This window comes from Bidens hawaiensis, unplaced genomic scaffold (assembly GCF_021521415.1).
Source record: "Bidens hawaiensis isolate Kalapana, Puna unplaced genomic scaffold, B.hawaiensis_p1.1 tig00001087_1, whole genome shotgun sequence".
Lineage (NCBI taxonomy): Eukaryota > Viridiplantae > Streptophyta > Magnoliopsida > Asterales > Asteraceae > Bidens > Bidens hawaiensis.
The window spans coordinates 3842758-3914846 of record NW_027491062.1 but is presented as its reverse complement, the minus strand read 5'-3'; the positions used below and the strand labels follow the sequence as shown (position 1 = coordinate 3914846).

At 37.0% G+C, this 72089-nt stretch overlaps 5 protein-coding genes across 5 annotated transcripts; 2 read left to right on the top strand and 3 right to left on the bottom strand.

Annotated features, from left to right (window-relative positions):
- Positions 1-3453: 3453 nt before the first annotated feature.
- Positions 3454-9346, bottom strand: LOC143558854 (protein LEO1 homolog). Its single transcript, XM_077047613.1, has 12 exons — positions 9148-9346; positions 6595-6917; positions 6362-6506; positions 6110-6289; positions 5850-6026; positions 5622-5753; positions 5352-5531; positions 5138-5269; positions 4531-4641; positions 4223-4459; positions 3973-4119; positions 3454-3859 (listed from the first exon to the last, which is right to left on the bottom strand). Exons 1-11 carry the CDS (start codon positions 9274-9276, stop codon positions 3988-3990), a joined length of 1878 nt encoding a protein of 625 aa, XP_076903728.1. The 5' UTR covers positions 9277-9346; the 3' UTR covers positions 3454-3859; positions 3973-3987.
- Positions 9347-16048: 6702 nt separating this feature from the next.
- LOC143558843 (uncharacterized) lies at positions 16049-67941 on the top strand. The gene is made up of 2 exons (XM_077047604.1): positions 16049-16084; positions 65409-67941. Exon 2 carries the CDS (start codon positions 65658-65660, stop codon positions 67494-67496), a length of 1839 nt encoding a protein of 612 aa, XP_076903719.1. The 5' UTR covers positions 16049-16084; positions 65409-65657; the 3' UTR covers positions 67497-67941.
- Positions 27950-29338, bottom strand: LOC143558055 (uncharacterized). The gene is made up of 2 exons (XM_077046981.1): positions 28501-29338; positions 27950-28386 (listed from the first exon to the last, which is right to left on the bottom strand). Exons 1-2 carry the CDS (start codon positions 29336-29338, stop codon positions 27950-27952), a joined length of 1275 nt encoding a protein of 424 aa, XP_076903096.1.
- Positions 48544-57070, top strand: LOC143558833 (uncharacterized). The gene is made up of 9 exons (XM_077047594.1): positions 48544-48665; positions 50844-51151; positions 51231-53218; positions 53291-53403; positions 53501-55024; positions 55118-55166; positions 55247-55467; positions 55561-55662; positions 56352-57070. The coding sequence occupies exons 2-9, from the start codon at positions 50995-50997 to the stop codon at positions 56578-56580; spliced, it is 4383 nt and encodes a 1460-aa protein (XP_076903709.1). The 5' UTR covers positions 48544-48665; positions 50844-50994; the 3' UTR covers positions 56581-57070.
- LOC143557414 (uncharacterized) lies at positions 57373-60324 on the bottom strand. Its single transcript, XM_077046492.1, has 8 exons — positions 60046-60324; positions 59143-59227; positions 58929-58970; positions 58667-58835; positions 58525-58577; positions 58223-58438; positions 57898-57944; positions 57373-57634 (listed from the first exon to the last, which is right to left on the bottom strand). The coding sequence occupies exons 1-8, from the start codon at positions 60258-60260 to the stop codon at positions 57577-57579; spliced, it is 885 nt and encodes a 294-aa protein (XP_076902607.1). The 5' UTR covers positions 60261-60324; the 3' UTR covers positions 57373-57576.
- Positions 67942-72089: the final 4148 nt, after the last annotated feature.

Here is a 72089-nt window from a genome sequence, read left to right as displayed (position 1 = left end):
TGGTTTACGAAAATAAAAACCGTTACTAACGGTTTGGTTCACAGTTTGACCTATAAACCGCAAAAACCGGACCGTAAACACCTCTAATCTGAAAAAAAAAACATATAAAATATGGCTCGATATAATAACATATTATAAATATTTTATTTGAGTTGTTCAAGAACACCCTAGAATACTTGATATATATATATATATATATATATATATATATATATATATATCTTTGTTTAACATAACATTCACCTATAAAAGTCTTAAGTCATAAACTATTCAGCCATTCAAGAGTAAAAAAAAAAGAAACATACAGGGTGAAGCCGTGAAGGACAATGTTGTCTGAAGGAGGCGAACTGGGCAACCGGCAACTGCGGGCGACTGTCTGATTGACGAAGGTAGAAGAACGTTAGAAGGAGCGGGGTGATATTCAGACAGTCACGGTCTGAATCGTCAATGTTTCTTTCTATTTAGGTACCATGTGTTAATTGGGTTGGGCTTATTACCCAATTTATTAATAACTTAGGATTTTTTTTTATGAGTATTTAGGTAATATGTTTTAGACTGTTGATTGAGTTGGGCTTATTAACCAATTTTATTAATAACTTTGGGTTTTTTTATGGGTTCGAATAATTTTTTTAAATGGTACCGGGTTCGTTCGTCGAAAAAGTATGAGTTCGGACGTAAATACGTATACATAAAAGTTACATATAAAACTGAAAAAATATTGTTTTATTTAATAATTTAAATTAAATATCGTAATTTATAAAAATTGTTACTTTTAGTTGCTGGAGTGTTTTGGAATTTTTAAGTTTTTAATTTATTTATTATTTTGACTTTATCTTAGTCGGTTTGTCGGTTTTGCTGGTTTCGTCGGTTTTGAACTTAAAAACGAACCGGTTGTCATTTCGTGAAAACTTTTAGTTATAAATTATCAAAAACACTTTTCATATAGCTTTTAGTCAAGTTTTATTAGTTTTTTCAATAACAATGGTATGGTTTTCATTTTTGTTACCGATTTCTTAAAAATGTCGATTTTATCGTTTTCGTGTCGGTTTTCGCGACACGAACCAGGTTGGTTTAGGTTTTGCTATATTTGACTTTTCTTATACTTTAACTTATGTTAAATATATGAATATTATGACTTTAGGAGCTTTTCTAAATCAGTTCCAAATACTCATGTCGGTTCACGTTAAAAGTCGAACTTTCCGACCGTTAATGTCACCGTCAAGCTATTCAAGTCATAATGTCAAAACCAGACCATTTGGTACAGCAAATATACATATAATTACAAGTAATATATCGTCACATTCATGTTTGATCATCTAGCACCAAGTATGCACACAAAACAATTCTTTTCCTACACATGCTCAAGCCTTAACTTAAGCTTTTAACAACACAATAAGCATGTTGTTTCTATAATCCCTACAAGGTGTTTATGCACCAAGCTTTCCAGATCTTAACAACCCATAATATAGTCCTAATCCATCCCATTATCATCCTTTAAACAAAAACATTCTTGGTTCTTTAACAACAAAGTTTCTATATTTAGCAAATCGGTTATTTTAACAACTTTCATTCAATTCAAGCTTTCAAAGGTGATTAGGTATAACTTATGTCTATCTCATTCAACTAGTTTGATAGAAAACTCTTAGCAATTTATTGAACACTTGTTCTTAAATTTTCCATTTACCCATTAACAAAGTTACTATTACAAGCAAGTAGCAACTTTTAACAATCTTATTATTATCCCAACAATTTTCACAATAGAGTTTACTAAAGTAATCCTAACCACAAGTCTTTAATTACTTATGCAAGATTATGTTCACTTATCAAACTAACTTACAAAACATCTTGTACAATTTACAAAGTTTCTTTTATTAGTAAGTCTTAACACAAAATCTTGTTTGTTTAAGTTACCAAGTGTCATGCATCCTAGTACTTCTAGTTGATTTTATTCCTTTTCATATGTCTGATTCAATCACTTAATTTGTCATCTTCAATCCACACCAAAAATCAATATAAGACAAGTATTGACTTTATGACCAAAATCAAGTTTTTGTATTACTTGCATGTGTAAGTCACATTTTCAAAATAATCAATTATCAAATCTCTACACCACTTTTGTCAACCCTTTTTCCAAGAGCCTATTCACCTTTTCAAACCCATTATTAATATTACTTACAACTTTTCAATAAATCAACTAAATGGGTTTTCAAAATCATCAATTATTCTTAACCATTTTAACAATTAACAAGTTAACAACTTCAATCCATTACCCAATCCAAAACCCACGGCTATTATGGGTGTTTTTACCCATAATCCATTTTCAATCTTTTGACCATTTACACATTTCCTTTCACCATTAAAACAATACTTAACCCATTTGTTAAACAAACTCAAGTAAACTCAATATGGACAATCTAAAGCTAATATGTAACCATAAATAGTCCTATAATCAACAAAACCATCTTATACATTCACACACAAACTCACGGCTCACACACATGCATGCACACATCCATATTACACTTGCATGCACATTATCAAGCACACTAAAATAAGCTTTAAGCATCATATAACAAGTAACTAATATACCCAATATTGAAGTGGGTTACCTTGGATTTTCGGATTGGTGACTAAGGGGAGGCTTATATGGTCTTGTGCTAGTCTATAATCCTTTCTTTGGCTTCCTACTCCTTGTTGTTTGATTAATCTTCCACCAAAGACCTCCTAGTCATCAATATGGTGTATAATGATTTGAATTGGTGTTAATATGGAAGGGTGGTGGTGATTGCCGATTATATTGAGAGAGAAAGAGGTATAGGGTTGATGAGTTGGTACATAGGGTGCTGTGTTGGAGCAATGTTAAGTTTACAAGTAATCTTTACAATCATTGCATGTGTATAAATAATATTATAATTGGAGGGTTTTGGGGAATGGGGGGTGGGTTGGGTTGTGTGAAAGTGGCGGCCGAACAAGGAGGGAAAAAGTGGAAGAGTTGGTGATTAATAATAATACATGGTATTGTTTAGGCATCTCGAGCTTCAACAAACCTAGTGCATTTTTAAGTTTAACTCCTTTGTACTTCTATGTATTAATTTCGCACTACACAGTCAAGATCAAGCCAAGCTTTGGCGTGTTTAAGGTGGTGCACACGAGCTAAAGTTGAGCTCGAGACTAGTCAAGCTGGCTTGGCTCGTTTACACATCTGCACAAGCCAATGGTGGGCCAAACTACTACAACAAGCTTGGCGTAATAAGGCAACGCTATCATTTTCAACAAGCACATGCTCAGTTGACGAAAAGTCAGCGACACCCTTTTCACTTCCACAACAGCTAAGTCTATGCTGGGAACCATCAATGCCATATGACACGTTTTGAGTTTGTAGATGGCACCAAAATCAAGCATCAATATCCGAGGTGCCAAATTGAGTTTGTAGATGGCACCAAAATCAAGCATCAATATCCGAGGTGCCAAATTAAGCAAAATGCATTTACTTGAAGACCTAACACAGTGACCATTTCTTTCAAGTGTCTATACTAATTCTCACAGGTAAGGGATTCAAGTCAAGAATAAAAATAAAAAGATGCAACAATGACCAAACAAGTGGCAAATATCACGAAAAGATCATATATAGAAAGAAAGTACAAACAACTTGTCCATATGACGCTACTGAAAAACTTCAGAAAACAACTATGTATTTATAATTTAAAATATGTAGAAAGTCAAAACCATGAGAAACACACGACCACTAAGAGCAGAAACAGAAGAAAGATACGCGCAGTTAGTTGCGTTGTTGATCTATTGTGGTCTTCAATAAATTGCATTGTTCTGATAAGTTTACAGTTCTATGAAGAATCCACATCTGCATAATTAGAATGTTTGTAAAAAAACAGAAATAAGATAACAAAAAGAAATAATAACATATCATAACAATTTCAGTTTTATAACATTTGTTGGATAAATGACATTACTTACCAACTTGCGTATATTTTATTCTTCATCACTATCATAAACAAGTGCCTTTCGGCGATGAGTTGCAGCAGCCTTTCTTGGTGGAGATTCTTCGTCTGATTCCACCTCATGACGCTTGAAACTGCTTCCGGAAGCCTTATGCTTAAACTCCTATGTTAATATTAGTTACAAAAAAATTAAAAAAATTAAAAAAGATGATAATAATTAAAATATAAGTTTTTATATAGCCATGAAGGATAAAGAAAACACATACTGTTTCTTCTTCTGATGCTTCATCAGCCAAAGCCTCCTCATACTGATCTTCCTCCTCGTCATCATAACGGTCTGCCACATCAGCCCGCCTACGTGGCGGAGACCGCTCTTCTTCCTCACCCTCGGTTTCATACTCAGATTCTTCTCTTTCGCTTTCGTAATCGTCAATCGGGCGTCTAGATTGTTTCATGGAATGCAGGGATGATTTGCCTCTAGAAGTATCTTTGTATCCTTGAGACTATTTACAAAAGATATTTAATAAAACAGTAATTAAAAGAAAACTTCTTTTTTAGTTTTTAACTTATATACCTTCTTTGCGTTCATAATACGTTTTTCGGCTCGAGTTTCCATTTCCAGATCATCCTCAAAGCGGCGTCGTGACCCAGAACGCCGGTTATCATAATAATCTTGTTCATCATCCTGATAATCATTAAGTATGAATTTTAGTAGGGGTGTTCATCGGATTAGATAACGGATTATTTGGTTTATTCAGTTCGGATTTGAAATTTTTAGAACCCTATCCGAAATCCGATCCGATCCGAATTAGGGGTGTGCCTATCCGATTCGAATTCACTTAGGATGGATTAATCCGAATAAGCCGAAATAAACTAACAAACATTCAAACAAACGTCTAGTTAAATATCTGAATAAAAATTTGGATCAGTATACTCGGGTTTCGGTTTCAGTTTCAGTTTGGAGTCGAAATAAACTAACAAGCATTCAAACAAACGTCTAGTTAAATATCTGAATAAAAATTTGGATCAGTATACTCGGGTTTCGGTTTCGGTTTCAGTTTGGATTTCGGTTTTTTTTTTTTGGGGGATTTCAATTTCCTGAACACGCCTAACTTGTAGTATAAGAAACATGTTTTTTTGGCTTAAATAGTTAGATGACTGTAAAATAATTAAAATTATACCTCATCAAGTGCATCCTCTAAGAAACCAGGTGACAGTTGGCGCTCCCTACGCACAGTCTGTGTATACTTCCGGCTCACCTTTTCCTTTTTCTTGCTAAGAAGCTCATTAGCCCTAATTGTTTGACTTTCAGCCTAAAAAACCAGTAACTTGATTAGTGGAAGTTACTAACCAGAGATTTCATGAAAATTATATATATTTCATGATTCAACTAACCCTCTCCTTTTGTTCCTTCTCCCTCTCAGGATCAATGTCAGTGACAGTTTTCTTGACCCTGAACACCTTTTTATGTCTTGAGTCAACAAGTGCAGTCAGCAATCTATGAGAATTAGAAGTTAAAGATGAAGGCATAAATCTCATCTTTTTCAACACCCTCCCCTGTGACTGAAGTGTTCCCTGTATATTTTTCATAAAATTTATACACCATTTTAGCAAAAATATTGTAAATAAAAGGCTACCATGAAGAAAGAAACATGTTTTACAGACCTTTTCACGTCTAAGAAAAAGATGAGCTTGATCATGTTGTGCATCCTGCACTGAAATATCAAGAACTTCATTTCCAATTTGCAACTGTAAGCTGCCATCTGACCATCTCACAAAGCGTGCATTGCTTTCATACTACAAAATGATTATTCAAAACAAGAAAAAAGATTTAAAACAAACATGAGATCATCGATAGAGTGAAGTTGTTTTGTTTATCGAAAATCAACTTACAGATGTTGTTCCATCAGGATTTCTAACAGCCCTGTACCGAACAATATTATTATCCAAACGAATGCGTTTGCTATGCCCAGATTCATCAGCAACAAATGCATCTTCTTCAACAAATGTCTTTGGATCAAACGGTTTAGGATCAATTCCCATAATATTAGAGACTTTAATCATGTTCATCTGCAGGCAAAGGTATAGGAAGCTTACTTTGATTCTCAAGTAAGTGTGACACATTAAAACAAGTAATATATATATACACACACCTTTTCAGGATGTGAAGGAGGGGGTCGCAATGGTATCCCTAGCTCCAAAGGGGGGCCCACTGGTTTCTCCTTAGCTTTAATAATAGTATCCTCTTCAGAATCATACCGACCCTCTTCATCAGCTAACATATCCTCTGGTCTAAGGTCTTTCTCATAGCCTTCATCCTCCATAGGTGATCTCTATTAAAAAAAAACAGTTAAAATTATTCTAGAAATAATATAACAATAACTGTTCTTGAATAAATTACACACATTTGCATCTTCATCTAGATTATTCTGAACAGCTTCATATTCTGCTGGTTCTTCATCATCTGATTCACCAAATACATCACGAATCTTAGGAGCTGTTTCTGATATGTGAGCTTCATCTTTCTCTTCGTTCTCTTCGTCAGGTGACCTAATTTTAAGCAATAAGCAAACAAATTGATGCATTAAATGATCACGAAAAATCTTTAAAAGATGAAATTGCATTTATAGAATGATACCTTGGAGTTCTAGGTTGATCAATTTCTTCCTCTGCGTTATCCATATATTGATTTTCCTCTGATCTTTCAGATTCACTCTCAACAACCTCTCGGCGCCTACTTGTCACACCTTGTTGGCCAATTTGGTCACTTGCAGAATCTTTGCCTTCACTTTCTTCTCTTTGATTTTCAAGATCAACTTCTTGAGAGCTTTGATCTCTTTCACCTTCACTCTCCATGTGTTCTTGATCCATTTCATGTAACTCACCATCTGTTTCACTACCAGCCTCTGCTTCACCTTGACCCTCTACCACTTCTTCACCTTCAGGCTTCACACCGTCATCCTGTAAAAGTTTCATTTTAATCAAGTTAATCACAAAAAAAGACTTAAATTGATCATAAAAAACCCATATATAAAGAGACAGTACAGCTACGACACATTTGGCACCCACCATGTCACATGCAACCATAAACATGTTTCGCATGATGAAACCGACACAAACTCGCAACAAAAAAGACAGAAGAAAACAACAGAGTCCCTCTTTCTAACTGAATAATGATTATTGACAATAAGATTCATGTGTCTACCTCCATGTATAGTTCTAACTTATTTTCATACTAAAAACAGTCTTGCATAGGTAACACGTTGACAGATTTACTTGGTTGAAGTTAATTCTCAACCGCTGTCATGTGCCCACCTATTACCATATATCCGTGACACCGGTACACGTAATTATGAGTCACCGAGTCACATTTATTAACAATTAGAACTTGGGATAATATATACATAGGCCATCCAAGTATATGAAAGTTTTCACTAACGCCACTCAAATTTTAAAAAACCGGCCACACAAGTTTCCCTCTAGCTTATGTCGCTTCCAACAGAAACTTGGCAGAAAGCTAAAAAAATAACCAAATCCCCGTATGTTTTGCTTTAACATCCTAAATACAAATAAAATGTTCAAATATACTCCAATAATCAACTATAGATTAATTGTCAAAACAATTTTCAGTATATTCAATCAGGTTTTTTGTCATTTAAACATGCCAGCAATCTTGACCTGCTCTATCCATTATACAGAATTGCCATTTGCAACTGGTTTCCAAGCGTTTCAAGATTCTTTTTTATTATTACGTAATAAGTATTTCGTAGTCCAAACAAAATTTCTACAATGGAACCATATATTGCTATCTAAAAAGGAATATATAATCTAAAAACATGAATATAAAGAGTTAAGCTATGTCAAAAAAGGATATACATGAATAAAAACATTTGTACTGATAATACTTCTGCAATGAGTCTTATGCCGTTATGTAATAAATGCAACAGATATTTCTATAACATTAAGTATACAAAATCCAAGTATATTTCTTCTGTAAATAACACATACACGAGTCCCCAGTTTAACTTCCAAGACAAAAGGCATATGTGTATCCATGGAAAACTAATTTGCCGTATCCATAAAATTAAAGTTTATCAGTTAATTTGTTCTATAAAAATACATATATAGCCATAAATATATTAAAATATCACATACTAAAGAAACCTTGATATCATCTAACGATAAATCTGGTATACTAAAAATTATAACTTCAAACAAAATACAGAAACAGCAATAGAGAATATATATATATAATCACTGACTAAACAAAATTCGATAGGATCAACCGTCCGCGTGCTTACCACTCTACCAGAATGTAATGCAAAAAGTAATAATACATTGTGTATAACAATTCAATTAACAACCTTTTTTTACCATAACAAGTTCTGTAAAAAAATGAATATTGAACATCATAAAGCAACAAATAGTTTGATGCTATATAAACCATAGTTATCAAAGGAGCAAGGTGCCTAGGCGCAAAATAAAAAAAAGCGAGGGCCTAAGAAATAATAAACGAACTTAAATAAAAATATACATATATATTATGTATTAGAAAAATAATACTATTCTTCATATAATATACACAAACGCTTTATATAACATCTAATATCATCTAATTAATACCAAAAGTTTTAAAAGGTCATGATTCAATTCCAATACTTGAATAACAAAATGTATAAAATAGAAAAACCAAAACTTCAAAAAGTAATAAATAGTAAAGGTTCAAATAATCATTGGTATTGATCCATTAACAATACCTATAGAGGTGTCGCCACCTTCAAGAAGCGAGGTCCTATGAACTAAAAGCACATATATTGGGCCTAGGCGCAAGAAGCGAGGGCTTTTAATAACTATAACTGCGAATCAGACTATCTCTCTGTGCCGTGACAGTAAAAGATAATTTCCACACATTTAGGTAACTAAAAAACTTTTTCTTTGTATCATTTACACACGAGTCACTACACAAAATAATAATTCATCTAAAACACAATTTATAAAGAGCAGTGTCAAATCATTATTAAGTAAAAAAACATAACTTTCTGCTGTTAACTGGTCAATTAAATTCTTAGCATTCCAAATCAAAGTGCAGCACCAATTCCAAACCCTAAAAATAACCAAATTACAATCCAAAGGTGCATAATTAGGTCAATTAATAACAATTAACATTAGTGAGAGAGTGAACGAATCGTACGGATGCGTAATCAGGCTGCCGATTAGACTCGTGCTCCGATTCAACGTCTTCTTCTTCATCATCTTCTTCTTCCGATTGATCGCCGAATAGGTTTTGCATCATCTTATGCCTATTCTCTTCGCCCACCATTCTTGCTAGCCGATTGAATTGAACGATTGGATTGGATTGAATTGAATTGAATTGAAGAAGCTACCTTACAGGCTTATTATTATTATGTATACACCGGCTATAAACGTTACGATTATTGTTTTACTTTTAGGTCTATTTCAAAGGAAGAGTATAATATATTTAATTCATTAGGTATTTTGTTATCAATTTTTTTTTATTTTTGTGGGTTTATAAAAGCTAAGTAGATGATAAAAGAATATTGTAAGTGTATATACATTGGGAAGGTGGATTTCATTGATTTGTTTGGTATTCTATATCGTCACATTTGAAAGTTGATGAGCTAGCTGAAACATTAAAACTCTTAATTTCTTGTAACTCTTAGTTCTCTGGATATTGCTCTGTTTCTTCCTGTATTTTTGTTTATGTGAAAGTTGTTGTCGTTGGTGAACAATCAACACGACTAATGACCACCGACTGAAACGCTTACTCTTTGATACGAACGCGTTTGAAGCTTTCGATTAGTTTTTGATTCATGGCGTGACTAATGTCGTGCATCTGTATGTTATTGATGTTGTTTCGTTGGGGAGTTTATTATTAATTGGTTATTGAGGTGAAATTTTTCTAAATTTAAGAGTAATTAGATATGGTAATTGATGTAAAAGAATATCTGCAAAGCAGTACATTGGATTGTATTATAGTTTATCTAGTTCTTTTGTCCTGTTCAATATAATCAGTTGTTGTAAACTCACATATTGCGGCGGGGACGCTACAAAAGCTTGGTATGTATTGTTTTAATTCGTACCTTGTTAAAAACTTGTGGGTTCTTTGTGTTAAACTTAATGGAATTTGAGAGTTATTTTATAAAGGTTGTGGAGTTAATTGTGCAATTAATGAAACTTAAGTGTTACTATAATAAATGTTGTGGCGTTAATTGCGTAACTAAATGAAAGTTGTAGGGTAGCATATGTAAATATGTGTGTGGAGTACCATTTATGTAATTTAAAAACTTGTGAGTAGAATATGTAAAATGTTACACGGATTTCAAAACTATTATTAGAATAAACTTATGAGTATAATATATAAGTATTGTTTAGTGGATTTCAAAACTATTACGAAGTATTTGAAGAAACTTGTGAGTAAAATATATAGCTATTGTTGTGTGGATTTCAAAACTATTTAATGTATACTAAATAGAGTGAAGTTTTTTTTATTCTTTTTTATTTATTTAAAAAATGTTTTTCATATTATTTGTGTTGTCAAATGTTAAATAATTTATCTCTCATAAAACGTGAGTTATATAAGTTGTTTTTATGTCATATTAATTGATATAACATGAGATTTTGTAAATTACTTGATATGACATCGGATCTTGTGGATATATATTACATAAACTATATTTTTATTAGTGTCTTATGAGTTACCGAGCAATCAGTTGCGCTCGACATAATCCGTTATAGGTTGGGCTATGACATTACTAGAATGTGTGTCATTGACTGTTGAACTTATTCAATTGTAGTTTAATTACCTTATCATGACCCTTTTTGCTATTTCCTTAATCGAAATCATATAGCATTCAATATTGTATTGTGGAAGGTTTGTGTCAGATATAGGTAATCAAAAAGGTTTTATTCATTACGAATATTTAAACTCAAAGCAAGTTCATACAAATAATAAGATGATGATGACAAATATGGCAAAACCCTAAGAATAACAAACAATATTAAAGGCTTTAATGTTCATTGTTTTTCATACGGACCTGCATCTGAAGTTAGAATTAATAGCTTCAAAGAAGGTGACGATGCGTCTTTCCATACCGGCGGTGAAACCTCAATCAAAGAAGAAATAAACCAAGCTCACAAAGTCATAGTTCATTAGCAGCCAAAGCCCATGATACCAAGTTCCAGTTGAAGCCCGTATGCAAACCGCAAACAAGCCCATAAGTTATATAAACCTAAATGGATTATGAAATTGATAGAAAAAGTAGTAATTTTAACAATTTGACTTTGTAAGTCAACAATTCAGTTTTTGTTGCGTACAAGACTGTGAACTCTGAACGTGGCGTGACAATATTTAGTTTCTTTCTCTCTTTAGTTGGCGATTGTAACATCCCGAAACTTTCGGGCAAATTTTGTCAACTCTAAATAGTTGAAGGACTTAAAATATTCCCAAAATATGTGATTGAGAATGTGAAATAAGAAATTGGGGGCGTAGTGTAACAACTTGGATTTTTTCAAATTAATATTTTTATTAAATACCCGACCCATTTCGATGTTCACGAAATTTTATCAGTAAAAATATCACATTTATCGAGTAAATTAACTATTATTATATTATTTTTAATTAATTATATAATATATATTTATAACTTTCAAATTTTGACAATTTTAACCCCAAACCAGAATATTTCCCAATTATGTTTTCACTTTCAATCTCCATGGACTAATGTGCAAACTATATATATATATTATTATAACCAATCAAAATCTGGTGACCCGGATCCAGACCTGTTTACCCGATCCAGACTCAAACCCAATTTCCTTATATCGCGAACCCGATTACAATAGGTGATGTCTTGGACCTCAATTCTCCTAATCAATATACAAAGAGAAATTTTAGACACACTATTGGTTTTTCTAAAAAACCCACCATTTTGTCTTATTATATTTTTTATTTTAATATTTTATGTTTTTTCCTTTTCTTTTTATGTTTTATGTTTTAATTTTATTTTTTTGTTTTTTTATTTTTTTATTGTTTTTTATATAATATTTTTTTCTAAAATATGTGTTTTTATAACAAAGTTTTTTTTCAAAACAAAACAATATACTCGTATGCACCAAACCAAAAACATTATTATATACAAAAAATTGAGTTTATACAAAATATTTACAAACTATAAAAAACATGGTGTCATTGATGTCGGGGGTCGTAAACGTCGCATCGTGAACATCGACGTGGTCGTCGGCCTTACGTCTTACGGGGACGTAAGGGGCGCGTGCCAATATCCATCTTCACCTCGTCCTCCATCTATAAAAAATAAATATTATTATTAAATAATAATTATATATATAAATAATAATAATTAAAAAAAGGTAATAAATGGCGATTGTTGTGTGTTTGTTTTGAATGTTTGTGTGTGGATGGGATCCCTTTTGGTGAAAGGGAGGGTTATAAGGGGCCATATAGGCCGCATATAGAAGCACTATATGCGGCCTATATGGTCCCTTTTACCCACCCCCCCCCCCCTTTCAACAAAAGGGGCTTGCCTAGATAGGTTCCCTTTTGGTAAAAGAGAGGGTTAAAAGGAACCCTATAGGCCGCGTATAGCACTATATGCGGTCTATATGGTTCCTTTTAACCCTCTCTTTCACTAAAAGGGGCTAACCTTTATTGTTACTAGCAAAAGTGCCCGCGCGTTGCTGCAGGTTCTCCTCGTATTGGTGGAGTGTGTAATGGGTTATCAGTGTGAGCGAGTTGCCGTATGTGATTATGGTTTGTTGGTTGTCTTCTTTTTTTGTGGGGGGGGGGGGTGTTCACACAAAAATATTAGTGTATGCATGCATATATATAATATCGTGTTTTGTGATATATTTGTTAGTAAAGTAGGTTTATGTGTTTTGTAAATTTTAATCAACATGAATGATTGAATGTGTGATAATAAGTGAGTAGTTAGGGGTGAAATTTAATAAGGAAATGAAAGAAATAGTCAAAGTAAAGCCAATAAGTCAACGAATTGTAAAAAGGGTAATGGGTGGACATGTGTGACTTGATTTTGCATAATAGTGGCGTATGCATATATATTGGATCGCTGGTGTTATAAAGTAACTGGTACTTAATTTGCGGAAACAAAAAGTTTTTATTTGAAGGCATTACAACTTACAAGTAGGATTGCGATGGGAAATAAGAAAAATACACGATATTGTCAGACTTAAATAGCAGGAGAGGCATTATTGATGACGAAATACTAAATGTGTGTTTAATTCTGTAATAACGATTAATCTTACACGATATATGCGTTACGTTTGGTGCACATTGATTTATACTGAATTTCTAATGCAAAAGTTGTATTGAATTGGATTGTTTATTTTCTTCATACATGAAGCATTAGATTCATGTGTAAGAGGGAATGAGGAACATTTTTTTAGCAATTGATCATGTGATAATTATATTTTTTTTATTTTCATGTAGGCCATATATAATTAAAGATCTGAATGCTTTGGAATCGTAGAAATAATGTTAATTGACGGGTTAGGTATATTTATTAGTTCAGCTCAACTATAACCTAATATTCATTAAATCAAGTAAAACATAAAAAGCAAAAATCAAATGAAAAAAAACATAATTTGAGAACACGAAATTCTAAGTTTGCATGATTAAAATAAAGTGGATGATAAAGCTAGAAAGTCAAATTTTGTATGGAAATAAAATCTTTATTATTGGGTTTCTAGAGTCTCGATATAAAAAATGGCTTGTTGTCCTTGATAATATAGCAAAGGATAGTACGATTCATCGCCCTTCTTAGTTGTGTCTATCTCATTAGTAAATCCATTATCTGATACGGCCATATCTTGTTGATTGTACAAATGTATGTTATGGTTAACCCTAATTGTACAGGCCTTATTGGGGGGAATGCCTATACTTTTGTCCATGTGTGACCTGTCATCTTCCATAAATGTACGGTCCAATAAGGGAAACCGTGAGTAAGAAACATGCGGGGTTCGTTGTGAATGGCAACCAAATGTCCATCCGAGAGTTTAGTTGGAAGTTTTAGGAAGGTTGTTGATGTACATAGAAATATACATCTTTTCGGCATCAAATAATCTCTAAAAATTGCAAATTCTATATAATAACATAGCATAATAGACTAATTATCATGTTAAAACATAATTTCAGGTGATACCAAACCTCAAACGAAGAAACAAGCAAAAAGACGAAGAAAAACAGAAGAAAACACAAGAAAACAAAGAAACACGCCCCCATGTCTCAAGAAACACGCCCCCATGCTTCTGTACAAGAGAAGACAAAACCTGAAGACAAAAGCACGGGGCCGTGGATGGAATAACAGAAAAGAAAAAATGAATTAAGCACATGCCATTAAAAGTCACGGGGTCGTGCCTGCTAACCACGGGGCCGTTGCCAGCTCACACAAAAGACAAAACAAATCTTGCACATGTCATAAAAGAACACGGGGCCGTGCAAATCTTGCACGGGGCCGTGCAAATCTTGCACGGGGCCGTGCTTCACCTTCCAGATTGCCTATAAATAGTGGCTCATGTTGCATTCATCAAGTGTGCCTTGAAAAGAATTCTCTCCGGTTTTCACTTATAAAATCACACACTAACACTCACCTTGAAGATCTAGTGAAGAGTTTGAAGGTTTGGAGGTCATCACCACTAATCATCATCATTAACTATCATCATCATTAACTATCATCACCATCATTAAGAAGAAGGATTCATCTACATTTGGTTAGATTGTTCTAAGTTTAATCATGTATTTGTTATTATCAATCATCTTAATGTTCATCATCATGCTCATTATGAGCTAAACTCCTTTTACCATATAAAATCTATGAAGAAGCTTTGTTTTACTTGATAATTAATCAAGACATGTGATGTAGTCTAGTAAAGTACATGGTTATATTACAATTATATTTTGATGAGAAATGTTTCACCATTTTAAATCACTAAATCAAAGTTGGTGGTTGACAATTTCATTGGCAATTGTTCATGATCGATTCATGTTCTTGAAATATAGAAACACTTTGATACATTATCGAAACATGGATCCTTATATTGTACTTAGAAATGATGAGATATAAGTTATGGTGTATCTTTCTAAACCTTGGTAATCCGAAAATGGCTTTGCTTAGGATATCAAATTAGCTAAAGAAACCATATGTTAATAGAATGTGTAATTATAACCTACTTAAATCAACCAAGGGGAGGTTGTGTGAGTTAACTACAACCACCCGAAGTTGTTAGAAATTGGTTTTCGTGGTATCGAAGTCAATCCTAATCTTTCTACTTTACAAAACTACTTGCTAACTTAAATCGACATCATTGAGATGGTTTGACATTAGGAAAGGGTAGACTTTAAAATGCTCATACTATCTCCTTAGTGCCGAAGATGCCCACTTTGGGTTAAGGAGTTATCTATCATATATTGCTACGGCAAGTTAATCACATGTCTACATATTAATTATCTATGTCAAAATGGAGTGGATTCTTGATCTTAGATGGTAACCTTCGCATAATTGAACAACTCGTTTAGAATCTCTTTTCTTGGTCACCTATATATTATATATAAGTATTTATATTTTATAAAAAGTTCAAAATTAACCCCAAAAATGATTAAAACTCCCGATTGAATTAACACGACGATTTATTATTAGAAACCTTTGTGTCCACGGATCGATACTTGGTTCTTACCAATACTATTATACATATACGATAGGTACACTTGCCTATTTTGTGTGTGTTTAGTCTTTGCAGAAATCACTTTTATAAATTTAAAACACGATTCTGTGCAAAAGCAAATCATTCCATCTTTCATAAATTAACAAGACGTGCAGCACACATCAAGTTTTTGGCGCCGTTGCCGGGGACACGGTGCGTTTCAAAGAACGATCCAAGTTTTAATTTAATCATTGTCTATAATTGTAAAAATTTTTTAACTTCTATCTTATTTTTAACCTTTATATATTTTTTTTCTTTATATTTTTTTTTTGCTAAAATATTAAAGTATATAATTTTACGGCAGCCTACTTTTTACCTTTTGTTATCTCTACTTTAGCTTAATTAATTTAGACCTTAGTTTAGTTTAAAATAGCGTAGCATAACTTTTAAATATTAGACTAACTTTTTAGACTAACTTTAGCTAACTTTTACTTTAGTTCAATTTTGATTTAGTCCCATGTAATGGTGTTCATCGGATCGGATAACGGATTATTCGGGTTATTCGGTTTGTGTTATTCGGATTTGAAAATTTTTAGACCCTATCCGAAATCCGATCCGATCCGAATTAGGAATATTCCTATCCGATCCAATCCGAATCTATCCGAATTCAATTCGGATCGGATTCGGATAATATCCGAATAATCCGAAATTATCCGAATAATCCGAAATAAAGCTAAAAAAAATTTCTATTTTTTTGTACCTAACATTTAATTGTCACACCCTCAAAATCCACTAACGGAGTTTTACCGTCAGAGGGTGTGAACTAACAGGATCGGAATCATCGTTATAATCAAACCATAAAAACGTTTAAATGAAAATAAGTGCGGAAGCGTAAAACCATAGAAACAATGTTACGTCACGCAGGACGATTTAAAACCAAGGATAACAGTTAAAAGTAAGTTTGCATAGTTAAAAGTTTATCAGGCAATGCATGTTCCTAAACCGCGCGCCCGCCTCGGCTACCTGAGAATAACATACTAAAAGTGTCAACACAAGGTTGGTGAGTTCACAAGTTATATAAAAATAAATCGTTTAGCGTTTGCGTTCAGCGTTTTGCGTTACAGCGTTACCGCGTCACAGCGTTTTGCGTTACAGCGTTTTGCGTTACCAGATAGTGTTATGTCAATTATATATCGATAGGTAGCTAGTCTATACAACAAGTATTACTAAGTGTTCGACACCGAAGCTGACTCGTTTATTAAGTGCCTTGTCACCAGGTCCTCCAGACCATGGTACGTGTTAGCCAAAATTACACCCGCTCGACCTCCAGTCGAGTTTAGCGTTGGGTGGGGTTTGTCAAACCCAGTAGTACTACTCAACAGTGACTCGCTATTCAAAATATTAACCGGTTCGATGTGTAGGACTTCAAATGTTTCGTTTGCCACTTAGCCTTTACAAGTGATATATAATTTATAACAAAATCTTAAATGCGTTGTGGAGTATGTTATCTCCCCCAAGTGAAAAGCGTTTGAAAACAGTTTAAAGAGGGGAAAGTGAAACTCACTGTTTGCGAAGAATTTCCCAAATTAAATCACCAAGATGCGCGTCACCGAAAAACTCTCTCTAGCGTTCTTCCTAGCACCTAGTTCTTCAATCAAAAGCTTGAATTGAGGGTTGTAGGTGTGTGTATAGTGGACGGCAGCCAAGGAGCAAGGGGAGGGGGTTTGCGATCGGAAGTAGGAAGAAAGAATAATAATAGTTAGGGTTAATTGTTAAGGATATATTTATAGAAAACTATGTTACACTTTGGCCCCTCCACTTCCAAGTATTACTTTTTCCTAGCTTAAACTAACTTAGTTCTTGTTTCTTGTCTAGCATTACACACAATATAATCAAGTAACACATATGTTAACACATAATTATTATGTTGACGTTTTTCATTTATTCATCAATCGTTTGCGTCAACTCGTTTGCGTTTCGGTGCAAATCCCGAAAGACTACACACGTAGTAAGTGTTAAGCGTCATTTAAACCCTATTTTAAATGTAATGAAGTGTGTGTTATAGATTCAGTGATCTTAAGTTTGAATTGACGGAGTTGAGTTAACGGAGTTAACCTGAAATTGACGATTGTCACATCATTCCCATGTTGAAGAATTTTCGTCCCGAAAATTTGAGTCAAGTCGTGATGAGTGTCTGAAAAAGTAAGAAAAATTTTCAGTTTGTCATATCATCCCCTAGTAGAAAGAAATTTCATCCCGAAATTTAATTCATACCTCCGGTGATGTCTGACGGTTTGCCGGGTTTCGCGGTTTTCTGTGTTTGGTTAGCCCTTCAAAAAGGTGAGGATACTTTTTCATCATTTGATCCTCGCGTTCCCACGTGAACTCCGGTCCACGTCTCGAGTTCCAACAAACCTTAACGATTGGAATTTTGCTGTGCTTGAGCGTTTTGGTTTCCCAATCCAAAACCTCGACTGGTTCCTCAATGAAACGTAACTGTTCATCAACTTGCAGTTCCTCCAAAGAGACTACTTGGGTTTCATCAGATAGGCATTTCTTCAAATTGGACACGTGGAATACATTGTGTACGCCACCGAGTTCTGTTGATAGGTCCAGTCGGTACGTCACCGGACCAATGCGCTCAGTTATCCGGTAAGGACCAACATATCGTGGGTTGAGTTTGTTTCGCTTACCAAAGCGAACCACACCTTTCCAATGTGAGACTTTGAGTAACACTCGATCGTTCACTTGAAATTCGAGAGGTTTTCGGCGCTTGTCGGCATAACTCTTTTGGCGATCTCGTGCTGCTGCCATGCGATTTCGGATTTGGACAATCTTTTCCGAAGTTTCGAGTACCAGTTCCGGACCAGTGATTTGGCTGTCACCCACCTCTGCCCAGCAGAGTGGTGATCGACACTTCCGTCCGTACAGCGCTTCAAACGGCGCTGCTTTAATACTTGCGTGGTAGCTGTTATTATACGAAAACTCTACCAAAGGTAAGTGAGGTTCCCAACTTTTTCCGAAATCCAATACGCAGGCACGCAACATATCCTCCAGGGTCTGAATAGTTCGTTCACTTTGCCCATCCATCTGAGGATGGTATACTGTGCTCATATCAAGACGGGTGCCTAGTGCGCTTTGCAGCGACTTCCAAAAGTGCGAAGTGAAACGAGAATCTCGATCGGAAATGATCGAGACAGGCACTCCGTGTCTAGATACCACTTCTTTCATGTAAACACGAGTTAGTCTTTCCATTTTGTCCGATTCCTTAATCGCTAAGAAGTGTGCAGACTTAGTCAACCGGTCAACGATCACCCAGATGGTATCGCATCCCGTCGGTGTCTTAGGTAAACCCGTAATAAAATCCATTGAGATGTGTTCCCATTTCCACATTGGGAGTTCCGGTTGTTGCAGTAGACCAGATGGTTTCTGGTATTCTATTTTGACTCGGGCGCAAGTCAAGCATTTGCTCACGTAGGTGGCAATGTCGGCTTTCATGTTCGGCCACCAGTAAAGTGCCTTTAAATCATGATACATTTTATCTGAGCCAGGGTGGATAGAATATCGGGACTTGTGAGCTTCATCCATCACTAGAGTCCTCAACTCTCCATACCGTGGAACCCAAATCCGGTTCTCAAAATATCGGACCCCGTCCGATCTGGTTTCAAGTTGCTTGTTCATGCCCCGCATGAGTTCCAATGGAAGATTGTCATCTTTCAAAGCTTCAAGTTGCGCATCGCGAATCTGATCGGGTAAGCTGGCATGAATCGTGAGTTGCAATGCTCTCACCCGTCTGGGTTTATCTGTTTCTTTTCTGCTGAGGGCGTCGGCCACTATATTGGCCTTGCCAGGGTGGTACTTGATGGCGCAATCGTAATCTTTGAGCAGCTCGACCCAACGACGCTGTCGCATGTTCAGCTCCTTCTGATCGTAGATATGTTGGAGACTCTTGTGGTCGGTGTAAATGGTAAACTTGGTACCGTACAAGTAATGCCTCCATATCTTAAGAGCGAACACTACAGCTCCAAGTTCCAAATCATGGGTCGTGTAGTTCTTCTCGTGAACCCGTAGCTGTCGAGAGGCGTAGGCTATAACCTTCTCGAGTTGCATCGGCACACAACCGAGACCTTGTATAGATGCGTCACAGTGTACCTCGAAATTTTCCGTTCCCTCGGGGAGGGCTAGAATAGGGGCGCTGCAGAGTTTGGTTTTCAACAATTGAAAAGCGGATTCTTGCGCGTCACCCCAATTGTACTTAGTGCCTTTGTGAGTCAAAGCGGTGAGGGGTTGAGCAATCTTTGAAAATCCCTCGATGAAACGCCGGTAGTAGCCAGCCAGTCCTAGGAATTGCCGCACCTCAGTCGGAGTCTTAGGTGCTTCCCAGTTTTTGATGGCCACTACCTTACCGGGATCGACATGGATACCATTCTCATTGATCACATGTCCTAAAAAGTGAACCTCGCGAAGCTAAAATTCACATTTCGAGAGTTTAGCATACAGTTGTTCCTTCTTCAACAAATCCAGAATTACCCTTAAGTGCTCTTCGTGGTCAGCTTCGTTCTTGGAGTAGACGAGAATATCATCAATGAAAACAATCACAAACTTGTCGAGGTACGCCTTGCATACTCGATTCATGAGGTCCATAAATACGGCTGGTGCGTTGGTTAGGCCAAAAGGCATAACCGAAAACTCGTAGTGACCATACCGTGTTCTGAAAGCCGTCTTTGAGATATCTTCTTCGCGCACTCTCAGTTGGTGGTAACCGGATCGCAGATCCATCTTCGAGTAGTAACTCGATCCTTGAAGCTGGTCAAACAAATCATCGATTCGGGGTAAAGGATAACGGTTCTTGACCGTCACCTTGTTCAACTCCCGGTAGTCGATGCACATTCGGAAAGTCCCGTCCTTCTTTCGGACAAACAAGACAGGGGCTCCCCACGGCGATGAGCTAGGTCGGATAAAACCCTTATCCAACAAATCTTGCAACTGAGTGGACAGTTCCTGAAGCTCCGCCGGTGCGAGCCGATACGGGGCTCGTGCTATGGGTGCTGCACCGGGTGTCAACTCGATTTGGAATTCGACTTGACGAATAGGAGGGAGTCCAGGCAAATCCTCCGGGAAAACTTCCGGAAAATCTCGCACAACCGGTATATCTTCAATTCGTTTCTCCTCCTCTGGTTTCTCAACAATATGTGCCAAAATTGCCGGATAACCCTTTCGCAGGTACTTCTGCGCCTTCATAAGGGTAATGACGCTGGTGGTCATGCCGCTCCTCTCACCTCGGATCGAAATGATCTCGCCGGAAGGGGTAGTAACGTGAACTATCTTGTCGTGACATATAATCTCCGCTCGGTTCTCGGATAACCAGTCCATGCCGACAACGACATCGAAACTACTAAGCGTAAAAGGAATAAGGTCGATATCAAAGACATGACCTGACAGTTTTAACTTACATCCCGCAAGTACATGAGTCGTTACTATAGTCTTACCGTCAGCTAATTCAACAGGAAACTTAGCATCTAACGGAGTTGGAGTTAAGTCTAAGAGTTGACTAAAGGCTTTCGACACAAAACTCCTATCAGCTCCAGTGTCAAACAATACAGAAGCAAAAAAATCGTTTACAGGGAACTTACCAGTCACCACGTGCGGATCATTGCGGGCTTGACCCGACCCAATTACAAAAGCTCTTCCTTTGCCATTGCTTCCACCACTACTGCCACTTCCATTACCTCCGTTGTTTTCGTTCTGTTTCAGCTTGGGACAATCCTTCCTGGAGTGACCTTCCTGCCCACATTCGTAACATCCCTTCGTCGTCATAGGTGGTTTAGGAGCACCCGTTGCCGCAAGGTCTCCTCTACACTCCTTCGCCTGGTGACCCATCTTTCCGCATCTCTGACACTTGACACGGTTACACGGGCCAACATGATGATAGTTGCACCTATTGCACTTCGGATATTTCCCAGCATATCCGCTCGAACCCTGCCCGCTACCGTTGTTATTGTTGTTGTGACTTTGATTGTTAAAGCTCCGAGTGAATTCGGGCTTACGGTACTGTTGTTGCGGTGGGAGGTTCGAGGATGAGGATCTGGTGTTGTCAAACTTCCTCTTTCCGCTGCTCGGGTTGCTGTTGCTGTTGTTGTCATTACTCGGGTTGTCACGGGCCTTAGTGGTTGAACCCCTAGGTGGTAACGCACCTTGGGTCACAGCCTGATCCGTCAGTTTGTGAGCTAAACGGATCGCTTGTTGAATCGTGGCTGGTCTGGAAGACGTCACCATGCCCTGAATCTGCGGTGCTAACCCATCAATGTACATTTCAATCCTCTTACTCGGCGGATCCACCATCCGCGGACACATCACAGCCAACTCGTGAGAACGAGTAGTGTAGGCTTCAATTTCCGAGCCCACCATCTTCAGTGACCAGAACTCTGATTCTAACTTCGAAATCTCTTATCTCGGACAGTACTCCTCTCGCATCATGTTTTTGAACTCCTCCCAGTTCATAGCATTAGCCAGTTCCAATCCAAGGATCTGCACGTTCGAATTCCACCAAGTGAGGGCAAAATCCTCAAGTGTTCCAGCGGCAAATTTGACCCTACTGGCAGGGGGACAATTGCACATCTCAAATGCCGACTCAGCCTTCTCAGCCCAACGCATGAAGCCTATAGCTCCCTCAGTGCCCTTAAACGTACTGGGCTTGCAGTCAAGGTAGTTCTTGAAGGTACACGTTCCACTTGGACCTCCAGCTTGATTCTGAACGTGTGCGGCCAAAGCGGCCGCTGCATGGTCGTTCAGCAGAGTTTGGAGTTCAGCTGCAGTCAAGTTGATGCTACCACGTCCACGTCCAGCGTTTCTTCCAGCCATTTCCTAGAATCACAGTATAAAATAATAAACATGAATTTTTCTTTCATATACAACACTCCATACATGTAATAAAAAGATAGGTAAGAAAGAAATAAGAAACAACATCACATCACAACCACATATTAATCTAAATAAAATTTCATGATTAAAACCATTGTATTCGCTACAAAGTATTTCCAATCCATCCTTAATATCATAGAAAAATAATAGTTCGGATGGAGACAACCCCTCCATCTAAGTGTCATCATCACTAGATGTCATCGTCTGAGCACACCTCTGAGTGTGCCTCCTCCTCAGCCGGTTCTTCCTCCGGTTCTTCTTCGGGTTCCTCCTCGGGATCTTCCTCGGGATCTTCTTCAGGCTCTGCCTCAGGCTCGGCCTCAGGCTCTGCCTCAGGTTCGGCTGCGTTCTGAGCAAGTTGCATTTGTAAGACATCGCAACTCTCTAGAGCTATCTCGGTTCGGGTCCTTGCTACCTGGAGTTGCTCTTGCAAGTCTATCATCTCGGCTTGCATCTTCCCCATAATCTTCATTTGTTGATCACTAGCTTCTTGCATTTCCTTCATTGCCGCTGCCATGCGGACAATCTCCTCCTTAGTCTCGGTTCTGTCTTTTAACAGTCCGGAAACTTTGGCTCTCATATAGCGCATGTAACCCTCATCACGCTCCAAACATGAAACAACAGCTGCGAGAACTCGCTCTACAGGTTAGGTTATGGGTGGTAGGGTGTTGGGATAAGCAGGGTGGTTCGGGTCAGGTAACGGGGGAACTTGTTCGCGATAGACCATACGTCTGTTCATGTTAGGGTACCAATCCCAGCTAACGTCGTTTTCGTATATGCCTCCGGATAGGCGGTACTTCTTCGGTGCTGGAGTTTCGAGTTCCGGGACTACTCGGGGTGGCGATGCGGTGGGTAACTGCGGTTCCTTCCCGTGAGCATGTGTCATCGAATCGGATGATGATGAGGGTGGCGTCGACATTCCTACAGGTAAGCCGTGTATGCGCGCGCGTATGAGTGAAAGAGGTAAAGAGATAAAATTACAAGACTACACAAATCTATGTAGTGCGTATCATTATAACTAATGGGTCGTCGCGGTTATAGTCTAGTATGCATGCAGCTTCTAGTTCGCTATAACCAATGGCTCTGATACCAATCCGTCACACCCTCAAAATCCACTAACGGAGTTTTACCGTCAGAGGGTGTGAACTAACAGGATCGGAATCATCAGTTATAATCAAACCATAAAAACGTTTAAATGAAAATAAGTGCGGAAGCGTAAAACCATAGAAACAATGTTACGTCACGCAGGACGATTTAAAACCAAGGATAACAGTTAAAAGTAAGTTTGCATAGTTAAAAGTTTATCAGGCAATGCATGTTCCTAAACCGCGCGCCCGCCTCGGCTACCTGAGAATAACATACTAAAAGTGTCAACACAAGGTTGGTGAGTTCACAAGTTATATAAAAATAAATCGTTTAGCGTTTGCGTTCAGCGTTTTGCGTTACAGCGTTACAGCGTCACAGCGTTTTGCGTTACAGCGTTTTGCGTTACCAGATAGTGTTATGTCAATTATATATCGATAGGTAGCTAGTCTATACAACAAGTATTACTAAGTGTTCGACACCGAAGCTGACTCGTTTATTAAGTGCCTTGTCACCAGGTCCTCCAGACCATGGTACGTGTTAGCCAAAATTACACCCGCTCGACCTCCAGTCGAGTTTAGCGTTGGGTGGGGTTTGTCAAACCCAGTAGTACTACTCAACAGTGACTCGCTATTCAAAATATTAACCGGTTCGATGTGTAGGACTTCAAATGTTTCGTTTGCCACTTAGCCTTTACAAGTGATATATAATTTATAACAAAATCTTAAATGCGTTGTGGAGTATGTTATCTCCCCCAAGTGAAAAGCGTTTGAAAACAGTTTAAAGAGGGGAAAGTGAAACTCACTGTTTGCGAAGAATTTCCCAAATTAAATCACCAAGATGCGCGTCACCGAAAAACTCTCTCTAGCGTTCTTCCTAGCACCTAGTTCTTCAATCAAAAGCTTGAATTGAGGGTTGTAGGTGTGTGTATAGTGGACGGCAGCCAAGGAGCAAGGGGAGGGGGTTTGCGATCGGAAGTAGGAAGAAAGAATAATAATAGTTAGGGTTAATTGTTAAGGATATATTTATAGAAAACTATGTTACACTTTGGCCCATCCAATTCCAAGTATTACTTTTTCCTAGCTTAAACTAACTTAGTTCTTGTTTCTTGTCTAGCATTACACACAATATAATCAAGTAACACATATGTTAACACATAATTATTATGTTGACGTTTTTCGTTTATTCATCAATCGTTTGCGTCAACTCGTTTGCGTTTCGGTGCAAATCCCGAAAGACTACACATGTAGTAAGTGTTAAGCGTCATTTAAACCCTAGTTTAAATGTAATGAAGTGTGTGTTATAGATTCAGTGATCTTAAGTTTGAATTGACGGAGTTGAGTTAACGGAGTTAACCTGAAATTGACGATTGTCACATTAATAGTTTAGAACCACAATAAACATACAAACCGGAAAATACGAATTACTCTTAACATAAATTTAAAGTTTAAACATCAAATAATAGTCTAAAATATATACCAAACCGGAAAATACCAATAAAAACATGTTTTTTGATTTATCGGATATCCGAATAATCCAAACAATCCGAATTTTTTAAAATTCTATATCCGAATCCGATCCGAATCCGAATTACTTATTCGGATATTCGGATTGATTTTATCCGAATATCCGAATAAGAATTCGGATCGATTTATTTGGGTTTCGGTTTCGGTTTGGATTTTGGTTTTTTTCGGATTTCGGATTTCTTGAACACCCCTAGTCCCATGTATGTCCTCTACTTCTGAGCTTGAGCTTGTTTCTCCAATTTCTGAGCCGGAACGACTCTTCCGCCGACAAACTCGTAAACGGACCACAGAAACCGCAGAAGCAATCCAAAACTGCTCAGAAGATCAAATCAAACTTAAACTCTTTCCTTTCTCTCTAAGGGGCCAAGCCCTAGAATGGATAGAATCTCTTTCTTCTGGTTCCATTACTACTTGGGACCAAATGGTTGAACAGTTTCTCCTCAAATATTTTCCGCCCGATAAAACTGCCAAATACCGAGCCAGCATTACCGGATTCCGGACCGATGATGATAAGTCGTTACACGCAGCATGGGAAAGATACAAAAGTATTCTAAGAAAATGTCCACACCATGGACTGAGCTTATGGTTACAAGTTCAAACTTTCTTTGACGCACAATCCAGTCAAAACAAACAGGCCATCGACCAGATCGCTGGTGGAGACCTGGGATCCAAATCACCTATCGAAGCATTTGAAGTCTTGGAGAAGGCCGCAAAGAAAAGTTTCGCTTACAACCCACCAAGATCTACACCAACCCACAAAGGAATACACCATGTCGATTCTAACACTCTTGTCACAGCACAGCTTGAAGCCCTTTCTAAAAAATTCGAACGACTTCAAGCCGAGCTATCAAAAACCAGACCCACCTGTGACACCTGTGGAGGAAATCATTAGGCGAGTGACTGTAAACAAATCATTATGGCTATGGAAGAAGTCGATTTTATTGCTCGACAGAACAACGCTTTTAGCAACAACTATAATCCAGGATGGAGAAACCACCCAAATTTCAGCTGGAAAGAAGGAGGTAACACTCAACCCTTACCCGGATTCGAAAAAAGACCGATAAATCAACCCTTCCGACCCAAGCCTCTATACCAATATCAAAGCTCGAGTAGCCATCAAAACCAGAGCTACTCAAAGATTGAAGAAATGTTAATCCAACTCATGACCAAAACAAATGAAGCAGAGAAGAAGGCCGACTCTAGAGCTGTTGATATCAGCGGAGTATTATTAAAACATGAAGCCGATCTTAAAAGTCAACAAGCATCACTTCAGAACCTAGAAACCCAAATCGGACAAATTTCCAGACAATTATCCGAAAGACCACCTGGCTCCCTTCCAAGCAACACTATCACCAATCCGAATGCAACAGCCAACGCCATTTTCTTTTTCGGCTTTAATGTTTCCTTCTTCCAGTGCCTATTTCTGAGCTTCATTGATTTGGCTAACTAGATCGATTTTAAGCTCTAATCTAAGAGCTCTAACTCTCTTCGGTTTCTCGTGATCTTTTCGGCTTAGGGCGTCAGCCACTACATTGGCCTTTCCTTCTCGATATACGATCTCACAGTCGTAATCATTAAGTGTTTCCATCCAACGCCTTTACCTTATATTCAATTCCTTCTGGTCGAATATGTGCTTCAGACTCTTGTGATCGGTATATACTATGAATCTTACACCATACAAATAGTGTCACCATAATTTTAAAGCAAAAATTATAGCACCTAATTCAAGGTCGTGCGTGGTGTAGTTCTTTTCATGAGTTTTCAATTGTCTTGAAGCATAAGCAATCACTTTCTTATCTTGCATCAAAACACATCCCATTCCCGTGTGCGAAGGATCACAGTGAATGGTAAAGTTTTCTAATCCATCTGGCAAGGCCAGGATAGGTGCGTTAGTTAACTTTCGTTTGAGTGTTTCAAATGCTTCTCCTTGCTTCGGCCCCCATTCAAACTTGATTGCTTTTCTGGTGAGTGAAGTTAATGGGACCGCTATACGAGAGAAATCTTGAATAAATCTTCTATAGTACCCGGCTAAGCCTAGGAAACTTCGGACTTGAGTCGGTGTCTTTGGTTTCTCCCATTTGGTTATAGCTTCAATCTTTGCTGGATCTACTTGAATACCCTTCTCATTAATGACATGACCAAGAAATTGAACTTCGGATAACCAAAACTCACATTTGGAGAACTTGGCATATAATTTCTCGTTCCTCAGGGTTTCAAGTATGATCTTGAGGTGAACTTGATGATCGTCTTTTGATTTTGAGTAAAGAATGTCATCAATGAAGACAATAACAAACTTGTCCAAGTATGGCTTACAAATCCGATTCATCATGTCCATGAAAGCTGCTGGGGCATTAGTGAGTCCGAAAGGCATAACGGTGAACTCATAATGTCCATATCGGGTTCTGAAGGCAGTTTTAGGTATATCTTCTTCTTGTACCTTTAACTGATGATAACCCGATCTAAGATCAATCTTGGAAAAACAACTAGCTCCTTGGAGCTGGTCAAACAAGTCGTCGATTCTTGGGAGTGGATATTTGTTCTTGATTGTGACCTTGTTTATTTCGCGGTAGTCGATACACATTCTCATCGACCCGTCCTTCTTCTTTACAAACAGAATTGGAGCTCCCCATGGTGACGAACTCGGTCGTATAAATCCTTTCTCTAATAATTCATCCAACTGCTTCTTTAATTCTTTAATCTCCGTGGATGCTAGACGATATGGTGATTTAGCTATTGGTGATGTTCCTGGTATGTGGTCGATCTTAAATTCTACTTCTCTATCAGGCGGGGCTCCTGGTAGCTCATCCGGAAATACGTCTTGGAATTCAGACCAATCGGTACCTCCTTCATTTTCTTTGGTTCGGGTTCCTTGGTTACGTAGGCCATAATTGCGAGGCATCCTTTACCTATGCAATGACTTGCTTTGATTTTGGAAATCATTTCTACTTTTCCTCCTTCTTTGTCGCCGATTATACGAATGGTTTTGTTATTGGGTGTTCGAATGTCAATGGCTTTGTCGTTACATCGGATATGGGCTTGATTATGCAATAACCAATCCATACCTAGAACAACGTCGAAACCTGCTAGTGTCATAGGTAATAGTCGTACATGAATGACATGATTGGCTAAAGATATCGTCACATTTTCTAAAGCCTCGGTTACTCTACTTATACTGCCATCAGCAGTCTCGACTTCATAATTTTTATCTAATTTAAATAAGGGCTCATTTAATAGACTACAAAACTTATAATCTATAAAACTTTGGTTTGCACCCGAGTCAAATAAAATCCTAGCATAAACATTATTGATAGGAAACGTACCGGTGATCACGTCCGGTATCTCTGCTGCCCTCTGAGTGTCTAACATAAAGACACGGGCGTTCCCTTTCTTGGCATCGGTCTTCACACCGCTGCCACTTGCTCCAACTGTCACAACCGCTGGCTTCTTCTTTGGGCATTCCGTACTAAAATGCCCCTTTTCACCACACTCAAAGCACACTAATGCTTTCTTTTTGCAGTCTGCTTCAATATGACCCAGCCTTTTGCAATAATTGCATGTGATAGTACTTAAGGGTCGTTGACATTTCCCGAAATGTCTTCTACCACACGTCTTGCAAAAAGGGCGAGTATACACGAATCCTCCTTCTCTCTTTTTCTCAGTCTTCTTGATCTTGCCTCCAACTGGCGTCTTGCCATCATCCTTCTTTCTCTCATCTCGATTCCTAATCATCCCGTCCATCAAATATCCAGCTAACTCCACGGCTGATTCCGTCGAAGACGGCATATGTGAACGAACATGATCATGGATTTCGATTGGTAATCCGAAAATGTATCGTGTCACTTTATTGATTTCAGGAGTAACTAGATGCGGAACAATCCTACAATATTCAAGGAACCTGGTGTTGTATTCCTTGAGATTAGTTCCCACAACTTTCAGATTCCAAATCTTGGTTTGGATCTGATCCATCTCATTGATTGGACATAATTTCTTCAATATCATGGCTTTGAAAGTTTCCCAGTCTAAGTTGTACAAATTATCTCTACCCTTGATCCCAATCAAGGTGTTCCACCATTCTAACGCCTCATCTTTGAACATTTGGGAGGTATATTGTACCTTCTCCCTTTCAGTGCACTTGCTTATCAATACGATTGATTCCATCTCTTCCAACCATCGGAGAGTATGGATTACACCTTTATCCCCGTGAAATTATTTGGAGTTGTAGACTTTGAATACCTTGAAATCACAACCTTCGCTTATTTTTAGTTTCTTAGTTTTCTCGCGGAGGTCGTTTTCTGCAGTCGAGCTTGTATCACTCGTCTCTTTCTTTTTCGGTTCTTCCTCTTTCTTACTTTCTTTCTTTTCCGACTCTTTCTTTGTTTCTTTCTTGGTTTTTCTTTTTGATGTAGCGGTTTGACTTCGACTTGCTTTCGTATGGGATTGAGAAGCAGTACGGCTTGGGTCATTTTTCAGGATTTCATAAATGGGATGTACGACTTCTTTTATCAGATCACGGATGCCAAGTACATAGTTTTGTGGTATGGCTTGTATATTATCCGCAGTTGCTTTTTCTTGTAAGATTTCTTCTAGTGTCTTTTCTTTATTATTGTTTACTTGGGTTTCTGGATTTGTATTTGCTTTAGACATGCTGTAACATGAATAAAAGCAATATTTAGGAAAAACACACTTTATATTACTCAGGGCTTAGGCGTGTGACCACATGTTGGTATCTCGTTTTGTAAATATATCAGAGTATTGGATTGATTTTAGCGGAAGACTTTAGTTTTGAATATAATATTAATTTACATTGAAAATTTACTCGGGAAATTAAACACCCGAGTATTAGTTTACAAAAGATGTTTATCATATTACAAGGATTATAAGTTATCAAAAACGGAGCCATCTTGTACGCGCTTCTATCTTCACTATGACTCCAATCCTTGCTAAAGCTATTAGTACTAATTACCTGCAAAGGGGGGAAAATACGTCAGCTATATGCTGGTGAACACGTATGACTCGATAAAACATTTGAATGACATTAGAATACAATTATAGTTTTCCGTGCACTCAGCAGATGCACGGCCACATCTGGGATTTGTACCACTACCCTACACACATACAAATGTTCTCCCGGGCTATGATCGCCCCTGCAAGGAGAACTAGTTATGACCGTTAGCCCACGGCCACTTGGCCTTTGACTGATTAGGCTAAACAGTTATGTTTGGATCCAGACACATGTGTACTCGGTCTGAGTTGCTTTTATTTTCTATATTGCATTATAACGTTTTAGAGATCTAACGACCTCGTGTAAACATTGATTGACTCGTTAAGACAAATACCCGTTCGTCTCATTGAGTATAAATATGTTTTGACTGATTAAAAAGGTTAACGTATTCACCTGTACTGTCGGTTTTTGGAAAACCTTGATTGATTGATTGATTGATACTTAACCTATACACAAATAGGTTCGTATGAATGATTTGAATGATGTTAAGCTATGATTGTAAGCTTAACCTTGATATTGTTTATCATTGATTGTGATTGAAAACATTATATTTTATGTGATGTTTGATGTAGCATATCATATGAGAGGTTACCACGTTGGATAAGTTTCTCCAGGAAAATAACGGGTCCCTCGGTTGATTGGGATTTATGCGAATACTTTCCTTAGGCAAGAAACAGACTACTAATGGTATTCCTCTGACACGCCCGTCAAAATATATCTTTCATTTAACATTACTTCATCATGAAGTAACATATTTGAAAACAAGATTTTGATTGAATGTTTATCATTACTTCATCATGAAGTAACGATTATGAAAACATGATTGTAAATGAGAATGTTTATGAAACACGATCAAGGTTAAAAGGCCATAGCCTTGATTGATAGTCTAAGCTATGATTCAAATAACTTAAACATAACCCCTACCTTAATTCCGATGCTTAGATAGCTAAGAAGAAAAAGGCAGGACTTGTTCTACTCGCTTATGATTGTTTAGCTTGATTCCTACTTCGTTTCTTGCACGAATATCGAGAAAACAGTGCTCCGGCTTGCTATGACAACGGGGCACGACTTACGAGGCTAAGTGTGTGTTTATTAAGTGAAAAATGGGATGAATGGGTTTGTGCTCGTAGCCTCCCCTTTTATAGCTGATTCTGGACCCCATCGCGGTACGCGATGGGTCCCTTGTGGCCCGTCGCGTACCGCGACGCCGCCTTTTTACACCGCCTTATGCGGTGTTGACACGTGGCCTGTCACGTTGCGCCACGTGTCACGTCATGCTGACACGTGTCAGCTGACTCATCAACCCCATCGCGGTACGCGATGGGTTGCTTTGTCACCCCGTCGCGTAGCGCGATGGGTACAAAGTTTCAGAAATTGCACTTTTGGTCTCTGAACTTCCTAAGTTAGTATTTTTAAGCCAAAAATGAAAGGGTTCGGGACGCGGTGTTACACGACTTTGCTAATTACCTAGCTTGTAGGATTCTCAGAAAAGGGCTTACACATCAACAGCGGAAGAAATTCTTCTTCGATCTTAAGTTTTACTTCTGGGAAGATCCATATGTGTTTAGGATAGGTGCGGATCAAGTCGTTCGTAGGTGCGTCGCAGGCAAGGAGGCCTTAGACATTCTCAGACACTGCCATGAAGGACCAACAGGCGGACACCACGGTACTGCCACCACGGTCAGGAAAGTGTTTGATGCATGATTTTTCTGGCCCACCATATACAAAGATACACAAACTTTGATTCAAGCATGCGATGCTTGTCAAAGAGCCGGAAACATCTCATCAAAAAATGAGATGACCGAAAAAGGCATTCAAATTTGTGAGGTCTTTAATGTATGGGGAATAGATTTCATGGGGCCATTTCCTAACTCATTCGGAAATAAATACATCCTTGTAGCAGTCGACTACGTATCCAAATGGGTAGAGGCACAAGCTCTTCCCACCAACGATGCTCGAGTAGTTGTACGATTTCTGAAAAAGTTATTCTCAAGATTCGGAACACCGAAAGCCCTCATCAGCGACAGAGGTACCCACTTCTGTAACACTCTGATGGACAAAGTCTTAGCACGATATGGGGTACACCACCGATTGGCAACACCATATCACCCGCAGACCAGTGGGCAGGTGGAAGTCTCGAATCGAGGGATTAAGAGAATTCTGGAAAGAAGTGTGGGGATGAATCGCAAGAATTGGGCAGAAAAATTAGATGACGCATTGTGGGCCCTTAGGACGGCTTACAAAACACCCATAGGAACAACACCATTCAAACTTGTTTACGGGAAAGCGTGTCATCTGCCAATAGAATTGAAACACAAAGCCTACTGGGCCCTTAGAGCAGTGAATTTTGATCTAATATCCGCCGGAGCAAACCGGAAAGATCAAATTCTTGAGCTCGAGGAACTGAGAACAATGGCTTATGAAAATTCTTGGTCTTACAAAGAAAAGACTAAACGCATACACGACGCTCATTTAAAAGGAAATAAAAATTTTAAAACTGGAGATCGTGTACTGTTATACAACGCTCGTTTACGTCTTTTTCCAGGAAAACTTAAATCCCAATGGTCAGGTCCATACATAGTCGAAACAATCTTTGACTATGGAACCATCGAAATTTCAAATTCAAACGGCCAGAAGTTTAAGGTCAATGGACATCGATTAAAACCATATATCGACGGTCCACTTGAAGAAGTGTTGGAGGTATTAACCCTCCAAATTTTTTGAATTAGAACAAGGAAAAATAAGGTCTGGCCAAGACCTTCTCAAAACTAGGCCTTGTAAATATTTTAAAAAAAATTAAAATAAAAAATTTAATTATTAAAAATAACGGGGGCGTGCTTCCAAAAGCACGGTCCCGTGCCGGAAATTGCGGGCCGGCATCAACGCTGCAAAACTCTCAGTCAGACTGGTTTGTAACTGAATTGTCAGACTAAAAACACAGGGGCGTGCTTATGAAGCACGGTACTATGCTCGATTTCCTGTTTGGTTATAAAAGGCACCTTGTGTCATTGCATTCCTTGCACAAACTAAAACCAAACACCAAAACCTCTGAAAATTCAACATGCCAACTGAGAAGAATGAAGCAATTCCCGTTTCCCGACATCCGAGGAATGATGCCCGCCACGTTTCCAAAACCGAGCTCCTCTTGAAACTTCAAGAACTCGTGAAAGAACTCACCGAAATGAACCTCCTTGCGGAGATGCGTCTTGTGCAACTCACCGAATCGGTGGAAAACATGAAAATGGAACTCCGAGACATCAACGAGCAACTCCAGTTTCAAGTTCTCGGTTTCACGTATTTTCCACCACCAGGTCCATTCGGAGGAGGAGAGCCATTCGGGGAACTCTAGGAAACTTAATTTTATGCTTTTATGTGTAATCAAGTACATTAAGTACAATGTGTTAGGACTTCGGGCTTAACCCGACTATTTTTCTCTTTTTAGGAAGCCCGGGACTTATCCCGAATTTGTTTTAGGACTCTTTAATGAATGAAAAGTAATTTTTAGATGACAAAACTTCCAAATTATCACAATAAACGTCATTCTAAAAATTCCGGATCGTAAATCATGTGAAAAATCAAAAGAAAATTCACTGTGACAAAAAAGCACGGGGCCGTGCTTCCTAAACACGGCACCGTGGTCACCTTAGAATCTTCAGCATGATACGCGCTGACTCCGTACAATTCTCTGACGTAAGAACATTTATTCTTCTAGCAGCACGGGGCCGTGTTTTCGTTTACACGGGGTCGTGTTCAACTTCCCAGTCTCTATATAATGCATGCATAACTTCACTATTCCATTCACACCAAACAAAAATTACCCAAATGGAAGGAAAACGGGTGGAATGGAAACCAGTGAAGAAAGGAAAGCACCATGAATCTTCCTTTCTCGAGGAACAAGTCATGAGGTTGCAATGCATTGTACGAGACCAAGTAGAAACCAACTTGCAAACTGAGGCTCGGGTGGTCGAGCTGATCAACAAAGGGGACCTCCTCAGGTTCGAAAACTTCCATGTGGTGGATGGTCACCACAAGGATGTAACTTCCAAGCTCAACTTCCTGAACCGAGAACTCGTCACAATAAACAAGAAGCTTGACGAACTCGTGGAAGCCAAGCGAGCACCACCACACATTCAGGACTTGTTCGGGAATGGTGGTCGTTAAAGTTCTCACTTTGTTGCAAGTTTAGGTTGTTACTGCTAGGATGATGTGTTAGGACCCGAGAATTGTTGTTGTACTTTGCGTTTAATCTATCTTCCATTATGTATTTAATTTTAAGTTTTTAATGAAAATTAAGTTGTTTAATTATCAAGTTTAAAATAACCAGAAAATAAAAAATTCAGTTAAAACAAACCAAACAAAATAAACAAACAGTACTGTCTGCAGTCAGCAGCACGGTACCGTGCTCAAAAAACACGGCGCCGTGTTTTTGGTGTCTGGACAGTTTCGAGTTTTAAATTAATAAAATAACTTTTCACCACCACAAACCCTATTTTTCACTGCATGAAAACCGCCGACCCTCAACCATTTCACCAATTCCTTCATCAAATCTTCGATTCCAAACCAAAGGTATGTTAATTTAACAATTGTATTGCTCAAATTCATCATTCTAGGTTTAGATTAACCCTAAAATTGTTCAAATTGTTCAAATCGGGTCAAAAACCGAAAAGGGTACGGGTTACTAGGCCTAAATATGATGAATAGGTTGTTAATTAATTGATGGTTAAGGTTTAATTGAAAGAAACGAATCGGGTTTTGGGTTTTTACTCAAATACACGACCCACCATTAAACCCGCTTGATATACCCGGTTGGAAACGAAGGTACGAGTCTGAGTAACTTAGAAATCAATATTAAAAACACGAGCCGTGCACAAAACAACACGAGCCGTGGTCAACAAAAGTCAAAATTGAAAGGAAACTGACTCAGAACCTACAGCACGGTACCGTGCTTTTGAAGCACGCCGCCGTGCTTTACCTTATGTTTCAGAAAAATGCAAAATTTTCGTATATTTTGACTAATTAGAGTATAAATTACAGATGGCTGAGTATGGTGATGATTTCCATGCATTCCTTGTCTTCAGAAATCGAAGCAGAAAGGACCGTGCGGCAAACGAAAGATTGGTATTTCTCAACAACAGAATTCCGGAAGCCCACTTCCGTGTGTGTGAAACCACCCTGCGAAACGTGAATCAATGTTAAGATATCAAAGCATTCTGACTGAGCCTTGGAAACGAGTTTTCAATCAAACAGGGGCTTCAGTTACAGAACTAACAAATGAGTTCCTAGCCACGTTCAACTATAGGACGAAAAAGTTTGATATGTGGGATGCTAAGGCAATCGAGTTTCGTTGTGGGGGTATTTGGCGCACAACTTCTGTTACTCAACTTGGGATTGATATGGGTATTTACACGGACGAAGAAACCGACAGTGACATCTGGTATGAAGCAAAAACAACATTCACAGATGAAGGTGACGATGATGCGGCCATAGCAGGTGCAATAAGGGAAGAAGCCTGGGAACAACTGAGTTATGGAACAACAATATACAGGCCAAACATCTCCAAAAGCACAGCACTGCGTGACCCACTGATGAGATACATTCACCGTCTGCTAAGTCATACCGTCACAGCTCGAGGAAGAAGTGAAGGGGTTGTGAACCTGAAAGATCTTTGGGCGTTATACTGCATGAAAAACGACATACCATGCAATATCACCATGCTTTTCTGCAAACTTTTCATGTCCAATGCTACTGCCCAAGGAAATACACCAATTTTTGGTGGCCCATGGATTTACAACCTCTACCAGACTTATGGTGTAGACACTGAGGGAACTCTGAGCCCAGGCACAATCGCTCTCAACTTCGAGTACTGTGAGAGCATGAATATGGTTCAGGAAATCATCCGGGGTGTGTGGAGATTTTGTGACATGAACAACCAGGTTTGGGACCCAGAAGACCCGTCAGAGATGATGCTACAGCATGTGCATGACAGACGACAATCACCGCCCAGACAACACAGCCGCCGCACTTACTATCAGACAGCAGGCCCATCTTCAGGGGCCGGCCCCAGTTCATCACATGATAGCCGATACTCCTTCGAGGGTTTATATGGGCTTATTGATCAATTCTCAACTAACACTACTGCCTCGTTTAACAGGATATCAGAACAGATGGCTGCCTCAGATGCACAGAGAACAGCCGAATATGTAGAGACGAGGCGAGAGATCGATCGATTGGGCTATCGCATGGAGGCAGTGGGGACCATTCGACCCGGATGCGGGTAACTGATGACTGGCGGCACTGGTTGGTTGGGCACGGGCACGGGTTGGTAGTATTTCATGAACTTATTATTATGTGTGTTTTAAACAATTTACTTTTCGTTGTACTTGCTTACTTGTGTTTGTTGGTTTGGATATTATTATCGCCGTGGGTGCCTAAGACAGTATGTAGGTACTTATTCAGCCCGATAGGGCAAGGGGATGGATGATTCCATACCCAATTTTCAGTAGTTTATGCTTGGTTGTTTGTGGTTGTTTGCAGTTTTACATTAAACAGGTTAAAAAAAACAGGAAAACGGACGAAAAACAGGGGACGCTCTGTCAAAATTTCGTTAACCCGTAGGGAAGTAACTCTCCATTTTAACCCATAATACTCAATTAGAATTTTTATATTTTCATGAATCTTATCACATTGAGGACAATGTGAGATTCAAGTGTGGGGAGGGGAATTACTTGATCAAATTGTTTATCCAATTAATTATAAAAACTTTCTAAAACAAATATATCTTTGCAGCAAACAAAAGATTATCCTAAACCTAAAAAGAAAACCAAGAAATTTTTTTGCAAATAACTAATCTTATAAAAGTGAAAAAGTAAGAAGAAGTTTTGTAATATTGAGAACAAGTTTATGCAAAATATGGCCTTAATACCCAAATCCTCCGTTACTATGAGATAAACCTCATGCCATATAAATATTTTTTTCGGAAGCTTTGAGTGGGTCATATGTTTCGTGTGATTTAGAACTTGTCGCAATTATCCATTTCAAGACTACACGAAGTGTTGCATAAAGAAGAGGGTAAGATTTACACAACTCCATCAAAACCATCACCAATTTACAAAAATCCGATCACCCTATCCATTTCTACCGGTAAAATACAACATTGGTCTTTTACCGGCAAACCCTAAAGAATTGGAAATACATTCTTTCGATTTCAATTTCCTTTGCTGCATACACTTCACAAAACCTAGGTTGCCTCCAGAACTTAGGGAGAGAATCTTTCTCTTTAGCAATGAGGTGAGAAAAAAGTGGCGCCAAAACGAACAAATGCCATCATTCTATGGAATTTCCAAAAACGCAATGAAAAGAAGAGCAAAAGATATGAACGATGCTTAGGTTGCGAAAACTGGTCCCACGAAAGAAGATGTAGAAAAAGTCAAACTCAGTCTCAGCATGAATATACCGAACTAATGAGGGTGGGGGCTATTAGGCTCAAAGCCGAACGATCCATTAGAGTTGGAAGCTATATTCAAAACATGATTGAGGAAGAACTGATACACATCATCGACAAAACCGGTCTTGACGATATAACCTTAAAAGAGTCATTAGGTATATAATAAAAAAAAAAGAGCTAACCAATGAAGACATCTCAAGGCTCCCGACAAACAACAGAGTTGTATTTACCATTAAACCTTGAACCGACACAAAATACCAATCCCTACTCACACCAAACCAGAACCCCTTTTACCTTCTAATCTATGCAACTTTTCAAAAGGTGGAGATTTGAACTTGTTACAAGCCTATTTATCGCAAGTTGCATTTTGGCTAAGAGTGTTCACATACCTAAATCACAGGTATGATCAGATATGAAAACCGAGTGTGAGTGAACATTGCGAGAACGTGACGTTTCGCATAAATAGAAGCTCATAAAAACAAAAGTTCTCTTATTTGTAACTAACATAAAGATTGGTTATTTTGTTTCATCTTCTTGGAGCTCGCTTAAGGAATAAGTATAGTCTGAAGTTGCTGTTTTTAAAGAATATTTATAAGACGATTGCTTGAGGACAAACAATGTTCAAGTGTGGGGATGTTTGATGTACATAGAAATATACATATTTTCGGCATCAAATAATCTCAAAAAACTGCAAATTATAACATAGCATAATAGACTACTTATCATATTAAAACATAATTTCAGGTGAAACCAAACCTCAAACGAAGAAACAGGCAAAAGGACGAATAAAAACAGAAGAAAACACAAGAAAATAAAGAAACACGCCCCCATGTCTCAAGAAACACGCCTCCATGCTTCTGGTACAAGAAAAGACAAAAGCACGGGGCCGTGCCTCAAAAGCACGGGGCCGTGGACGGAATAACAGAAAAGACAAAATGAATTAAGCACATGCCATTAAAAGAACGGGGCCGTGCCTGCTAACCACAGGGCCGTTGCCAGCTCACACAAAAGAGAAAACAAATCTGGCACATGTCATAAAAGAACACGGGGGCGTGCAAATCTTGCACGGGGCCGTGCTTCACCTTCCAGATTGCCTATAAATAATGGATCATGTTGCATTCATCAAGTGTGCCTTGAAAAGAATTCTCTCCGGTTTTCACTTATAAAAACACACACTAACACTCACCTTGAAGATCTAGTGAAGAGTTTGAAGGTTTGGAGGTCATCACCACTAATCATCATCATCAACTATCATCACCATCATTAAGAAGAAGGATTCATCTACGTTAGATTGTTCTAAGTTTAATCATGTATTTGTTATTATCAATCATCTTAATGTTCATCATCATGCTCATTATGAGCTAAACTCCTTTTACCATCTAAAATCTATGAAGAAGCTTTGTTTTACTTGATAATTAATCAAGACATGTGATGTAGTCTAGTAAAGTACATGGTTATATTACAATTATCTTTTGATGAGAAATGTTTCACCATCTTAAATCACTAAATCAAAGTTGGTGGTTGACAATTTCATTGGCAATCGTTCATGATCGATTCATGTTCTTGAAATATAGAAACACTTTGATACATTATCGAAACATGGATCCTTATATTGTACTTAGAAATGATGAGATATAAGTTATGGTGTATTTTTCTAAACCTTGGTAATCCGAAAATGGCTTTGCTTAGGATATCAAATTAGCTAAAGAAATCATATGTTAATAGAATGTGTAATTATAACCTACTTAAATCAACCAAGGGAAGGTTGTGTGAGTTAACTACAACCACCCGAAGTTGTTAGAAATTGGTTTTCATGGTATCGAAGTCAATCCTAATCTTTATACTTTACAAAACTACTTGCTAACTTAAATCGACATCATTGAGATGGTTTGACATTAGGAAAGGGTAGACTTTAAAATGCTCATACTATCTCCTTAGTGCCGAAGATGCTCACTTTGGGTTAAGGAGTTATCTATCATATATTGCTACGGCAAGTTAATCACATGTCTACATATTAATTATCTATGTTAAAATGGAGTGGATTCTTGATCTTAGATGGTAACCTTCGCATAATTGAACAACTCATTTAGAATCTCTTTTCTTGGTCACCTATATATTATATATAAGTATTTATATTTTATATAAAGTTCAAAATTAACCCCAAAAATGATTAAAACTCCCGATTGAATTAACACGACGATTTATTATTAGAAACCTTTGTGTCCACGGATCGATACTTGATTCTTACCAATACTATTCTACATATACGATAGGTACACTTGCCTATTTTGTGTGTGTTTAGTCTTTGTAGAAATCACTTTTATAAATTTAAAACACGATTCTGTGCAAAAGCAAATCATTCCATCTTTCATAAATTAACAAGACGCGCAGCACACGTCAGTTGTATTAATTTTCTCCATGTGAGTATCAAAAGTCAACAACAGAGCACGCCACCTTAGATATGTGGATTTCACAACAAAGTACAAAACTCTGTTAATGAATATTCTGTTTTTCCATTGATGGTCCTTTGTTCCCGGTTGATATTCGTTTAGGGTTACAACTATTTTCCAGACCCCTGTTTCTGGTGATTACTTGTATAATTTTATTTTATAATGGCCACGCTTTACATGTAGGAGGGTATATTCATTTGAATGTTGTAAGTGCAATCCAACAGTATCAGATCGTGTGTTGAAAATGCCTCGAGTGTTTGTGCTATGTAGAGTTGTATAGCGTTTATTAGGGGGTTTAGGTGACCAAGTTTCAGTATTGCGACAATATAAACATATGAGGCCAAGGATTTGCCACGCATGGTAGTCTAACGATAGTATTTGCCACAGGATCTCGGTATGCTAAAGTAAGCGATAGACTATGGTTTGCCAAGCACTATGATTTTTTTGGTTGTAAATTCTTTAAAAGTAGCGACAATGCATTATCGTAAAAATATTTTGCTGAAAGTAATGAGAACCATTTTTTGCATACAATTTACATCAGCCTAAACACTTGCATTGGATCCTTACTAAGATGTCGGACAAAAGTATATCCGAATGGACTTTTTGAATCGAAATCATACGAGGTCCGTGCGTGGATTTGGTGCATGATTTTGCACTTTTAGGCATGCCTTCCATGTATATTCGTATCTACATCACAAGGCGTTATACATGAGTCAGAATAGTTTTTATAAAATAGTGAAACATTATTTAATCGATATGTGTATGATGTGGTAATATTATGAGCCTCATGTTACTTGCAAAGTATGATAGGAAGGGTGTTGGGGCGATGCACAAGAACAATAGACTTTATGTAGGCTTAAGTCGCGTTAAGGGAAAAAAAGAGAGGAGAAAATTAGTTTTTAATTTTTTCAGCTAGCTAATTTTCCATGAATGAAGCATTCAACCAAATATATTAATAAAAAATATGGTTTTGTTTGTGTAGATTAAAACTCCAATTTGCATTCCTTTGAGGGATTATATAGATATTGAGCAGATGTATTCCATTGAGAATAACCACAAGCTAGCTGAGTTTGTGAAAAAATGTCAAAGGGTGGCTATTAAGGTACGAAGCTTCACCTAAAACCATGCAGCCCAAACACGATCCCTTTAATTAATTTATTTAAATGTGATAACAACATTGCGCGTTGACAGATAATAACCATGTTGTAAACATGTGAATCTAGTTGGTAAGTTGTAAAAAACGGGTTAAATGGGTCATAAGCAGGTTAGCGGGTCGTCGTGTTTAACTAATTGAGCCAAACAGGTCAACATGAACACGTCGACTTATGCGGGTTAAATGGATCATAAGAAGGTTTATGTCGTGTAGTTTTAGCCATGCTCCATTTCTTATAAATAATAATGCCAAGTATCTTGACATAAACAATATTATACAGAAATAACCCTTACGTTTTCTAAATATGTCTATGTATTAAGTTACTTGTCATTCTTTAAATAATTTACATTTATATATGTTATCTTATTAACAATTTTGTTCAACATGTAAAATAGGTGCAACGTAATTTGAAGTTACAAGTTTAAGCGTTGGAGTCTGATAACGTGTTGCTGTTGTTCAGAAGAAAAATGAAAACGTATGTAATTTGAACTTTATATCGTCTTAAGTCGGGTGACGCGACAAAAAAAAAGAAATAGAGAGAGAGAGAGAAAAGAAAATAAAATTTTAATTTTTAGCTATCAAACATAGTAATATACCAAGAATCATCCATTTAAACAAATATTTGAATCATCAACTGATAAGTTTAATTTAAAAAGAGGTAGTAGGGGTGAAACACAAAACAATTCATTATAAGTAACCACATACATTAAACAAATAATAATTTTAGATAACACGAAGCTTTGTCAACTTGCACCAAACGCTTTAAAAACGAATACATGTATTTGTAAATTACTTTTCATGCCCAATTATGAAATGTCCATGTTGTCCTTAGAGGTGCACAAATCGGTTTTTTTAAAAAAACCGGTTCGGTTAATAACCGGACCGGTTTTTCTTGGCCTGGAAAAAAACCGGTTTTTAAATAACCGGACCGGTTTATTAACCGGTTTTTTTGGTGCAAAACTCGGACCGGTCTAACCGGTTAGAACCGGTTAATAACCGGTTTTTTTAATTAACCGGTTTTTTTTTTAAAATAACCGGTTAATAACCGATTTTTTTCATAATAACAGGTTTTAAAATTAACCAGTTTTTTCCATAACCGGTTCAGTAACCGGTTTTTTCTCAAGAACTTGTAACCGATATACGAACCGGCGGTTACTAAACCGGTCAAACCGGTTTTTAAATAACCGGTTTTTCTAAAAACCGGTTTTCGGTTTAAACCGTTGAACCGGTTCACCAACCGGTTTTTTTGCCCATCTCTACTTGTCCTCATCATGCAATTGTGAAATTACCTTCATTGTCCATCACTCTTCCTTTATATATAATATAGATATAGATTATTATTATTATTATTATTTATTCATTATTATTATTATTTATAATATCTAATATCATTTATTATTATTTATTAATATTATTATTATAATTTAATATTATTATTTATTATCATTATTATTTAATATTAATATTTAGTACTACTGTTATTTAATATTATTCAAACTGGACCAATAGGCACTGCTATATGTGGCCTATATGTGACAACCTAGGACTATCGAGTACACCATATAAGACAAACACCCCTTAATAGGCCGCATATAGCACTCTAGGCCGCCTATTAAGGGTGTTTGGGGTGTCCCTAACACAACCCTATACAATTGAATCAAATTCGTATTATACTTACTTGTTTCGGCCTAACCGACCTCTTAATTAAGTTAATTCAATCAAACTATAATTCGTATTCCTAAATAGCTATGCCGATACTATTTTGAACTCGTTATACAAGTAATCGATGATTATAATCAAAGTAAACTTGCAGTCTCAATCTTCTAACCCTAGTCGTCATAAACCCTCAACTCGATTAGATTATCATCACCGTATGCAGCCTATTCTTCTGTTCGTTTGAGCCATCCACTATTCGTTCAATTAATCATTTTTAATCCATTTAAACCATTATATTAACATATTTGATCAATTAAATTACATTATAAACTTGTAATTAATTTATATTTTTTCTTAAAACCGACATATTAACTAGTAGTTTTTCCGGACCTTTACTAAAAAGCTTATGTATGTATATATGCATATGTATGTACACACACACACACATCTATAATATATATAAACGAAGATATAAAAATCCTACGTGTCGCGATGTGGTCGCTCCCCCGTTTTTTGAAGTCACCAGATTTGCTTGATTTTTAAATGAAGGCTTCTCATGCAATTGACCCAAATTCATGGGTATGGGTCTTACCAAACCAAGATATTCCTTAAACGGGTTATAACATCTCATTAAATTAAAAATTATTTTCACCAAATTATTGATGTAAAAATCCTATAAAATAGGATATAATAAAAATTAATATATGATTTATTTTAAAAAAGATATATATTATTTAAATTTAAAAACCAATGTGATAGTAAAAAAAATAAACGGATCTTGGGTCTCATCAAACCATAAGTATATTATTAACTTTCATAAATATTATTTATAATTAAAAAACGAATTTTATAGTAAAAATTATAAACGAGTTTTGAGTCTCATCAAAACCATATAACATTTCAACCGGGTTATAACATCTCATTTATTTGTGAAACAATTTATCATCAAACCATAAGTATATTATTAACTTTCATACAATAAAAAATATAAATTCAAAAAATAAATAAATATTAGAACAAACAATATAAAACAGCCCCCGTAATACAGGGGATAAAAACTAGTATATATATATATATGTGTATGTGTGTGTGTGTAAAATAGTATAATATGATTTAAAAATACACTAATTATATTTAAACTAAATGGTTAAAACAATCTCTTTTTATAAACATATATTTATTTTATAAGGATTTCATTTATATTTATGTATGTATTGTAATTAAAAGATTTGATAAATAAGAGAAAAGCAGTAAATTTGATAATAAGCATAAGTAATATTTAACTTCCATAATAATATACTCGATCATTAAAACTCCCTAATCTATATCTAGTCATTCATTATTTTCGTTTCCGCAATTATTCTTTATTAGGATATCTCGTCGGTTTTTCTCGAAGAGCTTAATCTACCTTTATATCTTGTCAAACCTTTGTCTCCTCGCTTATTTACTAAGGTGAGTAATCACTCCACTTTTTACTTATTTTAAATCCTTTTGGGGACATATGCGTAGTTACAGTATTTATCTATTATCTAGTATTCAAAACCGCAACTGTTTATCCTTGTGTGTATATCAGTTTATGCTTAACTTGTTATTTGCTTTATTTGATTGTATTTTGGAGAGGTCCATCAATTATAGTATGATCATACGACTATCTTTGGTAACTAATGTCCATTTTTATGGCAACGGTTTAGTCCTATCTTGGTAACCAGTGTCCATTTGTATGGCAATGGTTTAGCCCTATCTTTATTGTTTGGTTGAATTGTTTATGTGCGATGGCTTTACTGTTTATATCACATGAACAGTTTGCATCTTTCTTTATTTATTATATATTTCACTTAACTCGTGTTTTACTCACTCAACCTCGTATTGACAAAACCTATTTATATTTTCAAAGCATATGCAGGTCACCGAATGATTTAATTGATCAGGATATTTTGAAGAAACTTAGGCTTTATTATGCTAGAAAGAAGATATCAAGATTAAACCTGGATTTTGTCTTATTTGTTTTATTTATGAATTGTTGTATTTGTTTATTTGAATCTTGTTGGAATATTTGAAATTAATTAATAGATATTGTCATTTCAGATATTGCATGATAGTACCTTAAGAATAAGTAACTACAAAAAACATTGTTTTAATAAAAATTCACCTAGAGCACATATGATAGATCCTATTTCTTTGATGATGTTCTAACAATTCTTGGTTTATATTAACCCGACCCGGCCCAATTTAAGACGATTTATGTTTCTATTGAATATGCTTTAATGGGCTTTGCAAAGGCTTCTTTTTGTATGTATCTTGTTTGATTAGTTTTTTGGTTCTCTTTTTTCTCATGATTTCAAAGTCTTAAAACGCAGGAAAAAAGGCATTATTCTCTATTGTATGTAGTCTTTTATAATCTTATATTTGATTCCATGTGAAAGAGTGTGATTTTTGACCAGGCTTTAATAATAACAAAAGGTGTCATTGTGCCAGTTTTTAGGCTAAAAGCGACAACATACTTGCTAAAAAATATCTTGACTTTGAACGGTAAAAATCATTTTGGGTGAGCTCGCTCTAACGTCGTGTCGCATCACAACGAATGGAACTTTTATAAGGCATGCACAATTGGGCAAGCTGTTTACCGTGGCCACCTACCGCCTTCCCTTAAGGTCGTTGTCATGCTAGAACTCTCAAACGGTTATCAAGGATGGCTGTAATTCAGGAAGCACTTGCAACGTGAGTAAAACGTATTGAATACACACTTGTCGGGTGAACAATTGAAAAAGACCCCCCAAATCGGCCTTGAAGAAAGGAACCTCACGTCAAAAGGGTTTGGTTGATGCACTGCGTCCTAGCGATCGTTGGCTAACACTAGATTGTAGAAATGGTATTGTTTCATTCTGGTGTTGTCGAGGCAGAAGTCACACTTGGATTGGAACTGATACTGTAGGTGAATCCGCTAATGTGCCAGGTGAGGTCATACCAATAAAACGACATACTTGAAACAACAACCCGCTAAAACCGCACTAAAGCTTTAAAAGAGACGTTCCCATCCTCCTTAAAGAAAAAGAAAAGATGGTTACCATTTCTTTCATTAAGAGAAGGCGCTGACTAGCCCTGCTCAATAAGGATGTAGGATCTCTTGAGAGCTTAATTGAGCATTTTTATTTCCTATCACGTTCTTACGCTACGCTATCCATAACCATAAGGTTAACCTATAGCCCTCTCTTTTCTCTCTTTGTCCACGCGAAGATTCCCCGTGGTCATGTAGTATAAGAAAAATGGAAAGACCTCCCAGTTGGACCCACCCAGACTGCGATGGTAGTGAATGTGCCTTAGCTCCCACAAACACAGGCCCCCAAAGCCTTAAACTAAGATAGCACACAAAGCAGAGGAAAGCACAAATGAAACTATATTGGACAACGGGTGAGCACAAAGAGTTGGTTTCACCTCTTTTTGTTTGGTGAAGAGTTGGATGAACATGAGTGTTAAGTGAGGGTGTTTTTTCTAGTTTTCTTTGTCAAAAATCTCTTACCACTTCCATTGAGAATTCAGTTTTGAATTTTTTTTATTTAGCAAATGGCTACATAGAGATTGTAGGTATTTCTTGCATGGTTGTATTATGTCTTTTGATACTAAGCAATACCAGAATATATAGAATGATCACCTTCAAACAAAAAGAACAAGAAACGATCTAGAAAACTCATTTATCACATTCTTTGTTTTGTTATCATTTTACCAAATCGGGTTCGTTGGATAGCACCGCTTAAAAGAGTAAATGCTCAATGTTGGTACGTGTAAAGAGAATCGCTTGGTTGCGTCATCCGCTACACAGCTCACAAAATTTGTGTACTAATATTGTAATCTCTAAACCCCATATGGTCGTTTTCATTTACTTATTTATTGCAAATGAATCCTTGGTGGAAGATTTTAGATATGTTTAAAATAATTTGTACTTTTATCACTTTCATAGTTAAAAAGGTAAAAACATGTATTAGAATCCCATCGTGTTGATAAAGTAGATTGTGGTGTTTGTCTTTGTTGTTTGCCAAAAGTAACCATTGCAATTTAATAGTTTAAACTTATTTTTTTAGTGTGTAATCTTTCGTTGAAATCAAGTCCACCTTATTAACACCATTCAACTTTTCTGGTTAAGTTTCGTATAAATCGACTAAAATATCATTGCATGAAAATTAATTAAGTTTAAGAATCTTTATGGCTTAAGAAAACACTAGAGTTTGGCGTTCCAAGTTATGTTAGTTGCCCGCATGACATTTGACTTTACTTTGTGTGTCTATCGTACATGTTAAATTCTTTAATAATGTTATACATCCCTTTAACCATCAAAATTTACATGATCTATGACAACTCATTGGTCAAAATCAGTGACAACCTTTATAACAACTATCTCAATATTCAAGTGTTCCCATAGAGGATCTTTCAACACAATAGAACACAAATTGAGCCTTACAATATCATGTATTAACGCATCCAAAATATTATACATGTAATCACAAATAGGTTTCAAGATACTTTCATAAACTTGCTGAGAACCACGTGATTGTTGTCAACCGTATTTTCATTCCCATAAGAGCACATTCACTTATGGGTTGATTGTTTGCAGGTTATAGTCTTTTCTACGCATGCTTTTACAGGATATAACCGCGTTGGCTGTCTAGAAGATCACTAGTCTACTACATGTTATCGTGTGTTTCTTGGACACAACATTTATTAGCTGAAGTTCTAAAAATCCAACATATGATGTCACATCTAAAACTATGTGAAGTATTGTGCGCTTGCACCGTTGTACACACTATTACTAAGCTTTGTTAGATTACATATGTGCGCCATGAGCTACACATTATTCTTTATAGTCCACATTATCATGGGTTATATACTGATGTACATGTCGTCGAAACTTGAAAACGAGCCTTACAAATTTTAACACACTAGCACATAGCATGAGTATTTAGGAATCATATACGAGATGAAATAGACCATTATGAGGGAATCAAGAATATTGGTGGATGGTTGGCCAACTAAATGATATCACTTATTAAGCAAGAAATCATTCCCACTAAACACCTCAAAATTAATCCCCACTCCCTCTGTTTTTTTTTCATTATATTCTCTCCTTTACCAACACCATCAGCCATCAACAAAAGATAATGATATGTTTCATTTTCATAAGATAATCAAACTAAACAATGAAATAATAATGATCAATTTTATTCTTTATCCATTACATTGAATCACCTATTCCATTATCATATATCAAACGAAACCTTTTAGTACGAAACAAATTAACTTTTTTATTTACATTCATATAAAAAAATTATATTCTTTACTCTTTAGTGGGTGTTTGGGATTGCTTATTTTTATCAACTTATAACTTATTAACTTTTTAAAATGGAATAAGATGTTTGGAATTGCTTTTGATGTGAGAGGAAAAGTCTTATAAGTTACACCTTTGTAACTTATTAACTTAATAAAAAATTATAAGAAGGTAAAATAAGAAATCTCAAACACACATCCAATCATGCATCATTCCGTTTGGGTTCCATTACATTAACATTACATAAATCCAATCTTGGGTTAGGTCTGTTTCACTCCAACCCTCCTGGCTCGTACAACCCCGAGCCTCAGCTTCGGGTCCGAACCTAACCTTCTTCTACAGTTCGTTGAAAATTTCGCTGGATCACTTTATCTCTCATCTTCAGATTCATCATCATCTCACCGATTCAAGCCCTAATTCCTAAATTAATTAAACCTCCGATTCCGACGTCCAATGCTCTCAAGTAAGTTCCTTACACCTCAAAACCCTAGTTTTTTCTTGACCCATAAAGCAAACGCCTTTGTTTTCACTTTTTCAAGGATACCCTTTTGCAGTTGGGCTTTGTTTCACCTTTTTGATTGGATGGATTGTTGATTTGTGTGGTGTTTTGGTGTAAAAATGTGATCTTGATGATGGTTTGTGTGGATTTTGTGTCTTGGTGTGAAATTTAGGGGTTCTGTTGGTGCAATTTGTGTGAAAACTGAGGTGTGTATATGGGCTACCTTTTGTGGTATAAAGTGTTGTTTTTGAGTATTTTTATTAACCTATAGTGTTGATAGGAGTCATCTAAGGTCTACAAAAGATGACTTATAACTGCAGTAGATGAAGGTTGGCAAATATTCAGTTGTAAAAAACTTTTCGAAGGAATTGTCTTTGCTGTTGTGTTTTGTTTCACCTTTTTGATTGGATGGATTGTTGATTTGTGTGGAGTTTTGGTGTAAAAATTTGATTTTGATGATGGTTTGTGTGGAGTTTCGGTGTAAAAATTTGATCTTGATGATTGTTTGTGTGGAGTTTCGGTGCAAAAATTTGATCTTGATGATGGTTTGTGTGGAGTTATGGTGTAAAAATTTGATCTTGATGATGGTTTGTGTGGATTTTGTGTCTTTGTGTGAAATTTTGGGGTTCTGTTGATACAATGTGTGTGTGTTTGTGTGTGAAAATTGAGGTGTATATGGGTTACTTTTTGTGGTTGAGGCTAATGTTTGTAGGTTTGAAGTGTTGGTTTTGAGTTTTTTATTGATCTTTACTGATGCTTCATTATGGAAAGATTAGGGTTTGTTATTTTGGTTAACTTCTATAGTGTTGATAGGAGTAATCCGAGATCAACAAAAGATGATTTATAGCTGCAGAATTTTAAGGTTGGCTAATATTCAGTTGTATTTCACTTTCGAAGGAATCGCCTTTGCAGTTGTGTTTGTTTTCAGCTTTTTGATTGATTGAGTTATTGATTTGTGTGGAATTTTGGTGTAAAAATGTGATCTTGATGCTGGTTTGTGTGGATTTTGTGTTTCGGTAAGGACTTCAGGGATTTGAAGGGTTGTCGTTGGTTTGTGTTGATGCAATGTGTGTTTATGGTGATTATGATGCTTTGGTTACTTGGTATTTTGGTTTCTTATAATCTACTGGTTTTGAATTAAGAGCTAAGCTTTTCATTTCTGATTAAATGCCTTAAAGTGTTGATTTTGAAGTTTTTGAGTTTTGTATTAACTTTTACTGATGCTTAATTGGCTCCGCGCCCACCACCAAGGGCGCCCCTTGGTGGTGTTCTGCGCCCAAGGGCTCCCATTTTAGCCACCAAAGGCGCCCCGTAGTGGGTGGTCTTAGTGAATAGTGATCTTTTATTGAAAAATTAGGGTTTGCAATTTAGTTAACCTATATAGTGATGATAGGAGTCATCCAAGTTTAACAAAAGATGATTCATAACTGGTGATTGTAATGTTAGCAAATAATCAGCTGTGTTTCTGCACCTGTATTCTTGGTAAGTTGGTCACAAAATGTTGCCAATTCTTCTTAATTAGTTTTGAGTTTTACATTTTGAATATGATTTTCAATTTGGTGTTTTTGTTAAATATTAATTTAATGAAGCAGGATAGAGGTATTTGAGCCATCAAGGCCATATCTTAATGCTATAAGTTTAGGTTTCTGTGTAGATTTTTTTTCCTGTTGCTTTGGCAAACATCTTTCTATATGGCTTATATATTTTATTCTAGATAATTTCCTTATTTGTGCTGTTTGTATATATTTCTGTGTAGATTTTTTCCTACTGTTGCTTTGGCAAACACACTTGTATCAGTGAATCATGTTATATGGTTATATTTTATTCTATATTTCTTACCTTAGTTTTGCGATTTTTGTGGGTTTCTGTAAAATATTATACAAAATTTATTAGTAGATTAGTAGTTGATAGCTAGACAGATAAAAAGATTTATCGATGACAGTTGTTTAAACATAATAAGTGACTAATGAGACAGGTAATTTCTTGTGATTAGTGTAACTACACTTTTTACTTATAAGCCACTATAATATTTACTTTTTATGTTTTGCATTTCTGTACTTATTCATGCTATTTATTATTTTACCGAAGTGCGATTCTTATTGACAACCACTTCATATCTGAATGATTATTTTTCATAATCAGGATTTTCACAAGCTGTGTTAGCTTAATGGAAGTGTGATACCAGATTACTATATACATATATGCAGAAGCTACGTACATTTTTTGAAGGTAATACTACAAGAAAGTGAGAACTCTTTAGTTTTAGCCTCAAATTGTGGGGCCTACATCATTAATGCCTGGCAACGGAGTTGGCGATAGGGTTCACAATTTTTTCGCCCAAGAAAACTTGCCTCAGGGCCTGCGATCGCAGGATGGAAATTTGCCTATAAATGACAATTTGTGGGGTGGTTATCAGAAACAGTTTGGTGTGTCAAATTCACAGCAATCAGGTAACACAATTGGCTCTTGATTTGTATTATAGTTTTGTATATTTGTATTATTTTATTCTCACTTTTTGTGCATAAGCAGAAACTGAGAGAGGACACGCTGGCCAACGTGTTCCGGACCCACATGTTTTCAATAATACGCATGCAAATGCAAGGCCTGAGTTTGCAAGAAATCTGTCTCAGTCTCAGTCTCACCATGAACAGCCGAGCTCAAACGGTTACATGTACGGACACCAGAATTTTCAAACAAGGCCAGATGAAGCAAATTTTATGGGAGTTGATAATGTGAACCAAAGGGGTTTTCCATTCTTTGAGGCCCAACAAGAAGCTGTTCCCGAACAACCTCCAAAGAATCCGTTTCGACCCGAGAGTTCTGAAGCCCATAACAGTTTTGACCTTTTTGGTGGCCAGCATCAGACTAATAATAATAATAATAATGATCAATATCCCGGTTTGCTACAACAACAGCAGTCAGGATTTGGTGACATACAGCAACTTCAACAGCAGCTTATGCTTAGAAAAGTGCAAGAACTTCAAAGGCAACAAAACTCGATAAATCAATCTTCTCAGTTTTCTAGACAACAGGCGTCTGGAAGCCATTCGCATGGGTTTGTTAATGGCACTCCAAATTCTGATTCATCTGGTTACGGTTGGACTGAGCCTGCAGCAGCTAACCCAAACTGGCTGCACCGTGCTGAGCAAGGCCAGCCACAGCGGTCCATGGGGTTTTTTCAGCAGCAGGGTGAACCGTCACTATACGGGGTTCCGGTTTCTAACTCAAGAGGGCCGATAAATCAACTTCCGAATAATAATTCGTTTCCTGGTAACAGTTTTTCTGTAATTCCAGAACAGAATATGGTCTCCAGTAAAGGTCTGTTTGGGAACACATTTGGTCAAGGGTCAAACAGTGGGATGAAGATGGAACACATTCCACAACAAATCGGCCTGCAAAGTTCATCTGTGCAGGAATCCCCTGTAGATATGGCGCAGGATAACTCAGCAACGGATGCAGCGTCTTTAGATCCCGAGGAGCAGAAATTCTTGTTTGGTTCAGACGATAACATATGGAAAGCAGACATGAGCGGAGGAATGTCTAGTTTGTTGGATGATAATGAATTTGCAAGTGGTTTGCCTTCTATGCAGAGTGGTAGTTGGAGTGCTCTTATGCAATCTGCAGTGGCGGAAACTACTAGTGGTGACGGTGGCGCTGTCAGTGGTGGTGGTGGTGTAGGCGTACAAGAAGAATGGCCCAATCTTAACTTTCAGAACCCTGTGCTTCCACCTGGCAATCACCAAACACAAACAGGTTCAAGCAACTGGTTACACCGTGGAGGTCTACAAAAGGCAAACATTGAAGAAAACCGTGCATATGAAAGTCCCATGCCAGGTCATCGGACACCTCAGCAACATGGAACAAGCCAACCGAATAATAAAAGAAATCAATTCAATGCAAATGAGCCCGTTCCACCGTTTGTGAACACTGGATTCAACATGAATGATAATGATAATTCATTACAGCAATCTCAGAATAATGATTGGAAGAGAGTAAACGTTGCTGGTATACCGAATTCAAGCAACTTGCAGCAGGGTGGTAATCAATCTAACCAATTCCCTCCAAACAATCATAATATTAATTACTGGAAACATGTTGATTCCTCGGTGAAATCTAAAGGGAGTGAGAATTCGGAGATTTCACAGCATCGTAACAAGGGCCCACAGATGTCGGAATCATCACTTAATAGCTCGGATAAAGAGGATCTAAATAGCAGTAGAAAAGAGAACTCTAACGACAGTTACAGGTCCAGTTCATCTCACCATCCTAATACAGTTGGTCAACGGGAACACTTTTCATCTGATGCTGGTGACTCAAGATCATTGGGTCAGGCTGGTCGGAAGATGTTGGGCCCGGGCTCAGGCTCAGGCTCAGGCCCACGGAAGTTACAGTATCATCCAATGGGAAACCTGGATGAAGATGCTGCAGTGCCTTATGGAACAAGACAAAGTACCGATACAAAGTCTGTGCCTTTGCAGCATTCTCGAGGGGTAGGAGGTCAAGATCATGGGAGGCAGGTTGGTTACTTTTAAGAATTAGTTAATGTTTTCAGTGTGACTTTCAATCCGTTTGATACGTTTTTTTTGCAGGGATTTGTGCCTGAGGTTGAGGGTGCTCGGCTAAAAGGATCCGATGATATGCGTTTCAAGGGGATGATTCCTGGTCACGTGCCTAGTATTTTTGATAAGGCACCTCAATCTAGGTATTATATTAATTCTGATGTTTATTTCATATCTTTTATGTAAAAGAAAGTATGACCGCTTATTTTTCGACTTGTTGATTTTCGTTATTGACTTCAGTCAAAGTCAAAATATGCTGGAGCTTCTTCACAAGGTGGACCAGTCAAAGGATGGTGGAATTGCAAGACGTTTAAACTCCTCGGAGCGTAATTTGTCATCTGAGAACCCTGAACCTGAAAATTCTGACGGATCTTTTGGTGGTCAACAAAGAAGTCAGTCATCCAACTCTCAGGGTATTGGTTTACAGCTGGGCCCACCTTCACAGCGGTTACCGATGACTATGCAGTCAGTCAAACATATGAGTCAATCTCAGCCTTCTGCTAATTCAAGGGGCAAGGGTCATGCTGAGCCGTCCGCGTCTCCTTTTCCTCCTTTCCAGGACGCCTTTAAGAATAACAGAATGAGTATATCAGGTCAAAGTGAAAGTCAAACCGGAGGACATAAGATGATGACAAACTTATCTGCTGCTTTAGGTGGTACTGATTTCTCTAATGTAAGAAATCAGCTTCAAAACCATCCAATGGCTGGTAATGTAGCTTTCAATGGTCACGTGACTCAAATCAGGCAAGTAGATGAAAGAATGCAAGTAGGGGAAAAGTTACCTGTTTCTCATCCTCGTGCTATTCCCGGTGTTCCTCAACAAGGCGCCTTTCCAAAAATGCTGCCTAATGCATGGTCAAATCTCCAAAGTCAACAACTTTTTGCAGCAACTCAAGCTCAGAAAAGTCAACTAAATATTGTGGAGTCAACTTCTTTAGGTAAGCAGAATCTAGAGGAACAGGAAGCAGAAAAGAAAGGGAATAAGAGTTCTTCGAGTGAACAGGGAGACCAGTCAACTGAAAAGGTTGACCAAGGTCAAATGATGAATGGTCCGACGGCAGGCAATGATTCCGTTAATACTGCATCTCAGAAAGATCTAGAAGCGTTTGGGCGATCTCTTAAACCAAATAATTTCCATCAACAAATTTCGTTAATGAACCAAATGAAGGCTTATAAACATGCAGATGATGATCCAAATAACAGGTTAATGAAGAGATTAAAAGATTCAGATAACTTATTGCATGGTCAGCAAGTAACCGGGCCAACCGATAATGTTGACCGGGGTTTAGCTTCTCTACCTGTTAATCCATCTTCAAAAGACGCACTTGCATCTGATCAGAACCAGATCGGGTCCACTTCTACTAAACTTGTGAACTCTTACATAAGCCCTCAAATGGCTCCGTCATGGTTTGACCAATACGGAACATTTAAAGGTGGTCAAATGGTATCACAAAGATCTGATGCTATAAGGACTGTCGAGAAGCCGTTTAAAGTTTCTGGTAGTTTGGAGACAACACATGATGCGAAGGAGCCGCAAGCAATCGTTGCAGCTGCTAATAATCAAAGTGGTGGTTTCTGGAAAACCCCCTTGGTTCCATCATCTGTGGTGGTTGACCAACAGTTGACCACCCCGCCACTGAACACAGGCATCAATGCTCAAAATGTGGTTGCAGTGAGACCAAAGAAACGCAAGTGGTCTAGACATGATATTCGTTCTTGGATTAATGAAGTATCTGGAAGTTCTAAAAATGTTCAGCACATCTGGTGTGTTTTTAAACACTGTAAAACAGTTAAAGATTGTACCTTATCTTCCAAGATTGTTTTGTTAACATGATGTTTATTTTTTTTAACCTGCAGCGCTGCTTCGTTGGAGTGGTGTCAAGCAACCAGACGGTTAATGGAAAAGGCGGGATTTTTTGTACATTTTTTTTCTTTTTATAAAATATTGTTTTCAGTGGTTTCTAATAAGAATTATGGTGGTGACAGGTGTCTGATGATGGGATAATAATTGAAGACGTACCGAGACCAAAGAGACGTATTATCTTGTCAACACAGTTAATGCAGCAACTGTTTCCTCCTCCCCCGTTCACTTTACTTTCAACAGATGCTGCTTCAAACTATGAAAGTGTGGCTTTTTATGCTTCAAGATTGGCACTGGGAGACGCATGCAATCTAGTATCTTGTGTTGCTCATAGCGAACCAAATCTGTAAGAATAGTTCATTCCACGCGTTTGAATTTTATAAACTGTTATGCCATAGACTCATAGTCATATATATATAATTATTTCTTTTAAATGCAGTGATAAAAGCAGCAAATCTGAGATAATTGATGATAAACGTCATTTAAAAGCTGTTGAAGACTGCATGAGTAAAGCAAAATTGCGAGAAATTGAATTCTCAAGGTAACTTTTTCTGGCGTGTAAAAAAATATTAAATATATAACTTTATGACATAGCAGTTTATAAAGGGGCAACTTCATTTATGCCCTTGCAAAACTAAAAGTATCATGTATGCCCTTGCAAAGTAAGTGGAATGTGGAATATCAAATATACCCTATTCATTGCAAACAATTTAATTAATGACTATGCCCATCTGTAATTTCATATTTTTGTTACCTATTTTTTCTAAAATTTATTTTTTTACATATGCCCATTATGCTTATTGTTGATGTCATGTCGATCAAAATCCAAATAAAAATTATGGTTTAAACAAATATAATGGAAAAGGGTAGAATGGTCATTAAGTAAAAGTTCATTAAAGTTGGATATGTATGATATTTTTAGTTTGGGTTGGGTACTTGGGTATATATGAAATTAATTCATACGGGGATTTTAAAAGTTAAAACACAAGTTTTAAATGTCGAGTCTTTTAGATGCTTTGCCGGTATAAGATAAAATGTTCTTTTTTGGTTACATGTCTATTATTCCGAACGTCTATGTTCGTATTATACCAAACGTATATGTTCATACGCCCCGTTTACATAGAGATTATAAGATGATGTATAAGTGGCTAAACGAGTGTGCCAACTTTGGTTATGTTTTTATGGCAGTTGTTTATGAAATTTGGTTTGTTGATCATGTTAATACGACAGGCTGGATGAGAGAGCATCGATCTTGGATTTGAGAGTGGAATGTCAAGATTTAGAGAGATTTTCAATCATCAACCGATTTGCTAGATATCATGGAAGGGGGCAAACCGAGGGTGAAGCTTCATCGTCTGAAACAGTCACAAACGCACCAAAAACTTTCCCTCAAAGATATGTTATCGCGGTCCAATTGCCGAAGAATCTTCCTGACAGGGTACAATGTCTATCGCTATAAAGAATCTCCAAGTATTCCAGTCGCCCGTCGGTTTTGTTGCACGCAAGACAGCTGCTAACGTGCACCGTGGGGCCTGCCTTTTGTTAAAAGAAAGCAGGAGGGTAAGATGGTAATTATAATATAGGTTGGAAGTTAATGATGAAGGTGGTGATGATGTTTTGGGTTTAGGTTGAGAAATAGAAGGTGAAGTTGGAATTTTGTTTGGAGGGGTAAATGTGGAAACTGAAAAGGTTAGCCAATTAGTTAGCAGGATTCTATTTATAAGTAAGTAGATAAAAATGTTGACTTAAATATCTCCATGAGTAGTTCTAATGGATCAAATATGTATTTTGATGGATGGGATATTCATTGTTATCTGCCTGCTGCTGCAATATATTTATCAGAGATCCCCTAAGTGTGTTTATAGGGAATTGCATAAACACTTCATTGTAATGCTTTATTAAGGATATAATGGGAGAAAGAACGAGACGCGAGATGTTTTTTATTGGCATAATCATATTATGTATTGAAGTTAAGAGCAAAAACCGAAAAAACGTGGAAAAAACTGATGTGATTTGAATATTTCCTACACATAACTTTCTTATCGAAAGTTATGCTTTGTTATTGAATCCAAGTACTGTTTTTGCTATTCTATGAAAGACTATAAAATGAATCCAAATACCAATCATATTATGAATTGTTTCTTTAGAAATTCAAACACAAGTATTTGTTATGAGGTTAATAATCAAGTCAAATAAGACAGTCATGGCATTTTCAAGAAAGATTTTCCTTTCCTAAATTTAAAACAATTTAAAAACAAAGCAAGTTTTAATCCCATTCAGCTCATTTTTAAACTGTAAAATAAAGTACAACTTTCAATTTAAACTATACATACATATGCAAAAGCAATATGCATAATGCACCAAAAAGAACTAAAAATAAATCCCAAGTTTCAGGAAACCTTTGTAAGACATCTCTTCAACATTGCATATTGACTGACCACCACCCTTTTGAACTTCAACAAGCAAACTTAACATGCATTTCTTCTCCCACTTCAGAAAATATATCTTCCACCCTGTTCATATGTTCATGAAAACAAGACCAATATCCATTACTTTTGGGCCAAAGATCATTCAATCTTATCAAATAGATGTTTCATTTAAGAACATATATGATCAAAATGCGAGTTTTAGACTACAAAGTGAGACACTTTGCCATAAAAAACAATAGGAACATAATGTAAAACTCATATGGTAGTCAAACAAATATGTTTTCTATATGTTAATCAATCAAAATAGTTTCGAGCTTCACATATAAATATATATTAATTCTCAGTACCTCTGCTTGTCTATAATTACATCTGTCAGCCAGGCTGTTAAATAAATCTGCAAAACAACAAATTCATATGATCAAATGATGCAAATGTATTTAGGTTAAATTAGAAAACATCGAAATGCATGTTCTTGCAAATTTGAAAGAGAGAACTATTGCATAATATCAATTTGACATTCCTACACACTTCTTTAAACTGAATCAGTATTGGCATCCGATTACCATAGGAAAACAGAATAGTTTATTATTGCAATATGCATCTTACTACATTCAGAGGTATTGTTTGTAGGTTATAGGGTTGTATAACTACTTAAGCTTTTGAGTCATATACCTGTAAAACATCAGAGTCTAGTTGCTTAATATTAACATTTTCAGGCATGAAACCATTCAACTTTGTAGGGACAGATTCAGAAGCTTCTCCAATATCCAATTTGCACCTACTTAAATCATCAAACTCCCCTTGATAAATTTCATCTGACCAACACAATCTTTCAATGACTGAATCTTCTTTACTTCTAAGTGAGAGAAATTCTATCACGAGTAAGCGCTGCACATTATATCATATAACCCATATTGTAATAAACTGCATATTTAACTTATCTTTTTATGGTTCAAAGAAATGCAATATGTTACCTTTAAATTTAGTTCCAATTTGAACATCTGAACCAGTTCCCAAGCTAATTTCTCTAGCAACATTAAATAAATAGTGTTAAGAAAATACAGACGTTTAATAACAATATAAGTAGAGATGTAATTATATAAGATTTTAAATTACCAAAATTTGATATAGACGAAAAAATAAAGACAGGTATCCCTCCACCATCACCGTTGTCATTTGTGTCACTGGAACTGTTAGAGAATTGTACGAGTGGGCTATTGGTTTCCCTGTTAAGAAAACATCTTAGGGATGCACTCGCGTTGACCATGTTGACTACTGTAGCCACCTGTAAATCATGATATCATAATACTCGTTAAATCTTCCCTACAGAAGGTAAACTGTACTCTAATATAGCCACTGTTTATAAAAGTAGGCGTACCATTTCCTTGTATGAAGATAAAAGATTATCACGATGAACAACCTACAATATTAAACACAAACTATATGTTACTAATACTCATAATAGATGGTATTTGACATCAGGAAATTTGATAATTTGGAATCAAAACCAAAGCGGCATTCTTTAATAATTAGCCTATGATTACACACACAACACAAAACTGAAACCAACATGTTAAAATTCAATCGATCACCTGTTGCTTTAATAACTTCCAGCAAGCTTTCTTCTGAATATCAGGCATGTCACTCAAAACACCCAATTCCATATCTTTCATGAACCTGAACCAAACCAAAGAACCTGCCAAAATTGAGATACATATACACCATAATGAAAATACATAAGTGCAATTAGGATAGCCAGCATCGTAAATAGATGATAGTTTATGAATTTGCACGTAAAAGTACAAGAATTCACTTCTATGGGTGTTACGGGTCGTGTTAACAGTTTGGCGGGTCCAACCCGAATACGACCTGAACCCAAATATAGTGTAAGACATGTGAACCAGAACATGACTCACAATCTACATATTCGTGGGATGACACGAACACGACCCGTTTGGCCCAATTTTTAAAAAAATTTTATTTGTAAAAATGTTCAAATACTAATTCTTTAAATTTACATTTTTACAACAAAAAATACAAATTTATATGAAACAATTACATTTCAATTATAAAATCTTATTATACCGATTTTCTTTTCAGATTTTAATTTTTGACATGAAATACCCAACCAATTTAATAATTTACAGAAAATACATTAAAAATAAATAAATGGGTTAAGCAGATCAACCCGTGAACCGGTCGAGTTGACCCGAACCTGACCCGTTTAGCTAAACAAGTTGGTGGGTTCAACCCACCCAAAACTGACCCAAACCCACAATTCCGTCTCAGGTTCGTGTATTAATAAAAGTTGCAGACAAGGTGTTTGATAAAATGCCTCTGAGAAAGACTCGCATCAACAAGTGAAGTGGCTAGTAACAAAAGCCCAATTAGGGTTAAAGTTAATAAAATTTGCGTGATAAAGATATAAGAATCAACTATGGTGACATAATATTATATATTAACAGAAGTTGCAGAGAAGGTGTTTGATAAAATGCCTCTGAGAAAGAAACGCATTGATGAGTGACGTGGCGTGTGATCTGGCGGTTGAGGATGAAGACGTCCATTGTTGTCGTAGTGAGTTGAGTTTGGACCATTGGTTCTTCATGTTTCTTTGTGCTGCAGGTCTCCATAGCCGGTTTACTGAAGGTTTTGGTGCAAGGGTTTGGTGGGTTGGTTCAATTGAGGGTTGCAAAGAAGCTCTTGACTCCATTTTAAGTGTTGGATTTGTGGATTCTGGTAACAGGAACAAAGGGATTTACGTGGAGAAGACAATAATATTATTTGAAGCGGTAGAACTGGCATATTTATATTTTTTTAAAGGGATTTTATAGCATATTATATTTTTAACATGATGTTACCGTAGATATAACAGGTAAGAGGCGACGCGCGTGACACAGATATAAAACTTTAATACAGCTCATTTAACTACTTTATATGTCATAAATATAAGACGGTTTTAAGTTTTGTTTATCAATAAGGGATAATGAGAGAGTCTAGCCTACTAATTTCAATTATTTAAGAAAATAAAAAAAAATCACATATCACACTTTTTTAGTTAACAAGTTTTATCGTGTCTTTAACAGGTACCCAATTGTCAGCCCTAGTTATAGGGTTTTTGATCACATTGAAGATATGAGCCGATTGATGTAAGACTTACCTTGAAACGGTGCTTCAAACGCTTGATTATTGTTAATTGAAAGTTTAAACGCCTAAATTAAAGCACCATTTCGAGGTAAATTTTACAACAATCGGCTCGTATCCTCATTTCGATCAAAAGTCCTAAAGCATCAATTTGAAATTTGGAAAAAAAACTTAACCATGTTAAGTTTTTTTTATATTTAACGGAGGTCCAACTAAAATAATTAGCGTGAAAGTTGGGACCGTGACAACTATTTTCTAAGATGGATTTATTATCGACCAACTGCAAAAATATTGGATTATTAAAATCCAATTTGCCTTTTAAATATTCAACTAGTTATAATCTCCCGGCTTTTGATACAGGTAAACAAGTAGTTTTATTTTCAATTTTTTTTATAAAAGTTTTAGTGCTGTAAATAAAGTTTCAAGTGACAAAACATAGAATATCAAAATACAGATACCCAACGAGTCTTAGGTAGGATGAGTTTTATAGTCGGGTACGAGAGTGAGATTGTCAATAATTGTTTCAACTCATTGCTAGTTCTACATAGAGAACGGAAAAAAAAGCGCTAAGTGGAATAGAATAGGCATGTGAGCTACATATAATTTTTTTAACAAAAAGTTAGCTTTATCGTGCATCATCTCTAACGTAACAGGGCGTGGCAGCAATGACTCGGTGATCTCAACCATATCTAACACAAAACAATAAACCAGGATAAAAAAAACCCCAAACTCAGCAAAATCTTGTCTTCGAAAACTATACATTACATTAGAGTTGTTAGATAAAATTATTCACAACTTAAGAAAATATTACAAAACATAATTAAAAAAAACCTTGCTAGACCTAGCACAACACTTTACAAATAAATATTAATTAAACATCCAGGATAATAAACAACAAACATTTATTCAACTCAAGTCAATAACCATTTATATATAACTAAACAACTCAAGAAAACACCCAACTCAGCAACATCATGTTTTGTAAAACAATAAATTACATTGGAACTAAAAAACACATGCTAGACCTAACACAAACACTTTAATTAATAATTAAAAAAATTAAAATAATAAAACAACCAAGATTATTTAAAAAAAGAACACAATGCATAGATAATAAAGTATTCAACTACTACAAAACAGCAAACACTATCACTTTCATAAAACAAAACAAAACAAAACATATAATAGAACAATAAAACATGTTTTGGAAAACAATACATTATAATAATTCAATACTTAAGCATATAGTACAAAACAGAATTAGAAAACCCCTGCTAGACCTAACACAAAACAATTTAATTAACAAAATTAAAATAATAAAACATCCAAGATTATTTATAAAAAAAACTAAATGCATAGATAATAAACAACAAGCAGTATTCAACTACAAAATAGCTTAGCTTATTTTTCTGAAACTCCATAACATGTCGTGTTGATAGCTAGTTGTTGTTAATGGTGACGCTCAATAAGACACCACTGAAGGCTTGCTAGACGTATCCTTATAAACCTCATGCTTGATGGTGAATCCGTCTATAAAAAAAACTTGCAAAGTAACTGTGTATCAGATTTATAACCATTGTTGTTTGTATATCAAACATTGCTTGTAACAAAATATGACTTTTTAATAATACAAATATGCATTTCAAAATTAAAGAATATTGTAGTACCAGTTTGTTAAAGGCGATGACTTAGAAAACAGCAGGAAAAGAGAAGTATGGTGGTGCCAAACTATATGACAAAGAGAAGGTGAAAACGAAGACGGGACTTATTATTTTATTTTTTTTTTTGTGTAGTTTTTTAGTCTATGGTTTATTGAGTTTGGATCTTAAATTTTGAAAATAAATGTAATGGAGAAAAAGAAGACATGGAGATGCACGAAGGAGAGTGAAAATGGATGTGAATGGACGTGAGAGGAGAGTTAAAGTGTAAAAGTAAATAAAATTTTGTTGCAGAATTTGGATACAAACTAGATTAGTTCCATGTGGTTTCTTCTAGTTGGCCAAGGAAAAAAGGCAGGTTGAAAACTGATGTACATAGAAACATACATCTTTTCGGCATCAAATAATCTCCAAAAACTGCAAATTCTATATAATAACATAGCATAATAGACTACTTATCACGTTAAAACATAATTTCATGTGAAACCAAACCTCAAACGAAGAAACAAGCAAAAAGACGAAGAAACAAGCAAAAAGACGAAGAAAAACAGAAGAAAACATAAGAAAACGAAGAAACACGCCCCCATGTCTCAAGAAACACGCCCCCATGCTTTTGGAACAAGAAAAGACAAAATCTGAGAAGAAAGGCACGAGGGCCGTGTCCCAAAATCACGGGGCCGTGTACGAGATCACAGATAAGACAAAATGAATTTAGCACATGCCATTAAAAATCACGGGGCCGTGCATGGAAATCACGGGGCCGTTGCCAGCTCACACAAAAGACAAAACAAATCTGGCACATGTCATATAAAAGCACGGGGCCGTGCCCGACCTTCCAGAATGCCTATAAATAGTGGCTCATGTTGCATTCATCAAGTGTGCATTGAAAAGAATTCTCTTCGATTTTCACTTATAAAAACACACACTATCACTCACTTTGAAGATCTAGTGAAGAATTTGAAGGTTTGGAGGTCATCACCATTAATCATTGATGTATATAAAATTATACATCTTTTTAGCATCAAATAATCTCTAAAAACTGCAACTTCTATCGTATAATATAGTTAAAATAACTACTTATCATGTTAAAATGTATTTTCAGGTGAATCCAAGCCTCAAACGAAGAAACGAATGAAAAAACAAAGAAAAACCAATGAAAACAACAAAACATGGGGCTGTGCTTCAGGAAACATGGGGCTGTGCATCAGGAAACATGGGGCTGTGCTTTCAGGAAACACGGGGCTGTGCTTTTGGAAACACGGGGTTGTGCTTTTGGGAGCACGGGTCCGTGCTTTTGGAAGCACGGAGCCGTGCTTACCTTCCAGAAATGACAAAAATAATTAGCACATGTCACTAAAAAGCATGGGGCCGCGCCTCAGGAAGCACGGGGCCGTGCTTATCTTCCTGAAACGACAAAATAAATCTGGCACATGTCATAAAAATGCACGGGGGCGTGCTTATTAAGCACGGGGCCGTGCTTATCACTCCAGATTGCCTATAAATATAGGCTCTTGTGCCATTTGAAGAGTGTGCCTTGATAAGAATTCTCTCCGGTTTTAACTTATAAAAACACACACTAACACTCACTTTGAAGATCTAGTGAAGAGTTTGAAGGTTTGGAGTCCATCACCACTAATCATCATCATCAACCATCATCACCATCATTAAGAAGAATGATTCATCCATATTTGGTTAGATTGTTCTAAGTTTGATCATGTATTTGCTTGTATCAATCATCTTAATGTTTATCATCATGTTTATTATGAGCTAAACTCCTTTTACCATCTTAAATCTATGAAGAAGCTTTGTTCTACTTGATAATTAATCAAGACATGTGATGTAGTCTAGTAAAGTACATGGTTAAGTTACAATTATCTTTTGATGAGAAATGTTTCACCATCTTAAATCACTAAATCAAAGTTGGTGGTTGTCAATATCATTGGCAATCGTTCATGATCGATTCATGTTCTTGAAAGATAGAAATACTTTGATACATTATCGAAACATGGATCCTTATATCGTACTTAGAAATGATGAGATATAAGTTATGTTGTATTTTTCTAAACCTTGGTAATCCGAAAATAGCTTTGCTTAGGAGATCAAATTAAAAAAAGAAATCATATGTTAATAGAATGTGTAATTATAACCTACATAAATCGATCAATGGAAGGTTGCATAGGTTAACCACAACCCCCCATTGTGGAGGTTGTGAAAGTCAACCACAATCGCCCGAAAGTTGTTAGACATTGGCTATCGTGGTATCGATGTCAATCCTAATCTTTATACTTATGAAACTACTTGTCAACTTAAATCGACATCATTGAGATGGCTTGACATTAGGAAATGGTCGACTTTAAAATGATTCATACCATCTCCTTAGTGCCGTAGATGCTCACTTTGGGTTAAGGAGCTATCTATCACATATTGCTACGGCAAGTTAATCACATGTCTATATATTAATTATCAATGCTAAAATGGAGTGGATTCTTGATCTTAGATGGTAACCTTCGCATAATTGAACAACTCGTTTAGAATTTCTTATCTTGGTCACCTACATATTATCTATAAGTATTTATATTTTATGAAAAGTTCAAAATTAACCTCAAAATAATTAAAACCTTCGATTAAGGTAAAACGACGATTTATTATTAGAAACCTTTGTGTCCACGGATCGATACTTGGTTCTTACCAATACTATCCTACATATACGATAGGTACACTTGCCTATTTTATGTGTGTTTAGTCTTTGTAGAAATCACTTTTATAAATTTAAAACACGATCTTGTGCAAAAAAGCAAATCACTCCATCTTTCATCTATATTAACAAGACTGCACTGCACGCATCAAGTTTTTGGCGCCGTTGCCGGGGACACGGTACGTTTCTAAGAACGATCCAAGTTTTAATTTAATCATTGTCTATAATTGTACAAATTTTTAACTTCTTTTTTTATTTTATTTTATCTTAAATATTAAAATATATAATTTTACGGCTAGCCTACTTTTTACATTTATTTATCTTAACTTTAGCTTAATTAATCTAGACCTTAGTTTTAAAATAGCATAGTATAACTCGTAGCTTAATATTAGACTTACCTTTTAAAATAACTTTAACTAACTTTTACTTTAGTTCAATTTTGATTTAGTCCCATGTATGTCCTCTACTTCTGAGCCTGAGCTTGTTTCTCCAATTTCTGAACCGGAACGACTCTTTCGTCGACGAACTCGTAAACGGACCACAGAAACCGCAGAAGCAATCAAAGACGAATCAGTAGACGCCACCACATCAGGAGAAAAATCAAACCGAAGAAATGATGGCGGCCCAGAACAATGAGCCGAACATGAGCCAGTATGCCAAGCCAACTCTCGAAGGCTACGACAATGGAGTGGCTCCACCCGAAATTACCGAAAATTTCGAAATCAAAGCTAGCACCATTCATATGGTGGAAAATTCAGTTCAATTTCATGGTCCCCTCGACGAAGACCTCCTTTCTCACATATCTAGATTCTTACGAATTTGCGGAACCTTTAAAATCCAAAACTGTTCAGAAAATCAAATTAAGCTTAAACTCTTTCCTTTCTCTCTAAGGGGACAAGCCCTAGAATGGATAGAATTTATTTCCTCTGGTTCCATCACCACTTGGGACCAGATGGTTGAACAGTTTCTCCTCAAATATTTTTCGCCTGATAAAACTGCCAAATACCGAGCCAACATTACCGGATTCCGGACCGATGATGATGAATCGTTACACGCAGCATGGGAAAGATACAAAAGTCTTCTAAGAAGATGCCCACACCATGGACTGAGCGTATGGTTGCAAGTTCAAACTTTCTTTGACGCACAATCCAGTCAAAACAAACAGGCCATCGACCAGATCGCTGTTGGAGACCTAGGATCCAAATCACCTAACGAAGCATTTGAAGTCCTGGAGAAAGTCGCAAAGAAAAGTTTCGCTTACAACCCACCAAGATCTACACCTGCCCACAAAGGAATACACCACGTTGATTCCAACACTCTTGTCACAGCACAACTTGAAGCTCTTTCTAAAAAATTCGAACAGCTTCAAGCTGAACTATCAAAAACGAGACTCACCTGTGACACTTGTGGAGGAAATCATAAGACGAGTGACTGTAAACAAGTCATCATGGATATGGAAGAAGTCAATTTCATCGCTCGACAGAACAACTCTTTCAGCAACAACTACAATCCAGGATGGAGAAACCACCCAAATTTCAGCTGGAAAGACGGAGGTAACACTCAACCCTTACCCGGATTTGAAAAAAGACCGATGAATCAATCCTTCCAGCCTAAACCTCAATTCCAAGATCAAAGTTCCAGTAACCATCAAAACCCGAGCTACTCAAAGATTGAAGAGATGTTAATCCAACTCATAACCAAAACAAATGAAGCAGAGAAGAAGGCCGACTCAAGAGCTGTTGATATCAGCAGAGTATTGCAAAAACATGAAGTCGACCTCAAAAGTCAACAAGCATCATTGTGGTATCTAGAAACTCAGATCGAACAGATTGCCCGACAATTGTCAGAAAGATCACCCGACGCTCTTCCATGCAACACTATAACAAACCCAAATGCAGCAGCCAATGCTGTTACATTAAGAAGTGGCACAACCACTGTTGCCTCACCAACTTTAGAACCAGTTATGGAAAAGGAATCCCCTGAGAAAACACAGGAAAGACTGATCCCGACAGGCACCGTACAACCTAACGAACCAGTCCGAACTTATATTCCACCTATTCCATACCCTGGACGGCTGAAACAGGAGAGATTGGAAGCTCAGTACGGGAAGTTTTTAGAACTCTTCAAACAACTCCACATTAACATCCCTTTCGTCGAAGCCATTGCTCAAATGCTAAACTATGCAAAGTTTCTCAAAGAAGTGCTGACCAACAAAAGGAAGCTGGAGGAGCTATCACATGTCACCTTGAGTAAAGAATGTTCAGCTATCCTTCAAAGCAAGTTGCCGCCAAAAATGACCAATCCAGGGAGTTTTACTATCCCTTGTCTCATAGGAAATTTGTCTGTTAGCAATGCCCTGGCTGACCTAGGAGCTAGTATTAATTTAATGCCTTATGCGGTTTTTTCAAAACTAGGGATAGGAGAACCAAAGCCCACATGCATGAGCATTTAGTTAGCTGACCGATCCATTAAATATCCTCGGGGCATTGTTGAAAACATGCTTGTCAAAATTGACAAGTTTGTTTTCCTAGTAGATTTTGTGATTCTAGACATGGAGGAAGACAAAAGTGTACCTTTGATTTTAGGAAGACCCTTTTTAGCCACCTCAAAGGCTATTATTGATGTTTGCACCGGCAAACTCACTCTCAGGGTCAATGACGAGGCAATCACTTTTAACATAGGAAAATCTATGCAATATCCACAACATCACGATGACACATTATACTGTGTTGACATCGTCGATTCTATCGTGAGTTGCTATGTTCGGAAATCTTCCATTAATGCCTCATTAGAAACACAAATCTTAACAGATACTAGTACCAAACCCATTTTAGAAAACAATAATTTCAATACTGTGAATAACTATCAGGAAGCATCAGAAGTAGTATTTGAGATCACTGAATCCAATGAAAAATCAAAACCATCAATCGAAGAACCACCAGCCTTAGAGTTAAAAGAACTACCAAAACATCTCGAATACGCCTTTCTAGAAAAAGATTCTCAACTCCCAGTAATTATTTCATCTCACCTTTCTAAAGAAGAGAAAGACGAACTTCTTAAGGTTCTCAAAAACCATAAGAAGGCTATCGCATGGAAGATCATGGATATCAAGGGCATCAGTCCCTCCTTTTGTACTCACAAAATCCTCATGGAAGAAGAATACAAACCCGTGGTCCAACATCAAAGACGTCTCAACCCCAACATGCAAGATGTGGTGAAGAAGGAAGTAATCAAACTGCATGATGCCGGATTAATCTACCCAATCTCAGATTCACCTTGGGTAAGTCCCGTTCAAGTAGTACCCAAGAAGGGAGGAATGACAGTCGTAATGAACGAGAAGGACGAGATGATACCAATGAGGACCATTACAGGCTGGCGAGTTTGCATTGATTACCGGAAGCTTAATGACGCCACAAGAAAAGATCATTTTCCACTCCCTTTTATCGACCAAATGCTCGAACGATTATCTGGATAAATGTTCTACTGTTTTTTTGGCGGATTTTCTGGATACTTTCAGATTCCCATTTCTCCTGAGGATCAGGAGAAAACTACTTTTACATGTCCATACGGAACCTTCGTCTACAGAAGAATGTCATTTGGGCTATGTAATGCTCCAGCCACCTTCCAACATTGCATGGTGGCCATCTTTCATGAAATGATCGAAAACTCTATGGAAGTTTTCATGGACGACTTCTCAGTCTTTTGAGACTCCTTTGATCATTGTATGAAAAACCTAGACAAAATGTTAGCTAGGTGTGAAGAAGTAAACACTGGGAAAAATGCCATTTTATGGTCAAAGAAGGCATCGTTCTAGGTCACAAGATATCCCAAGCAGGACTAGAAGTTGATAGGGCCAAAATAGAAACCATTTCCAAACTTCCACCACCAACTTCAGTCAGAGCCAGTAGAAGTTTTCTAGGTCATGCAGGATTCTATCGACGTTTCATAAAAGACTTCTCCAAAATTTCTAGACCTATGACCAAACTTCTAGAGAAAGACGCACCATTCGTCTTCTCTGAAGAATGTGTTGAATCATTCAACATATTAAAAGGCAAACTTGTCAACGTACCAATCATGACTACACCCGATTGGACCCTTCCATTCGAAATCATGTGCGATGCAAGTGACTTTGCAGTTGGAGCCGTACTTGGACAACGCAAGGAAAAACATTTTCACCCAATTTACTATGCCAGTAAAACTCTGAACGATGCACAAGAAAATTACACCACAACAGAGAAAAAGTTACTAGCAGTACTCTTTGCCTTTGAAAAATTTAGATCCTACCTAGTTCTTTCCAAAACCATAGTTTACGCCGACCATGCCGCCATACGTTACCTCTTCAACAAGCAGGATGCCAAACCCAGACTTATCAGATGGATTCTACTACTCCAAGAATTCGACATAGAAGTAAAAGACAAAAAGGGAGCAGAGAATGTAGCCGCAGACCATCTTTCACGCTTAGAATGCCCAGCTTTAGAAGAACTTCACAAAGAAATTATCGATGATAAATTTCCACACGAAATTCTCATGCAAATCCAAGCAGTCATGCAGGAAAAGGATGAAAGTCCTTGGTTTGCCGACTTCGCAAACTATCTGGCTTGTAGAATCCTAAGAAAATGGCTAACTCATCAACAACGGAAGAAATTCTTCTCCGACCTTAAGTTCTACTTCTGGGAAGATCCATACTTGTTTAGGATAGGGGCCGATCAGGTTGTTCGTAGGTGTGTAGCGGGAAATGAGGCCTTAGATATTCTCAAACACTGTCATGAAGGACCTACTGGGGGGCACCACGGTACCGCCACTACGATCAGAAAAGTGTTTGATGCAGGATTTTTCTGGCCCACCATATATAAAGATACACATGCTTTGATCCAAGCATGCGATGCTTGTCAAAGAGCCGGAAACATCTCAGCCAAAAATGAGATGGTTCAAAAAGGCATTCAATTTTGTGAGGTCTTTGATGTATGGGGAATAGATTTCATGGGCCCATCTCCTAACTCATTCGGAAATAAGTACATCCTTGTAGCAGTCGACTACGTGTCTAAATGGGTAGAAGCACAAGCTCTTCCCACTAACGATGCTTGAGTAGTTGTACGATTTTTGAAAAAGTTATTTTCACGATTCGGTACTCCGAAAGCCCTAATCAGCGACAGAGGTACCCACTTCTGTAACGCTCTGATGGACAAAGTCTTAGCACGATATGGGGTTCACCACCGACTGGCAACACCATATCACCCTCAGACTAGTGGGCATGTAGAGGTCTCGAATCGAGGAATTAAAAGGATTTTAGAAAGAACTATAGGAATGAATCGCAAAAATTGGGCAGAGAAGTTAGATGACACTTTGTGGGCCCTCGGGACGGCTTACAAAACCCCCATAGGAACAACACCATTCAAACTTGTTTATGGGAAGGCATGCCATATACCCGTAGAACTAAAACACAAAGCGTATTGGGCTCTGAGAGCAGTGAATTTTGATCTAATGTCCGCCGGTAAAAACCGAGAAGATCAAATTCACGAGCTCGAAGAACTAAGAGCACTGGCATATGAAAATTCCTGGTCTTACAAAGAAAAGACTAAACGTTTACACGACGCCCATTTAAAAGGAAATAAGAAATTTCAAGTTGGCGACCGTGTACTGTTATATAACACACGTTTATGTCTTTTCCCAGGAAAGTTGAAATCTCGTTGGACAGGTCCACACATAGTTGAATCAGTTTTTGACTATGGGGCAGTTGAGATTTCAACTTCTGGCGGCCAAAGTTCAAAGTTAATGGACATCGATTAAAACCATACATCGATGGTCCATTCGAAGATATTTCGGAGGTACTAATCCTCCACCAAAACCGATTAACATATTGGGAGTAGGGTCTGGCCAAGACCCTGATTAAACTAGGCATTGTAAATAAATAAAATAATAATAATAATAAATATATAATAATTGTGATTTGGATGTTTGTTAGTTGTTTGCAGTTTTATTACTTATGTACACTACAGGAAAACGGACGAAAAACAGGGGACGCTCTGTCAAAATTTCGTTGGCCCGTAGGGAAGTCCCTTTCTATTTTACCCTCCATACTTTATATGAATCTTATTATTAATCTTTTTATGAATCTTTTCACATTGAGGACAATGTGAGATTCAAGTGTGGGGAGGGGAATTACTTGACCATTTGCTTGCTCAACTAATTATAAGATTCTCTAATAACAAAATTTTTGTAGTCAATAAAGACTATTTTTATAACAAAACCAAAAGAAAATCCAAGAGAATTTTTTGCAAATAACCAACTAGAAATCTACTATAACTAAAAAAGTGAAAAAGTAAAAAGAAGTTTTGTAATAATGAGAACAAATTTATGCAAAGTATGGCGTTTATACCCAATCCCTCCGTTACTGTGAGATAAACCTCATGCCATATAAATATTCTTTTCGGAAGCTTTGAGTGAGTCACATGTTTCGTGTGATTTAGAACTTGTCGCAATTATTCATTTCAAGACCGCAAGAAGCATTGTATAAGGAAGAAGGTAATATTGTCACAATCCCATCAAACCATTCTCCAAATTATAAAACCCAAAAACCTTACAAAAAACCTTACCATACCACTTTATCCCTCTCACCGGTAAAATACAACACTGGTCTTTTACCGACAGACCCTAAAGAACTGGAAATGCTTTCTTTCGATTTCAATTTCCTTTGCTGCATACATTTCGCAAAACCTAGATTGCCTCCAATACTTAGGGAGATAATCTTTCTCTTTAGCGATGAGGTGAAGAAAAAGTGGCGCCAAGACGAACAAAGGCCACCATTTTGTGGAGTTTCCAAAAGCGCAATGAAAAGAAGAGCAAAATTATATGAACGATGCTTAGGATAGGGAAACTGATCCCATGAAGGAAGATGTAGAAAAAGTCAAACTCAGTCTCACATGAATATACCGAACTAAGGAGGGTGGGGGCTATTAGGCTCAAAGCCGAACGATCCATTAGAGTTGGGAGTTATGTTCATAGTAGGATTGAGGAAGAACTGATCCACATCCTCGACAAAACTGGT

Excerpts from the sequence above, each read along its gene's own strand:
- LOC143558854 (XM_077047613.1), bottom strand. The coding sequence starts at position 9,276 with ATGGTGGGCGAAGAGAATAGGCATAAGATGATGCAAAACCTATTCGGC. Across the intron at positions 4,642-5,137 it reads TAGAGGATGCACTTGATGAG|GATGATGAACAAGATTATTA; the intron begins GTATAATTTTAA and ends AATGATTATCAG. Across the intron at positions 4,460-4,530 it reads GTATTATGAACGCAAAGAAG|TCTCAAGGATACAAAGATAC; the intron begins GTATATAAGTTA and ends TTTTGTAAATAG.
- LOC143558055 (XM_077046981.1), bottom strand. The coding sequence starts at position 29,338 with ATGGAATCAATCGTATTGATAAGCAAGTGCACTGAAAGGGAGAAGGTA. Across the intron at positions 28,387-28,500 it reads GATACCGGACGTGATCACCG|ATAAAAATTATGAAGTCGAG; the intron begins GTACGTTTCCTA and ends TATTTAAATTAG.
- LOC143558833 (XM_077047594.1), top strand. The coding sequence starts at position 50,995 with ATGCCTGGCAACGGAGTTGGCGATAGGGTTCACAATTTTTTCGCCCAA. Across the intron at positions 51,152-51,230 it reads GTCAAATTCACAGCAATCAG|AAACTGAGAGAGGACACGCT; the intron begins GTAACACAATTG and ends GTGCATAAGCAG. Across the intron at positions 55,663-56,351 it reads CGAGAAATTGAATTCTCAAG|GCTGGATGAGAGAGCATCGA; the intron begins GTAACTTTTTCT and ends TTAATACGACAG.
- LOC143557414 (XM_077046492.1), bottom strand. The coding sequence starts at position 60,260 with ATGGAGTCAAGAGCTTCTTTGCAACCCTCAATTGAACCAACCCACCAA. Across the intron at positions 57,945-58,222 it reads TAGACTCTGATGTTTTACAG|ATTTATTTAACAGCCTGGCT; the intron begins GTATATGACTCA and ends GTTGTTTTGCAG. Across the intron at positions 57,635-57,897 it reads GTAATTATAGACAAGCAGAG|GGTGGAAGATATATTTTCTG; the intron begins GTACTGAGAATT and ends ACATATGAACAG.
- LOC143558843 (XM_077047604.1), top strand. The coding sequence starts at position 65,658 with ATGATGGCGGCCCAGAACAATGAGCCGAACATGAGCCAGTATGCCAAG.